This window comes from Scomber scombrus, chromosome 1 (genome assembly GCF_963691925.1).
Source record: "Scomber scombrus chromosome 1, fScoSco1.1, whole genome shotgun sequence".
In the NCBI taxonomy this organism is placed as follows: domain Eukaryota; kingdom Metazoa; phylum Chordata; class Actinopteri; order Scombriformes; family Scombridae; genus Scomber; species Scomber scombrus.
The window spans coordinates 17,736,662-17,808,750 of record NC_084970.1 but is presented as its reverse complement, the minus strand read 5'-3'; the positions used below and the strand labels follow the sequence as shown (position 1 = coordinate 17,808,750).

The following is a 72,089-nucleotide window of genomic DNA, read 5'->3' as shown; positions in this document are numbered from 1 at the left end:
TCCGTTCTCGAGGTATGTAGGCACCACGATCTTGAAAGAAAACCTGTCGGTGTCACCGCTGCTTGACTCAGGAACATAGCATGCCAAACTGTCCATGAATGTTATCCAGTTGTTTAGAGAATACCGTAAAGAGACGCTCTTTTCGAACGCCAGATTCAAAACGCGCACAAACCCTGAGAGGCTGAAATCGTCTGTCTCAACGCTCTCCAACATCACTTTCACCTCCCTCACTTTTTGCTCAAAGCCGGGTAGTGTGCCCGGGTTGGTGAACTGCAGCTCCACGAACACAGACTGTGTGGGAGCCCGGGGGAATTTCGTGGCCAGGTTGTCAAGGGGTCCTTTGGGTAGTTTGGCCAATATGCGCTCCGGCACCTCTGGCTCATCAGTATCATCAAAATGTTTCACCGAGATGAGCTCCAGACCCAGGGAGTCGGCAAACCGGACTTTTTTCTGACTAGATGGACTTCTGCTGCGGGAGATCTCTAACTTTGCTCTCTCTGTGGATGTGGGGAGCGACTTGCACCTCCGACGCAGGCTTGGACTCTGTGGAGGTTTCAGTAAGAGCTCTCTCCCCCGTGGTCTTTCGTCCACCACGGGGCTCTCGATGGGCTCACAAGTGCCGTTCATCAAGTCAAAATCTTCCCCATCGTCAAGTCGTGGGTTTGCTGCTGCCAGGCTTCCGAACAGTCCAGCTATGCAGCTGTAGTTCCTCGGCAGGCAATTTTTTGGGGGCAGCATGACCACGACAGGATGCTCAGACTCCACTTCCATATAACGCAGCAGTCCCTGCACTGCAGAACCGGAGTGGTCGTGATGGGGAAAACCGGTGAGTCAAGAGATGAAGCAGTCAGGTGTCAGTGTCCCACTTGCAGATAGGTGCTACTGCTGCGTCATGAGTTGACACTGTGCAGCTCTTGACCAATAAACCAAGCCGTTGTTGTGCGCAGTTAGTTCCTGAAGATCAGTCACTTAAAACGTTTCAATGAGAGAAACATCAAACAGTCTGCTCATTTAAAAAATTAGAATAAAAAAGGGCGCACCACCGAGCAGCATCCGTTGCTCTCCTCCACTTTCATGTGGATGCTGAACCTACGTGCGGCAGATTTTTGACGTCTTCCGGCTACGTGCAGAAGTGAACGTTGCGAAATGGTTTCCTCTATCACAAGTGATAACTTCCCGTTTGTTTGTTGTTGTTGTTTTACCGTGTGACATTATTATAATGACTCTAAGAGCCCCTAGAAAAGGAATGGTATATGAGCTGACCTCTTGAATCATCCCATGTGGGCAGTTTTTGCAAGACATGCTCATTTATACAGAGTTTCATTCGTTGTATTGTATTACTGGGGACACCGTGTAGCCTAAGTTACGTAATAGAGATGTAATAAATCAGCTGTGGCAGACTGGGCTGCAGCAGCGGTTCCTCCAGCCCGCCTCCGTCGCCTACGTCACGTCCCCATGCAGCCTCTAAGGGTTGCCATGACGACGGCGTTGCAGCTTGTCTATGAAGGCATTCACCGCTCCCAGCTACTCTTCTATTGGAGAAACTGTCGATCGATTGAAGAAGAAAAACACCCACTCTCCTCGACAGATAGCTGTTTGGTGTAAATTGGCTTTTCTGATATTGGAATTGTAACACAAACGTATACAACATGCAACAGGGATTCAGTTTGCTTCCTTTTGGTGAGTGAAGGGCGGTGAAGTATGTCAAACTCATTTTCAAGTGTTTAAATTGAATCAACTTGTCTGCAGCTAGACTTAAAGAACTAAACATTTCAACTTTTCTGTAGATCCGTGAAGTAACTCACTACGCATGAGCTCACTGTACAATGGCGACTTTGGAAGAAATGGATCACACAGCTGTGAATGGATCAGACAAAGGGTTTCCAGCACAGGAGGACACAGCTGGGGAGCAGCCTTACAAGACACCAGAGAGGACACATGTGGATGCCCTTCTGGATATTAGTGAGGAGGACTTCTTGAAAGAACTGGAGCCACATGAGTATCACTGTTACTCTGGCTGGGAAGAAGCTGTAAGTGAAGTAGTATCTGCTTACTGCCTGCCTTTATTTGATTTAGTTAGTGTTACCTGTGGGTTTTGTGCTAGTTCCGCATGTTGACCTAGGTGTTTTCTTTGTCACAGTTTTGGGGTTGGTTGCAAAATGATATAGTCATATTCAAATAGAGAAGAACACTTATGAGTAAAATGGGATAAAATGAGTACATGCTTTAATTTCTGATCAATTAAATAGCAACGTTAGCACTATTTTATTTTTTTTTGCTTTCATTTTGATTTAAATAGCTAATTCCCTCTATGTGTGTCAGTTCAAACATATCAAAATGACTCTCCTCATATTTAACATTAAATCTGGTTTTGCAACAGGTCCGCGGTTGGGACAGAGTTGCTCCACTGAGCTGTATACTTCTGCCTCAGAAGAAAGACTGGAAACCAAAGAATAAGGAGCCTGACAACCCGACCCCCTCTGCTGTTGACCCGACAATCCGTAGTGTAGACAGCTCAGGCAGCAATGCTGAGCCCCGATGTGACCTGCGTCTTGGCCCTCATAACAGCTTTAAGAAATCCATGCCATTAAGTCAGCAGATGGGAACCTGTACTCCCACTGCTGCAGCAGCTCTGCAGCCAGATGCTCCAGAACGGCCGGTCCTCAGTGCCATGCAGAAAAACATGTCGCATTTCTTACTTGATGAAAAGATAGAGGAGGAAGGGGCGCTCAGGGAGAATCCTTTACAGCCTCACCATCTGTCTTTAAAATACCCTGCGTCAGAGAACAGGCCCACTAAGCCTCAGAAACACAACCATCGGCCCAATAATACAGTGGTTCCCATTAAAAACTTCACATTTTTACCTCCAATCATATCAACACACCTGAATCCACAGAGGGTCAGTGGCCAGCTCTGCAGTGGCAAGAAGGCCCCTGAGGGAGAAACCTTAGAGGAGAACTGTTACATGTTTGATAAGAAGAGTGGCACAAGAGGATCAAGAGTGGACTCTAACCCAGAGCTTCCCAATTACACTGCAAGCCTGACCTCCAAGCACCGGACATGTCAGCATAACCACTACTTCTTGTCTGCTGGAAGTGTTTCTATCCCTAAGAGGTATCAAGTGCCTGTGTCTTCAAAACCTGACACAGTGCACCACAATAGCTACTCAGTGGGCAGGAGCCTCACACAGACCCTTCATTCTAGCACTGCAGCAGGCGCACAGGCCCATATGCAACCAAGCTGCTTGTTTTCTTAAGGAGGACTGATGTGACTCTTGCTGCTGTGCATGCTGTTAATCTGTGTTAGGGCTGTGAAATAAATGTTTAAAATGACTGATAATGATTTTCAATAATGCAATTAGTTTAAACTCTGTTTTAACTAGGTAAAAACAACCAATTTATCCTAATTTGTATCATGTATGCCTCAGCCCTACTGCATCATGCAATGTTTCCATCATAATAGTTGAAAGAATAAATGTAAAGTATGACACCACACTAAACATAACAGTCAAAGGGAGAGAACAATGAAATGTTAAGATCTACACTTCATTAGGGTCTGTTTTGCTCTGACTGATTCCCACAAGGGCTTTCTAAGCTGTTCTAGTTACTTAGCAACGGTGCAGCTACCTCATAAGAAGCATGGCGGTGTGCCTGCCTCGTACTTTCTTCTTCAACCACAAGCAACAGCTCTTAGAGAACTTCAGTATTAAACTGTAGCTTGTGACTACGTGATAATATAGACCGCTGCCAAACCACTGTATGTGCTGTCAAGTTTAAGGGTATAAAAAAAAAAGTCAGGTTTATCAGTAAGTGTTTCCTGGCTATTGTGGATAGGGTCTGTGAATTATGCAATGCACAAAAGGGTTATGTTTCAAAACTCTATTGTTTATCATGTTGGTCTCCAAAGGTCAGCCAATTAGTGGAATATTATTTAAAACTAGGATGACCTTGTTACTTTGCTATATTATACCTAACTCTCTGAGTTGTTTAGATGCTGTTGAGTTAAAAAATAGCTGCTTAGTGGCAGTTTTGTTGTGTCTTACCTGAATGTGCATGTAAAATAAACTGGTTGATGATTTGTCAAGAGCTGCTATATTTAGCACAGGCCAAGATTCAACATGTCAATTCTTAGTAAGATGTCACTGCATTGAAGTGAAAAGATGAAAGACACAATATTATACAGTTGTATGTTGTTCTATATTCAGTGTCCAACAAGTTGTTTCTATATTCAGCACAAGGCGAATGAAATGCAGATTTGTCACTTATACATTCATCAGTGTGCAATGCATTTTATTCCCCGAGTTAAAAGCGATCTGATATAATTAGGTGTGCAAACTCTTGTGTTGCAGTTTTTTCTGTGACAAAGTAACAAAGAACACCATGTATTGTTCCAACAGTTTATTAAGAACATCTGTTGTTGTAGCTTCAACAATTAAATCAAGGCATCCATTGACTACGCATATAGGCAACATAAACTCAAATTCTACTAAAACAAATATTTTGTGCTGGGAAAATGTTTGCATGCACTGTAACAGAAGGCTTCTACACCCGTAGAGCAGTATCCGGATTAAAGAAGCACAAACTAGAAGTTCTAGTCTCAATACAATAAACGCTGAAATTGAATATGAGTGTCACAAACCATATTAACACAGGAAAATGATTCTGGAAATGTTTGGATGTGGTGCAAAATAGAGCATGTTATACTTGCACAGTGTCAAACTAATTATCTTTCATAAAATGCTGCATGGCATTCTTTTCATATGACAGATCATACATTTCTTCATTGACACTATGAAGGGACATAATAGGGGCATTCCAATAATTCATGCAACCATGATGAAAATACCAATAAAGAATCATGCAAAGACCAAAGGATTCCGGCAATTTTTTAGTGTTTGTTCATTTTCCAAAACATATTCTAGTATAATTCTAATCATTTTAAAGCAGCAAATTGTCTGTAACAGAAATAAAGTTAATACTTGGGTTAAGGCACCAACGTAACAAAAATCAACAAATAATCAAGGCTTATAGCTCTATGTTCCCTAGTAGGACACAGTCTACATGGGGTACCTGTGCTTAATGAGGTAACTCAGTGCAACAGTAAAAAGAAAACCACAATCAAAACATTAAAAAAGTTTAGTCACTTGTAGAGGACATAATTAAAAAAAAATAAAACCACTGTGTCTGAATTGTTAAGCGTGGAAATTTTGAAGATTGTGACAGAAGATATTCAACAGGAATCCTTTCAGTCAAAATCACGTAATAAATAAATACAACAACTCTGTGCCAAGACAGTAACTAATCCTAGCACTAATCCACTGTGTTTCTGTACAGCAACATTACTGGATCACTTCAGCACAGAGTACTGCTACTGTATACACTTACACCCAGCTAATGAATAAGTCAGACAATGACAGTCTAGCCTGTGTACTGACTCCACCTAACTGCTTTGCCATACAGGCCCAGGAAAATGAATACACAACATCATACTTCACAATCACATTTCAAATAAAGGTGTGCAACGACAGACAAGACTTAGACATTTAATTTTTACTTGTACCACATGGATACTTTTTAACTGCTATGAGAAATTCATGTTCACTGTTAAAGGCTTAAATGGGGTTTCTTCTGGAAAACATAAAGCTGATAGATTCTCACTGGTCAGGTTTTGTGTAGGCTGTGTTGCTCAGAGTTTATAGTTTTGCCACTGACAAAGCAACATCAATGCAGAAGCTGTCAGATGCACAAGCTGAGAATTTATATTTTGTTTTTGTGCTGCTGACCTAGTAAAGGCTTTCATGCTCATTTCAAACACATATGTAAACTCAATGCACAATATTGTTTACTGCACAGCTGAGATGGTATTGTTTTCATGCTGTATACGCATATCTGAAACCTTTTTCAGCTACGCAAAGCTAAAGATGTCATCCTTTTTAACTTCAGAGCTAACATTGATGAAATGTTCAATCATTTTTAACCTGCTAGTATGTAGAAGTGTGTGTCTCAGTGGTTATTACACTGAAATATAGAGAAGTTAAACTGGCATTTCAGACAAGACACATACGTTACTTTATGTGCAAATAAATATGTAAACTGTCAAAGGAACTGATAAATCATGCCCAATGAGCTAATAAAGTGCGCAAAGCCATCAGGATATATACCTGGAAATGCTCTGGACATGATTCCCCCAGTGGAATGTTCAAAGACATTTTTCTTCTGACAAACCTCTGACTTCTAAGACTGTGGTGCCGCTGGAAGACAGCGTAGACTGCTTCCTCTTTGAGGAAGAGGCAGACGTGGGAAACCTGTACTTCAGGAGCTTGAGCAGCGTCATTAAGAGTGCTTCAACTGTTGGGTTTCTCAGGGTGCTGAAACAGAACACAAAGCTCCTCACACGTCTGAGTTTCCACGGAGCTGAAGTGGGACTCCATGTTCCACGCGAGGTCTGCTGACAAGAAATCATCCATGACTGTTTGTGTTTCATTGCTCGTCAAGAAGAGGTGTCCAAGGCCTTCCACCTGGCTGGTCACAGTCTGCGTCTCTGTGCTGTTCAACAGCCTCGCTTGTTCACCCTGACTGACAGGTGTCTGAGCAGAGAGGCTTGGGGCAAATGAAGGAAGATCTGTCTGTGTTTCTGTGTCTGAGGACTCAGTGCTCATAGAAAAGCTTGAATGACGCAAGATGCTGCTCAGGGGCATGTGGCTGCCAGCGTTCAGCAGGAAATTGAGGTCAGTCTGAGTTTGAGTATCAAATAGCTCCAAGTCACTGGCTTGGGTTCGACTTGGTCCCTCGCTTTGGTCCAGTTCATCCATCAGGAGGAAATCTGTCTGGGTCTGGATGTCTAGAGACTCCAGTGGGGTGTCACCACCCAGCCCTCCCAGCTCGCTCTCCTCTGTCTGTGTCTGGATGTGCACAGCATTTAGGAATTCTTCAAAGTCAAAGTCAATTCCACTGTGTTGCTCCTGAACAGAGCCCAGACCTGACCCACATCCTGCAGACGCCTCTGTGAGCACCTGGTGGCCTGACATGCTGTCAGACAGAATGTTTTCTAGGTCATTTAGCAAGGACATGGTTTGGGTCTGGTTGTCTGCCATGTTGTTTGAATTGAGCTCATCTGTCTGCACCCCAAAACACATGCCCCCTGCTGACTTGGAGTCTTCGTATATACTGCTTCCTGCAGCAGTGAGAGGGTCATCTATGTCCACAGCTGTTTGGGTGGAGACACTCAGAGAGTCACTGCCAAATATGTCAGAACACATGATATCCTGGTCCTGAGCCTTCTCCTCTGGTTGTGGCATGGTGAAGCAGGTCTGGGTCTGCCTGGTTCTGTATGGGGGCGCAGATGAGGAGGAGCAGAGAATTTGGTTCAGGCACTGGCTTTCTGTCTGAGCTCCAATAGTGGATGTGGCTTTGGCTCGGGATGAGAACGTCTGGGTTTCAACACTGACTGGCAGGAGGACTTGGGCACTCACACTGATGTCTGTTTGGGAGCAGGACGACACTGCTGACTCACCCACAGAACACAAGCCTATCCCCTCCCCGACCCCCACCCCTGTAGGCATTTTTGACAAGTATGATTTGTCTGTCTGTATGTTGGTGGAGGTGCTCCTTCCTCGCTGTGCTCCCAGGCTGCTAGCAGAGTCCTCTGTGCCTGCAGCATCGAGACTGACCTGCACCCCTGTGCTGATGGGTCCCAGGCTAGAGCGGGAAGTAGGCATGCTGTCTTTGAAACCCAAACTCTTAGCATCAAGTTGGGGAACCACAGCTCCCGTGGTTTGTGGCAGGAGATGAAGGGTGCTGACAGAGCCTTGGCTGTCTACTGCCAGCACTACAGACCTCAGAGCCCCACTTTCTGTGGATGGAAGGAGGACAGGCAGGTGGGCCACCTGCATAACAGGAACACTGACCAGAGCCATCCTGGGTTTGGGTAGAAGCAGCTTCTGGAGGCTTTTACGGGGGTTGTAGTTCTGATTGACAGACTCTGTGATATGAACAGTAGTGTCAGAAGAGAGATAACCCTCTGACAACTCTTTAGTAGCAGGCATGATCTGGCAGGTTGACTCACTGGTCTTCACCTTTTCAGAGCCACTCAAAAGTTTCTCCATCTTCCGCTTTTTTACTGGTGGAATTCTGAAATAAAGCAACGGATAGAGAATAAAAGCCAAAATAAGGCTGAAGCACCAACCAAATGCAAAGTTTAATAAAGACCTATTTAGGTAATGCTTATACATGCCTATGTTCTGTAGGAATCTCATGTCCTGTCCTGTAGATATGTGAGAGTAGTGCAGCCCTGCTGGCATAGGGGCAGCCACATGTACATTGGTAGGTCCTCCCACAGTCCTCTATGTGCCTCTTTAGGTCCCACTCTGTGCTGTAGCCGTTGTTGCACTTTGAGCACTTGTGTTTCTTTTCTGCATGCATCTTCATAAAGTGCTAAAAAGAGCAAAGAAAATGTTGCTTAAGTTATGACAGCTTTAAATGTGTTTGTTTTTAATATTGGGTCATTATCAACTTAACTAACTGACACCAATAAAAAAGAATAACTTCATAGAGTACACACAAAAGCAAACGAGTCAGCAATTCAAAACCAATTACATTCCACTGTATTATTACGATAAACCAATGTTAAATGTAAAGTAATGTTCATTCAGCCTTTGTTCAGCCTTCATTTGAAAAGGATTTGACCCATACGGAAAAAGTAACATTTTTAAAAAAAAAGGATAGGTTCATAGATTTGCATATCCGTCTTATTCTAAGGGAAAAAAATATTAGTTTAAAAAAAAAAAATCAAAAACAAATGTAGTCCTACACTATCCTTCCACTACAGAAACTGTCTGGAGAAACAAAAAGAAGGAATTTTATACTAAAAAGAAAAAAAAATTGGAAGATATCCACTTGATTTAACTACGTCTGGCCGCTGCAATAACCTATTAGCTTAAGAAAAACAAGGACATTTTTTGATAAAATGAAGACTGTGGATTTTGTCACCCATCACTTACATTTAAAAGTGCATTTGAAAGAGATCTTTTAATGGCCAGTATTAGTAGGAGGAACTGTCACAGCAAGCAAAACCTTTTTCAATCGTCATATGGACAATTTACTATTGTTTTAAGACTGACTTGAAAAATTGTGAATTTATCCTTTAAAACAACTGCATCATTCAGTATATTACACTTTTGATCAATGTGTTAGAGTTTACCATTACTTTCCATTCAAAGTCTCTGAAGTTGGTTTAATTGTTTCTAGTAACAATGGGTCTCAGCTCTAAGGGAAGGGTTATATATCTAATTTACAGTTCAAGTAGGTTAATAAGACAAAATCAGGCTTGATTTAAACATTGCTTCCCTTACTTTGCAAAACAAAATGTAACAAATAAGTACATAGATATATATTTACTGAATTGTTATGTATTAAAATACTGATATCCGATACCTGATCTACCCATTGTCACAGATATCTGATCCAGCTATATGTGTCAGTAACGGATCTCTATCTAATCTCTACATGCAAACAGTTAGTATTAACATGTGGCAGTATTATTCTATTTGGTATAGTATATAGTATTACACCATTCCTGAAAAATGGATTTTGTAACATATGTGGTGCTGAGTAATAAATTGGGGGCCCTTCCACAAAACTGAGACCTCATAATTTTACCCTACTGATCACATGGATAGAATTACAGTTCACTGAAGGAAAGACTTACTTGTTTAACCAGTGAGAACTGGGAAAAGGGTCTGTTCGGCCCCCTGGGACAACCCTCAATGGGACAACAGTAAAGCTTCTGGGAGCCCTTCATGTCCTTTCTGATTGTGGGATTCACAATACCATCCTGAGGGTGAGAGTGACAGAAAGACAGACAGAGGACAAAGCAGAGATATATTTGCCTTATAGATGTTTAACACATACCCCTTATTCAGAGTAGCTTGCAGGGTTAGAGAAAGCCCTGCAGCGATTTAAGATTGAGCAAAGTGTCAAGTTATCAGTGTTAATCAACCACTAAAGCCGGCTCTGCTTTACTGGTTGATATAGGAAATAGTGGGCTTGGCAGTAATTCCTATCACAGTCCCTTGGTAGTCTTGTTAAAGCAGCTGTCAGCACATTGTAGTATAAAAATTTCTTATGAATGATGATGAATCATGATACCTATAACAGAAGACAACATCTACACTGAATGTACGTTGCATAGTGAAAACAGACAAAGCCATCATGCTCCAGCAGCCTTTTAGTGGTCAAGGTCACCTCCATCTGCTGCACGGCACTGCAGGAAGCAGAATGGCTGGTTTATCATACGCAGTTAGCATAAACTAACATATTTTGCGAACAATTAAAGACCTTGCAGTCGGCTTCAGCTACATCATAACATACATCATGACAAATCGACAGTATTTGTCATCGGATATTGGCTGGCTATAGTCAAGATTTTCTGTCATAATCAGGGATTGTTCTGTCCACAAGTGCCCATAGAAGAGGTTAAATTCCCTTTTATTGGAGATTACAGAATACAATGATGAGCCAACAAAAGTTTAATCCCTTCTTTCTGCTAACTGAGGTGATCAAGCCAAAACAATAACAGTAGTATTATTAAAGTAGTCTAAACTACGCTGAATGTACCACTTCAAACAAAATCCATCAGTAAGAGACATGAAGAGTGACTGATCAGCAAATACATTACGGTTGTGCAATGATGCAGTGGAGCCAAGGCAGCATTCAAGTGGATGTTACATAAACAGATATAATGTCCAACATGCATCATGCCTCATTCTTGCAGTCGGACTTCATGAATAATGCAGAGAGGGCATACAGAGCGCTTTGTCATCATGTCAACCAGACATGATGACAAACTGCTGCTGGCAGAACTTTAACATAACACTGAACTAAAAATAAAAGGCTCAATCTCAGCTTTTTTGCTGTCACTGATGCCATGCTGCTTGCTTCTTTGTCTTTCTTTACACTCCTTACAGGCACAATCTGTGATTAATCCCAGGTTAAGGGAGCTCTTAGCCCCAGAACGCTTTCACACTGGCACAATCCAAAGTTGACTAATGGCAACTTTAGCCTAGGGCTTGCTGGCTCTGCTGCAGAGCAGGGTTATCCTCAAGTCTGCAGAGTTATCTCCTGAAAATCAACTAAACATGGGGCTAAAAGGTGCCACTGTGAAACAGAGCTAAAGTAAATATTAGTTGCATGTTCCAACAGACATTTAACCTAGGGCTAAGGGCTAGCAGAAATGCAGTGTGAATCCAATGGTCCTGAGTTTGTGTAACCCTGGGTTAACTATGTGTGTACAAAGGAGAAAAGTAATCCCAGAATATGCAGTGTGAAAAGCCCCCAAATGTGGCAGATATCTGCTTGATCTGATTAATTCAGACTAGTGAAGACATTTTTGCACAAATAACCAGTAAGAACAGTAATAATGATCACATCAAGGAAAACCTCTTTCGGTGTTCATGTGGGCATGTGACTGTTGTTTATTTTTGAATCTGTTCTTTAAGGGAACCACAAATGTAGGACGGTAGAACCCCTGATCAGCCCTTTAAGCAACCCTCTGGCTGAGCCACAGAGACTACTTCTAAGACCTCATTCAAATTCTCACATTCACCTATTTTAAACAAAGAGCTTTAGTCTATTGCAGCACAAAAGGCAGCCTTGCCAAGCAAAGAATTTCATTCATGGGGGAGAGACAGTGAGTTACTGCCTCCCACGACAGAAAAAGCAGAGTCCAGTGAGGACATAAAAACCACAGTCAGAGGTAAACCTTTGTCCAAATGCTTTGACTCCTTCCACTTTACTGACTATTAAGTAATGGTGTTGGGCTGTATAGCCAGAAAATCAATAGTGCAGAGGACCTTATACGACACAATGATGAGCAGATTTCTCCTCTCACAGATCTCACTTCAAGAGCAAAACTAAACTCCTGCCCTTTACTATTAACAGTCAGCTAATCGAAATCTATAACAGAGGGGCTGCAACTGTATCGACCAACGCAGCAGGCATCAGTCATCACCGCATGTGAACCAAATCATTAATTGATCATATGAGTGGCTAGTTACAATGTAGCTAGCTTGCTAGTGAGTAAGCTCTGAGATAATGTTACAGGTAAAGCTTCATTCACACAGTCAACTTTCACTTAACGTTAACTACGACGTCGTGTCATTTGCTAAGCATCACTACATGTTAGCTACAGTGCGAAGTTATTGTGGATGACTTGCGTTTTTTCGCCCAGTTTGATGACAATGTTTTCACTGAGTTAGCTAAGTTAGCATCACAGTTACGTGCAAACTCTGAACCACAGGAGTTTTGTCAGGTTTTCTCAGCGTTTACCTTCACTCTGTGCGACTTGACAAGATGCATGTTCAATGCAGGTGTGTTGGGGAGAATCTTGCCACATCCCTCCACGGTGCAGAGGATGTTCGTCCTCACTTCTTTGGTCAGCTCCGTTATGGTGGGCTTTATTATTTCCCGATTCTGCGACAGAGGCTCTTCGTGACATTTCAGGCTGTCAGTCGAGGTGTTATCTCTGTTATTCGCCTTGGCCGTCCCAGAGGCAGCCATGTTTCTGTGTTGACAGTCCGTTCAATGTTTGGCAGAGAACCCAGTAGCAGCATTGAATGAGATCTGTCATTACACCCTCAGCTTTGCCTGAAAGGCTGCGTAGCTGCTTCTCTCCGCTGAGAAGACGACTGGAACAAGCTGGACATTGCGTCACGTCCGGTGTAAGAGACTTCCGTTTTTCAAATTTAAGTTCATTATCAGCCTTTTTTCTTTTATCTAAGCATAGATGTCTGTGGTGATGGGGTTTAAAATGACTCATTACACACAGTCCATGTTTTAAGCTGGAAGAGAGTACTTATAAACAGAATATTTTCCCCAACGTCAAAAATCCCACAAAAAGCCTTTGAGGTATTCATTGTACAGACCGTTGTGGTAGAAAATGCCAAGATAAAGAAACGCTATCCAATTTAGCATTCCTATAGCCTAGCTACCTATGGAGGAACATAGGTGATCTTAATATAACCTGACCAAAACAGTGGCTGTGCCAGTATTATCTTATAACAGAACTATACAGATGGGTGACAAATTAAAGGAAAAACTGGTACAGGTCTGAATTCCTGACCCCTACAGTCAGGGGATCTATTATGCTGTGATGGGAATTTGCTGGCATGGTTTTGGTCCACTTATCCCCTTAGAGGGAAGGGTCATTGCAAATCAATATGAAGTTGTTCTGAGTGATCACCTTTATCCTATGATGAAACAACATGTCTGTCCTGATGGGAGTGGTCTCTTCCAGGATGACAGTGTCTCTTCATCCATGGTTTGATGAATATGAAAATGATGTGAATCATATGCTATGGCCTTTGCAGTAACCAGATCTCAACCCAAATGAACACCTATGGGAGATTTTGGACAGACATGTTAGCGCTCTCCACCACCACTGCCAAAACACCAAATGAAGGAAAATCTTTTAGAAGAATGGTATTCATCCATCCAGTAGAGGCCAGAGACTTGTAGAATCAATGCCAAGGTACATTGAAACTGCTCCGATGAAATGATGTGGACCAACACCTTTCTAAGACACTTTATGTACGTTTTTCACCTGTCTGTAGGTATGGTATGTCTGCCTCTACGTAATAGGACACATCACTACAGAAAAGCTGCAACTAATTAAGAAATGGTTTGTCCACCTTAAAATGTCCCACTTAATACATAGTTTTGTTTTCACTCTTGTCTAACAGCTCTATGGGATATCCTATAAAATGAGCTATAGTGGGTGGGTATGTGGGATTTTGAACCAAAGAGACTACATTTGTAAGCTGCTCATTTGGCTGACTCAGCCTGCAGCAGCCACATGGTAATATTGGTTGAACTTTGAAATTCTTTTTTTCACAGAACAAGGATTTTGTGCTCCATCTAGTGTTAGGAAGGGATCTTGTCATTGCCAGTATGGACAGGAGGAACAATAACAGTGACCAATAACTTTCAGTTTACATATGGGAATGTGAGTATTGTTTTAAGAGAGATTTGAAAAAAATGTGAACCCATCCTTTTAATGATTCATGCACACAGAAGAGTTTAAATGAACTTTAAAACAAGGACTGTAAAGGACCTTTCACCGGTGAAACGTGATACCTAATGAAAAATATTTCAAGAATATTAAAAATCCTTCTTTAATATTCAGTTTGGACATAAATAACATTTCATGAAAAGTAACATTGTACTACTTGACCACCAACAAAAATGACAATTAGGCTTTTACCCGGAAACACAAAGACAGAAGAGAGCATCATATTATAATCAAGTCCAGAGAGCCACAAAATCTTCACAAGCTGTGTTAACAAGATGATCAGTGACAGACTGGTAAAAGCAAACCATTAATGGATATGGTAGAAGTGAAAACAGGCCACATTGTCTTTTAAATTAATATTCTGTCACACATTAGCTTTGTGGTTGGCGCTTTTGTGAAGAGGGTCCAGGGCCGTTGTCTGTGATGACAAAATAATTCTTTCCTTTTAGGGGAATAGATGAGAGCAGGGGTGTAACAGGGGTGGAGACAATACCTGCAAAAATATAAAAATGCATTAAATGGGTTGAACTGAATGCTATAATAAAGAAAAAAGTGTTAACATAAATATTTATGAAATTGACAATTATTTGTGTCAATTTCTACACAATATATAGCTTTGCAAAAATCATACAGAACAAAATGTCAGTTTCAATCAAAAGCATCCTTCTCCATGATACTATTCTGCTCCCTTTTAATATTTGTTTGTTGGAGGGAGAAAAAGATGCCAGAAAATGTAGAGACAATTATGGGAACTGAGTTGTACCGCTTGTCTTAACTGGTAACCCAATTCATGCCTTGTTGCTTTCACTATTACCATCATTGTTCAAACCAACACTGGTGAATCTAACTAAATCTACATTTTCTGAGGATTTTTTAAAAGTATGAAGGCAGGTTCAGGAACAGAGGGTTGAATCAGAATGCAATAATATTGTGAGAGCTTTGCAATGTGGATTCTTCTTTCACAGTGTGTGTGTGCCCTCTTGTGGGCATTTATGGAGTTGCCAATAGTATGAAATATTCAAAATTGTTTTGATTTACATTAAACAATATTTTACATGTACATATATATACAATTTCCTTCCTAAGACAAATTATTTCTTGGTACCTGACGATGCACAGTGTCTGAGTGACTCCAGGATATTGGTGCTCGCAAATTTGACAACACATCTGAAGGGCTCCTCCCGCTCTGACATGGTCTTATTGGTGGGGTCTCTGAATTTTGTCTCCAGCTGAGGAAATATTGACAAAAACATAATTCAGATGATCAGAGAACATAGTGATACTAAACTTTTGTATCTTTGCACTGATATAATGAGAGAGAAAGGTATGCCCTTTGTTTATTTGACTATGATATTCAACTTCTACTAAACAAGCTCAGTATTTTTAAAGCATGCCTCAGGGTACCTTGTAAACTACAGACTGTAGTTGAGGTAGCGTCCCATCACCAAAAGCCTCACATGACATCCGATGCCTGTTAGCTGCAAACATTGCTTGTTCTCTTTCTATGTGTGTGTCTGTAAACACAAATAAAATCAAATAAATAAAATCACAATTAAGAATTAAGCTAATCAAACAATATTAAAGTGTGACATCATACAAACATATAGAAGTAAATGTATTAACATCAAATTATTAAAAAAGAAAGACATACTTGAGACCGTTTCATTTTTTTCTGCAAGAGGGCTGGGATACCTTGTGGGAAACACCTAAACACAATAAAAGTGTACAGGAGACTTTAAGCCAAAATGCATGCAAAGCAAAATTCACAATTTACATCAGGTCTGTCTTTTTGCAATCATGAACTACTATCTTCCACAGGCATTTCATAGCAAAATCTTTATCAAGGGTTGTAATTAGTTAACACTTTTCTACATGAACTGTGACTTTTTGTGATCAAAAATATTTTCGTTTTGTTGTGAAAAGCATGCACAAAAAATCTGTGTGCAAGGGTCAAACTTGAACCAGGAAGTAGTTGGCATTTACAATATCTATCTACAATATCTATGTAATATCTATAACAGAGTTCTCCTTTCATGACTTACATCCAAATAGGGAGGAAACTAACTTCTATCAAATCAGGTCAATAGCTTTCATTATGCTATTATACGAAAACCTAGAAAAGCAAGATTTTTTTCCCAGAATAAGAAACTCTCCAGCACTGTACATGATTGCCAAGTTAAATGGGAGACAACTTTATACCGTTTGTTCCAATGCTTAGCAGCAATGTCTAATGCAATTGGGAAAAAAGCACACAAAACTTTGTATGGCTTGTGTTAGACAGAGAAAACTTGAAAAAGTAAGAACACAGTCTTGTTCTTTTGTAATCACATCAGTCTCACCTGTTGATATTGCCTCATCAGCAGGTCCCTAATGGCAGTGAGATTCCGTCCACTGAGGTTAGCATCCTTAAGAGCTTGATATCTGGTGGCCAAAATCAAGGCCTGAAAAGAACAGCACACTGTTGAGGTGATAGAAAGGTAGGGGGAAAAAGAGGTACATGGCAACAGTACAAGCAATGTCAAGGATTAAATGAAAACTTGTTTGTCACCTGGGATAACAGGGGCTTTTGCTTCAAAGTCAGGCTGGTCACATAAACATACGGAGCTTGAAGCTGGTGAACAACATATGTAGGTTTCAGGTGGTTGGGCCGAGAGAAGCTGTCTCCCCACGCAATCCGAATCCATACAGCTTCATCTGTGTGCTTCTTCATTTTGACAGACACCTTGAATGCAATGTCAAAGCAGACTTTTAACCTTCAATTGTAAACACAGTGAAGCCCATAAGATGTATTTAAATATAAACACTAGGATTTCATATTTTATGTGAGGAGGAATATCTGGCTTACGTGTTTTACGAGTTCCCCAAGGTGATATTTAAATTGTTCCTTGAACTTCATCAACTCCACAGATTGAAAATCATCTGGAATACAGAGAAATTAATAAGAATGAATCAAAAGTGACAGAGATTAAATCTGTTTCATCCACACTGCAGAGGAAATGTTTAAAATATGAACAAGATACACAGAATTCAATGATATGGTGCAGCCATAAAATGACAACATGGGTTTGAATATTCAACTCAATTTAAGAATAATATTATTTTAAATTCCCTGGAACAAACAGATGAAGTATATGTGACACAGCCATACAATATGTAAAAAATGTCAAGATGTCATTAAGATGTGACTCATGGTATACCACTCTTGTTCTGGTGGAACATGTCTGAATAGTTGTGCCACTTTTATACTGTAATAATTTGACATGATGATCCAGACTCCACCAGGTTATTTGACTTATAAGTAAACTTTCAGCAGTGATCCCACCACAACTGTAGTTTGATTAGAAATAAATACTGCAGACTCATGAAAGCAGATACAAATCATTAGTTTAACATACCTTCTGGGTCTATGAGCTGGAAGGCATTCCACATCCCCTGGTTTGGATTGTCCATGACGTCTGAGAGACAATTAAACCAAAGCGACACAGGAGGCATTACTTTATTGATGGCATGATAAAATAATCATAATAAGGTTGCACTCACAGTTTCACTTGACTTACATATCATCTCAAGTTCTGTGATGTGCTTAACTGTCCACTCGTTTTCCTGTAAAGAAAAATAAATCCAAATTACGTTGATTTCAAATGAAAAGTAACAATTAGCGTAAACTAAACGGTTGTGTGATTTCACGGTGTTACGGTTAAAGGTGACTTCCAGCCGTATGTGTAGTGGTTGCTCTTAGTGAAGGTAAGTAGTAGTATTAGCAGAGCAGCTAGCCGTCTTATGAGGAATATGACAATATTTCATCATATAAGAGGGCCGCCAACGTTTACCCGCATTCACAAAGAACACTCAATATAACTACCAGGTTGCCAGCTGTTTTCATCCCGTGTATTTAATACAACAACTTAAATTTCTGACGCAGCGCCGCGTACCTCACAAATGCCCAGTAGCCTTTCCGTTAACACCCACTTTGGTTGGGTAAAATCCATGGACTGCTGCTGTGCCTTCGTCAAACGGCCCCACTTCTCCAGCGTTAGTTTTAGCATTTGAGTCGGTATCCGTCTTATGAGTCGCTGCAGTAAACGTTTCAAGGAGTCACCCATTGTTCCTTCGACAGTAACGATATCTATTTTTTGTACTGAAAGTATGTTTAAGTTAACGGTGATTATTGTGTTAGCTCCGCTGGGAGTGTACTAGCTGGAAAATTGAAACAAACCGCCTCAACTGAATCAACCAATCAGAAGTTGTTACAATCTTACGCGCTCCCTTTAGCGCCCTCTGCTGTGGTGGAGTGTCATTCAATCTACTACTGCTGCTGACGATAGTGAAATGATACTACCAGGATAGACTGTTTACTGGCTATGACCACCACTAGTAACTACTGCACAGTGGTGGAAGGAGTAGCATATAGCCACACTGTAATATGTAGGGTTGGGACTTTGGAAATGTGATAAGTTACAGATTATTATTTACCCTATTTAAAATGCAATAAGTAATGTTAGTATTTCAACTTAATCAAAAGTCAAAAATCTGGCTTGGCCTTAATTGATACTGTGATACCATTTAAGCCCATATGTGTTCCAAATAACCCAACATCATTATTTATTTACAAAATATAAAAAAATGTGTTTTCAATGAATTAGAAACAGCAATATATGCATTCAGTACTGTGTTAAATATTTTTTTTAAATGAGGAAAAAACCCTCCCCCTGAGCAAAATCATAAAGGTCGGACTTCAGATGTAACCCCCTTCGTAATAATCAACATTTTCATAAGTAACTATTATTTAATTACACATTTTTTTCTCAGTAACTGTAACAGATTACAGTTACATTTATTTTGTAATTAAATTACATAATGTTGTTACATGTAACTAGTTACAATGTTATGCACAGATTCCATATTTATTCAAGTTACATCATTTGTAATAAAACAGCCATATTCAAACATTTCTTTTTTACAATATGTACCAACTCTGTTTCTACTGTAAAATGTCTGTTTAAATGTTTTAAAATTTGGATCATTTCTCATTTAAACTTAATTATGTTTTATCAGATATCTATTTGAATGTGACATTCATTCAAGTATATATCAATTAATTAATTAATTAATTAATATATACTTGAATGAAATAAAATAAATACATAGATATTTTAATCAATAACAAAATAAGGGAAAATAGTCTACATAGTCTATATTAAAGCCTGCATGAATATATAAATAAAAAATAAATGCATAATCACATTAATAGATAAGTCTAAATGTTCATTGTTTGCAAAATAAATACCTTTCATTTATTACTACATTTTAATTAATTTTTGTATTTATGTATTTTTACATTTCTTCATTTATTTATTTCTGTATTATCTGTATGTGTGTATGATATGTTAATAATGTAGGTGGTTGTAACCTTATTGTATAAGCACATTGATCAAACCATTCAGAGGATAAATATCTTGCAGCTTCTTAACTGACCCATCTCCCCAAAACCTCACTCAGGACTACAGTAGGCTTTTACAACTACTGTCTCCATCTCATTTATTCGTCCTGTCCCTGTCTCCAACCACGTCTCACTTCCCCCAGTACTGCTATTACCTTTCCATTCCTTGCCATTTTCCATCTGTTCACCAGACACCCTGCACATTCTCCCCTGATTCCTACACCCACTTGCTCACCTGTTCCTCATTCCCTAATCATCTCCACCTTCTCACCTGCCTCTGATGTAATATATATCTGTCAAGATTATTAATCCTGGCCTCTGCATTGCCGCCATCTGTTCCTGTCCTTGCCCCTCTGGATTTGTTTGCCTGTTTGGGTTGCCTTCACTTTTGCAGTTTGCCGTTTATTTGAACTTGAACTTTGAATTATCATATTAAGATAGCCTTTAATAACAACATTAATAACTTAATAATAGTATAATCTATACGTTAACCTGCTTCTTATAGAAGGAAAGGTGATGATCAAAATATAAGGCTACAACTATACAACCAAGGATTGTTTTTATTGCTGATTATTCTGCCATCATATTTTTTTTTTTGGATCAATTGGTTAAGCCAATTAAATGTCAGAAAATAGTGCTGGAGAGTGACCGACTACAGTGCAGATGACCACATTCTGATGTCATTCCTTTGTCAATTCAATCAGTCAGTCAAAAGTCAACACAGTGCGCAAAAACTCCAGCACAGAGGAAGAGGAAGGACACAGAGGAAGAAGCGCTTGAGAATGTGATTTAATGATTTGTGAGCTCCAGGCTCTTTGGTGCTTTGATGACATTTGCACAGCTGCAGCTTTTGGTCTGCCCCTTTTATCATTTGCATATGGTCAAAAGGTCAATTTTGGATCAGCACGGCCTGAAGGGACGGCCTTACAAGTTATCCTGCATATGAATCACCACATTTGTGTCTGACAGGGTACAAAAATGATCATTTTTACCCCTGAGGGTGGATCTGTGCATCTGGCAGGACTTGAAATGCCTATGATAATGTCGGGCATCATAGCCAATGTATGTTTATGAATTTTTAACTGATAGTTTTTCCATGCAAAATTATTTGGAGACTCTGAATTGCCTATAGCCTAAGTGTGAATGTATTTGTCTGACCATTGTATAGTTATAGGCATCAGTCCACCCATAGCCTTGAACAGCAAAAGCACATTAGATCTTGGACCAGGAATACAAGCAACTTTATTTAACAGAGCTGATCACCAATTCAGATCAAGCTTAAAATCTCAGTTTACTGGACCAACCAGCCATGGAAAGAATGAAAACACACTTGGCTGTTCATGAAAGAGAGAAACCTGGAATGCCAAGATGTATCAACTTTTGAAGGAAGATAGGCCTTCACAAAAAAATCTACTAATTAAAAATATTTTGCTTATGGTGTAGTAGTTAATGTCACCACCAAGTGAAAACGTGGGAGTAGCTGTAATGAAGAAACCTGATGGATTAACAAAGAGACATTTTTTTATACTGTACTGTAGCCTATAACCTCTACATACACTGAGTTACCATTAGAGTTAATCCTATCTTTGTGGAGCTTTTAAAGTGCTTGAAAGTATTAACTGTTATTCTCCCTTATATACAGTTTGTCTATATACCACTTCAAGACAAAGGAGATGAGATGACAGGAGATAAGAGAAAAGGAAATTCCATGCACTATAAATTCTCTCATCCCCTCAAATGATAAATATACACATCTGAATTCGGGGTGATTAACAGCCATTGCTTCAGTTCTTCGGAAGATATTATCTCTTATTCCCTTTTTTATACACACACACGCATATATAAACTCTCTGGCCACTTCATTAGGTACACCTGTGCAATTTAATTCAACCCAATACAACAGCTCTGCTTTAAATTCGACTTTTTTCAAGTTTATACACTTTCAGTTTTTGTTTAACTTGTCAAAAACTAATAAAATGATAAAATGATAATTCTGCTTTATGTTTATTACTGAGGTCGTACTAAGTGGTTGTGGCGTACTTATAGGGTGGATTATATTGAATGGTGCTACCCTAACCCTATATTTTGCCCCACTCATGTATGTTAATGAGTGGACAAAATATTAGGAACACCATTCAATATAATGCACCATAGTACACTACCACCACCCATACAATCTCAATAATAAACATAAAGTAGAATGATCACCTTCTTAACAATGTTAATAAAAACTGAAAATGTATACGCTTCATAAATGTAGAATTTATAGCATAGCTGTTGTGTTGGATTGAATTACATTTTACAGGTGTACCTAATGAAGTGGCCAATGACTGTATTGTATAAGCCTTATCTGCTATGTCAGGAGAGGACATAAGGAAACACTACACACTATAATCTCTCTCATTTAAAAATATAATGATATAAGTTATTATGTTAACATCACAATTGTCAAAGAGATACAATGGCTGCCGTTTAGGCATGCTTTCGTGCTAACATATAATCACCTCCTAAAAATCACATCTGGCCAAATAGTAAATACGTCCACAAGCAAAACCAAACCGGACGTACTTTACCACGAAGCCTCTTGTTTCTTTTGTAAACTTCCGTCATCAAAAGTCCCGCCTTTTGTGAAAAGGACGCATGTCATTGGTGGATTTACGAAAAGAGAAGACGCCAATTCGCTGTTGACATTTGTCACTCACTCGCCGTCCCCACACAATTACGAAAGCTTCAGGTGTTATAGCTGGCAGCATGCATCACAAGTTGTCCTTGCTGTTAATGTCGTAGGTTACGTTACGTATGTCTTTATAAGACAGCTTTAGTAGAAATTATATAGGCATTATAGCAACCTGCATCGTTATTCTACAAGACGAAACCCTCTCGAGTTCTTCTGTATTGATTTATACAGGGTTGTAAAGGGTTAGCTGAGACCTAGCAGTTAGCTAATGTGACATTTCACCAAAGTGTGCTGGAAAATCCTCAGATGACACAGACTCTCCATTGGTAAGGGTCCTCACAATTAACCACAGTGCTAATAGATAAACGTAGCTCGGCTATTTTGAGTATCTGTAGCATGTAGTGTTACATTTCAATCCTATGTTCAAACTCAACGCAGTGCCAAATACCACAACTCACCCAGTCTATTCATGCACCCTGATCCAGACTCTTCCAGTCAAGGCTGTATTGTTATCATAGTTTGAGAGGATTCAGGGTGGTTTTACAAAGCTATATTGATGACTTAATATGTCACGGCGTTGTATACTCTCCCTCTCCCTGTCTGCAGGTAAGTTTCCATTGAAAAAACACACCTCATCATCACAATGACAGCTCAGGAAGGAGAGGGATGGGGAGGCAGTAGTATCCTTTAGAAGACACGTCCTTTTGCATTAGTTGAACAAAGTGTATGCAAAGTAGTGCTGAGGCAGTTAACAGAGTAATGAGTGGTTTGATTGATTGTTGAAGTCAAAATTGTTCAAGCAAAAAGGCTAAACGACCACCAGTCCCGAATTTTCAGATATGAGGATATTCTGTTTTTCTCTGCTTTTATATCACTTTCAATGTACAATCTTTGGCTTTTACATTGTTAGTCAGGCAATTATGTTGCTACCAAGTTGCATATCTTAAAGTTCACCCAGCTCAGTCAGTGCTCCTCTTGTTTGTGGTTTTTCAGTATTGTTGCAGTGTTACAGTAAGCCCTTAACTCAGCATGCACCCTGACCTGTCGCCTCACCTGCACACGGATGAGTGTAATGAGCTAATAACTCATTTGAGGCAGTGCCACACAGAGGTACGTCGCTCTCTAAAATGTCATATTGCTGTGTGCTTCATGTGCACAGACAGACAATACAGTATAAATCTTGTTTATTCTTCTCACACTCAGCATAATGTCATGAGGTTCTTTGGCACATGTAATGATATGGACCGTGCAATGCGCCAATGCCTGAAAAAAGAGGTGAGAACTTGACAGTTCATTTTGGCACTTTGTGAAGAAGGCACAACAAGTGTTCCTACCACTGGCCTTTGGTATTTCTTTAAAATCAATGTTGTCTTTGTTTCCTCACAATCCAACAGAGACTGGAAAAACGGGAGCGGAGCAAGCAACATGCGCTTGAGATGAAAAAGAGGCTGAAAGAAGGCCCCAAGGAGCAGATCTGAAAGACGTTTCACTGTAACCTTGCCAGTGGCAGTGCAAGTTTAAAGTATTCTGGTTTTGGGACACTGAAACAAGCACAGTGCTGTGTAACATGCCTCTCTTGCTGTTTTTGGGTCAAAAAACTGGAAGGGTTGTAACAGCTGTCATTTTGTGTGGCTTATATTAGCACTGACAGATCTTCATAGTATGTTATAATGTAAATTAACTAGTGTAAGACACTGTTAATATACTACTGTCAGTAGTATATTAACAGTGTCTGTCAATATGAAATATTGACATACACTTGACTTTCTGTCAGCAGAACTTTAACAGAAAAATTGCAGCATCTAGTACTTTGGCTTAAAAATTGCTGTCAGGGATCATCATTTATTTCCCCTCAATTCGCAGTACGCTGCTGCTCCATCAAAGAGATAAGCTGGTAACAGAACCCTTTCATCTGACCGTTGTTAGTTGGCAGGACACCTCAGGAATATGCTGGTACCTGGTTTATTCATTAAAACAATGAGTCCATTTCAGAGATGTGTGTGAAAAAGACCTAAAACAGGATGACCAGAGGCTGGATTACTCTCAGTGTGACATTCACCCATTGTTGTTTGAAAGTTTATTTGAATCAGGAATCATATTGATTCGTGACAAGTTTAATTTCTTTCAAATAAAGTGTGATTACAAATTAATAATTTTAACAGTCTGTTCATGCTTTGTTACGGTGTCTCATCATTGCGACTTGCATATAAATGGATGTGTTACATTTAAGCCCTTTCCATACAAGTTCACATGATGCTGATTAAACCTACCACTGCCAGGTAAATCTCTGTATTTCACTTTATTCAGAGTTTTTAAATTGGGTGGCGGTGGTGACATTCCCACACTGGATGGATGAACACATACTGCATCCTCTATGGGCATATATATATGTATAGTACATAAAGTGTAAAGATATTAAGGGAATCTAAGCTCAAATGCCCACATGCAAAGATTTCAAGTGCAACACATTTATCAAATGAGCTGGCTCAGGTGTCATTGCTGGACATTAGAGTGAACTGTAGTACATGTTAACATGTTAGCAAGTAGTGGGTCGGTGGGAGGGAGGCTTAAAGACTTACAAATCATTTTTGAGCCTGCTGTAGTTAGTAACGTTTAAAATGTTTTTTTCTCTATTGTTCTACATCTAAAACTCCACAAAAAAGGATTAAACAGCCCCCTGCATGCACAGTCCACTGTCGAAACAATCCCACTTTTAGTTAAGTTTAAGTAAGTAAGCACCATCAGACCTGTTACTATTTCCAGCGACAATAGTAAGGCAGCTTATATTCTCATAACAGACAAATGTCAAACCCATAACTTAACTGAGCAAATCATTTTTAAATGATTAATCCATCCATCCATTTTATGCTGCTTATCTGGGTCTAGGTAATTATATCGCTAGGAATTATATAAAGCATGGAAGTACTGAAAGAAATGTGATACTGATAATAAATCATGTCATCTTGCCTGGTGCTCCATCATACTCTCATACTTAAGCTGGCATAATCATGAAATGGGTATTGAATTATGTGTGGTTTTAAAAAGGTTGGCTGCCAGGCTCTCGGTTAAGGAGTTTGACCCCTCCTGTGTGCACTTTTGGTGTGTTGCTCACATGACCCAATGTTCTCATTTAGGTCAGGTGATGACACCTGAGCCAGCTCTATTTGCTGAGAGAAGACTGATGCAGTTGGAAGCTCTGAATCATAAGTAAAATGACCATTGAGCTTGAATTAACAATATATTGTTCCCAAAGGAACAAGAATGGATCATAGCCAAGTGTTAATATGCTATACAACTATAAGCATGCAATTCTTTCCACTGGGATTGGGATAAGTGTTTTCATCAAAATAGTCAAAGAAGGCTACAACAAAACAAAATGTTTCTTTTTCAAATGTATTTGTTTCCCTTTACGACAGAAAGTTGTGTTGAGGGTCTGAGTTTTGGGTAAGGTTAAGGTAGCTGACAGGAAAATTACCAGAAGACTAGTTAGTGTTTTGAGAGATGTAAAACATAAACCGCCTTGTGAAAGTACTGTGTCTTTATTTGAAGCAACTCACTCTATCCATCACAATATATGGATCAATCTTTGACAGATAGTAAAATTGTAAGGCACCCCAAGGTGTGCTTTGAGACAATATGGGAAAGAGAAACATGAATAGTGAAATACACATTCTGTACATGGGGAAAAAACATACTGTGGATACACAAGACAAAAAACTCACACAAACCTGTCAAAATTGTTGTAATTTGTAATAAATAATGGAGGAAATATGACTAGGCGTTACAAGCCTGATTTAGTTCAAAATGTACAGACTTCAAACACGTTGAGGTGGGAATTTGGACACAGTGCCTAAAACGGAAACCAAACGTTTGAAACAATTTTTCTATTCAGTAATAAAAAGCTTTTTTTTTTTTTTTTAATCTCAGGTGTCACACTGAAAAGAATCTAATACAAATTCAAATAAATAAATCAATAAATAAAGACCCCTGTCTTAAAGGATCAATGTGATTAATGCTCAGCAGATCTAAGTGATTTGCATTCAGTGATTCTCTACAGTAGCCACATTACACAGGTCCTTCTCAAACGTCATACCAAACAGACGACATAGTAAGAAGTGAATGTAGGGAAAAGTCCCAACAGCTTCTATTTATACCTAATGAACACGCCAAAATACCTGTGAGAACATGGCACTTTTTAATTTTGTGACTGAATCACTGTTGTGTAGCTAATTATATATCTGGCAAGTTTGGAAAAGATCAGATGCACTAGGATTTAATTTCAAAGGTGTTATTTTTCATGGGCATAAGTGGAAATGTGCCATTTTTGTGGAAAATTTGGAAAATGCTTCATCAAACCATGAATTACTTCATGCTAACTGCAATGGCCTCAAATAAATCTGACAGATTGAGAAGTGTTAATCAATCATCTGCTCACACCTATTAACCTTAGTAAAACAGAATATATTCAATTATCTGACATGCCTTGGATAATTTACAACAAAAAAAACTACTTAATCTGAGAATGTCAATTGGAAAGGTAAACATTCAAGTGACAATAGTGTTTACACATTTTGGTTTTGAAATTATATATACATATGTTGTATAACTAAAGAGTGTCGGGGTGCCTCTGGAGCAAAGAAAACCACATGGCACTGCACATCCAAACAGTTATCTCAAATAAATAGAAAAATAAACTGCAACATTTCTAGCAATACTTACAATGATGGTACAAAACCTACCCTGAAATACCAAGGTATCGTGACAGGCAGCACATTCATATTTACAGTATCTTACATGCAATTAGTTACACAAAACAGCATTGTCTATATTATCTCTATCTTCTGTACTGCATGTGTACAACTGCAAAAATTGACAAATATCTTCTGAGTATTACAAAAACAGTTTTCACAGACCTACATTTTTTTGTTGTTGTTTTGGTAAAACAAAATAGATCCCTAAATATAATACACGCCAAAATATAAAACTCCTTGAAACCTTGAATCATCACATGCAGATAAGGACAACATCGACTCCAGATACACGACAGCTGCATTTCCACAATATTGATAACTGACAATTAGTGCAGTCGCATTTTACTTGAGGACAAAGCAAGAATCATCTCTTCTGTGTGTTTTAAAAACAATACACAAATGACTGTCAAGAAATACCAACATGATCATATGATTTTTTCGCCCCTTCTTTTCTAAAAACAAATCACATTTTGAAAAAATAATGATCTGCGGTGATAAATGTGTTATGTCCAACATTTTGAAAATGACATACCGCAATACTGCATGTACGGCTACAACGTAGTCAAAACTAAATGATGAAATCCATTGCTAATCCTTCCATGTGATATGAGCCGCTACTTTATTTAATCATCTGAAGTCATTTTGTACTTAGTCCAAAATGCTACTTGATTAAAAATGGACAGCATTCACATGAGACCTCAATTTACTCTTATTTTTCTGATTTGCAAAAACTACTAGGTTTATTCCAAAGTGAAAGAAGTCTCCACTGAAAGAAAAATCCTGACTTCTGAGATTTTATGTGTATAAATAAAACTCTAAAAATTAACCTCTTGCCATATCTGTTTTGTTGCAGGTTGAAATAACTAAAGACATATGGATGTTTACAGAATGAAGATATTTCATGAATATCATCAGACCATTTTAATCCTGTTATTGGTGATTATGTACTTAAGTGAGATGATGAAGATGATGAAGATGTTGCTGAACAACAAGATGTTTATTCTATGTAATATTGACTTTTGCATTATGAACAATGACGTGTGTGATGCAGTTACAATGACAAGTGTCAGTTTTTGACATGACATTTTATGTTAACTGATGAGATAACATGCTTTGAGCAGACAACCGCTTTGATTTGCTAACATTTATGAGCAGTTTTCTAACAGTTTTCTTCAGTCAAAACAGAGAGAATGGAATGTGCATCTTAAAAGGAGGAAGAAACCATGTCCTCATGCAAACTTTGGTTTACACTTCAGCTCAAAACAATAAGCAACTAAAAGGAAATCCTGAAAAATGCATCTTATATACAGAAAGCAACTCTTTGACACACTTTAAATAAATATATATTAATATATATTATCATAACTTTATCATGTGCTATCAGACATACATTGATTTCATACATCCTGATGATTAAGTCTCACATTTGTACAGAAACACTCTGTACCTCCCTCGAGAACCTCCTTCAGTGTTTATTTCAGCAATGCACATTTGGCCCTTTTCTCTTAAACTTCTTAAACAGAGAATAAACATCTGGACGGTTATGGGTCCAATAAAAAAGTTGCTTTACAAAAGATGATCATGAAGGAATTGTTGGTAGAGAAGAAAGCAAACTCAACTCCAGGTTGCCCTCTGCTGATGGATTCAAACAAATGCCCTCAATGCAACTTCCTTCAGTTTGAGATAACGGTGGATGATCACTTCTCATACGCTTTGTTATGCAGATAACTGAAGAGTGCCTCTAACCCTTTGGTTGAACACCACAGCTGCTTCAGCATCTGACACTCCTTCTCATTCACATCCTCTAGAACAGACAGGATGATGCTCCTCACCAGGCATTTGGACTCTTCTAAAACCTTTTAAACACAGACAGAAAGGGGAGAGGGTCACTTGGTTATATTCAAGAAAATGTTTAACTTCTGGCTCTCGTAGCTCAGGGCTTACCACTGCATTGCAGGATGCCATTTCCCTTACACGTAGCATCACTTCTTGGTTAAATGTGGTTGGCCAAAAGACCTGTGACACCAGACCTCGACTGCATGCTTCTTGAGCTGTGAGTTTTCTCCCACAGAACAGCATCTCGTTGGCCTGCCATTTGGTACAGAAAAAAGGAACAATTAAGAACGTTTTTTTCACACTGTGTCACCAATCTGAAGATCTGAAAGCAAAAGATTATAAGAGAAATCCGATTAGATTAAGTAAGCTTTTGCCAAAAGCCTTGTTATTCCTGGGACCCACCAGAGCTACACCCAGGATCTGGGGGAAGGTGTAAGAGGAGCAGCCAGATGGGGTGAGATGGAGGGCTGCACATGGAGTTTGGAACCAGGCCCTCTCACTGGCCCACACCACATCACACAGGGGCAGGATGGAGGCCCCTAAGCCCAGAGCAGGCCCATTTATTGCCACCACGATAGGTTTCTTGAAGTGGATAAATGCCAACACAAAGTCCCTAGAAGAGTTACAAAGCTATTAGTACTTACTCTGTCAAGTCAAATGGCAAGTGGAAAGAGAGTTATGTTTATATTGGAGAGTTTCCTTCTTACCGTACAGCATCTGCTATGCGGCTGCTCTCTTTTCTGCGGTCAGTGGATAGACGCCCTATCAGGTAGGACGGCTCCAGGCCGCTGCAGAAAACAGTCCCCACAGAGCTGAGCAATAATAATTTACTATCATCAGCAGCTGCATTACCCAGAGCTCGACACACTTCCTTCATGATCTAAAAAGAAAGACAATATGTGTATTATAAACCTACCTGACACATGAAGAAGCACTGAATAACAAAGAGATAAAATAAAGATATTCAATTATGTCTGATTTTTTTCATTGTTTACATACAGAAATAATGACTGAACTTCCCATTCCTGAAATGGTGATAGTTTATGGAGACTGAAAAGTGCAAATACAATACAAATGGTTCAACTAATGCACCTCAAAGCCAGAGCCAGTTAAGAGACATTAATTGAGGGGCCACGGATATTCAGTGTATTTTAGTCCCACGTATTTCTTCAGTCTTTTTGCAAATGCTTCTTGTTTGACAATATATCCTATTTTATCATGGCAACAATAACACATTTAACAAAATGTAGTCAAACCACATTCCATTACAAATAGTGGCATTTATTAAATGGTATTATAAATAGTAAAAAGTAATGATGAATGCGTTGTTAATAGTATTCACTGGCTGACATTCTAGTAACTGTTTCAAGTGACTTTAAAGCAAGCATGCTCCCTAGGAATGACAACTTCCTTCAAAAAAGTCATTTCTTCTGCTGAATTTAAAAAATGAAAGGCAATGCTGTTTTTCAGTGAAAACAGTAAGATTTTGTTGAGAGGATTTTGTTAAGTAGTTAAAGTTACACTCTGAGCAGTGGCAGAGTCCAAGTTAAATGTTTACATGACAAATTTCTGCCTAGCTTGTTTTCTTGATAACCTTCCTGCCAGCGGCAACTAACATGACTGTAAGTTGACAGCTGGTACTCTTATTGGCTGTAGTCTGGGATAAATAACAACATCAAAGAAAAGTTGTGGGTGAATACTTTGACAAACTGTGAGAGTGACAAGGAAGGAGTCCACGCAAGAGCATACTTAAATATTATTTATTAAACTAAAGTAAGCAAAAGTATTATTTATTAAAACTAAAGCTAACAAAACAAGGTGTTTAGAGCACAAAAGTACAAAACTGTACAAAGATGATGCAGGGTGGATGTCAGCAGAAGGAAGGGAAAGAGTGATTCCATGGGCAAGCTTTAATGGCTTGGCAGGGTCGATGAACCATAGTACACTAACAACCCTCTGCTCTCAGCCAACAGAAGGCAGTCTCTGAGACAGTGGGAAGGCATCACACCAATACTCTTAAGATAAAAGGTTCCACCTTGACATCTGAAACAATGCAAAGTTGTTAAAGTCAGTTGGTTTTGGTTACATTTCCTCAATTCAGAATGAACAATTCTTCCCCATAATCTCAGAATGGCAATCACATACATCCTTATCAATGAATGACCAAATACCGTAACCTTGGATCCTGAGGAGCACTTCTAAGGGTGAATACACAAACCCATCAAAACAGAGAGTGTGTAAATTGGCAAGTAAATAGCCATGACAACACTCTTTCATAGCTGTATGGCTTTTCCTGCACCTTTGAGATGAATTTCCAAATGGTATAAGACAGTGAGGTAAACAAAGTAGTTAGGAATGCCGTCAGGATGGAATGAGGTTCAACCCCTGACCCAAAGTACACAAAAATGTTGAGGTCAGAATGAGTACCAAAGCTTATCAGAAGTGTCCAACAAAGTGGTCTGCGGCTAGACAAAGTAAACAAACCTCCAATCCTCCATTTAAGACAACAGCTTCCTCACTGCCAGACTGCCGTCCTCACCTACCATACTAAAACTGTATCACCTGCCTAGCTTTATAGGCTAGGCAGAAACTATCTCTGGTATGTGACAAGGTGGGAGTCAACACAAGAGTATACTTAAAACAAATATTTATTAAAATTAAAGTGCAAAAGCAAAAGAAGATTATTATCATCACTTCATAATTCAGCTTCTTCCTTGACATATTATTACTGTCACCACAACTACTTTGCCTCCAGCTAAATTCGTGACATCACAGTGACGTAGGCCATGAAAGGGTCTATAAGTCATAAGTGAATTATAAGTTGATTTTATTGGGAATCTATCTAACTGGAAGGTCTCACATATTTTCCATCCATCAAGTTTCTTTATCATTAATCTCCTTCCTCGCTAGGGGAAGCTGTAGCCTATCTCAGCTGACATTGGACGAGAGGCGGGTATACCCTGGGCAGATCGCCAGTCAATCACAGGGTTAACATATAGTATAGAGACAGACAACCATTCACACTCATTCAATTCATACCAATTAACTTAACTGGATATTTTTAGTAGTCTGAGGGAGGAAGCCAGAGCCCCTGTTGAGAACATGAAACTCCACACAGAAAGTCCCCTGGTGGGTTCAAACCCACAGCCCTCCTACGGTGTTTTTAAAACCAAGAAGGTCTAAAGGGCCTTTTTCAGTTAGCATTCTTCACAGATTTCAAATGCATTTTGATTTCATAAGACTTTTATTATTGGGTTGGGGGTTTTTTTGCACGTAAGTGTAAGTGTAATTTTTGCATCCATAAACTGAAATGCAACATAGAAAGTACATGTGGACACTGCTTTTTTAGCTCCGAAGACCAGAGCCATCACTAGTGTTATACTACTATCACAAATCAGAATGCCTTCAATGAAAAAGATTTGGACTTTTTTTTAATGAATTAGTTCTTTATTGAGACAAATAGACAATATGATATACCACAGATCAGGATCTACGTAATTTCCAAATAGATTCCCTAAAAAGTCATAAATGTGTCTTTTTCACTCATATGTTATCACCGATAATTTCAGGAGTCTTATAGTTAGGGTATTGCTTGATAAAATGATAAGAAAAACAAATGGTGTTCAAAAACACTTGTTTGGCAGTATACTCAGAAGCAGAAAGTTAATAATTTGTGAGGCCTGAAATGTGTCAGAAAATGTACCAGTTCATGATTTGGGGGACTTCCTCACTTAAAGCAAGCATTGAGTGTTTTGGATGACAAATGTACAGGGATGTTTTTAAAGGTGTTTCAGCTAAAGCCATTCAGTGAGCACATCCATAGACTCTCTTGTTCCTTCAGCTTCAAAGACCTAGAGACAGGGAAGGAGATATCAGAGCCGTTTGATAAGCCCACAGCTTACGGGCTTACTGTCACACATGAAAGTACACACACATGTGTACACACAGTTTAGGCCACTTCAGTGTCTGTGAAGTACAGAGTGCTGTGCACATGACACCGTATCAAAGCCAGAACCGCCCCCTGTGGAAGATCTGAGATGAAGTCTGCAGCCTGAGTGAAGGAAAATCTAGTTTTCTTTTTGAACCAGAGGTGGATGATTGTGATACATGTCGTTATCTGTCACTAACCTCACTAATACATTCATGATCGATGATGACATTACAGACTGAAAATGTTTTATAAGTTAAGAATGAACTAATTCCTATACATTTACAATCTGGTGATGTCTGATCTGATGACGTGCTTAGATTAATTATTCAATATCTTGCTTTCTTTCCAAGACTTTGGTGAGAAAATAGATGCCATTCTCACATCTGTATGCTAAATATGAAGCTATCAACAGCAGCAAGTAAGCTAAGCTTAGCATAAAGACTAAAAACAAGTGGTCTGGCTCTGTCCAAAGGATTGAAATAGTACAGTAAAGGGGGAGTGGTATCAATCTTCTCATGTACTTCTTGGCAAGGCATATTTCCCAAAATGTCAAACTATTCCTTTAAATGCTTCAGTACTAATGAATTACAAATATAACCCTGAATGAAATATGGTCTTTTCAGTTTATTTGTGCCGAGTCAATATCGGTAATATATATAGTAATGAGTCAATGTAAATCAAAAGCAAGAGTTGTATTAACTGTGATTTTTATCATTTGCTAAATTTAAAGAGTGTTGATGGATAATCCCAAAAGACATTTGTCATTTTGACAGTTTAACATATAATGGCTGGCCCTGTAATGTGGTACAGTAAATCTCAAATAACAACTTTACAAAATTAAACTGAAAGTTATAAAATGGCACAGCAGTCCATAAAAGGGACTAAAAAGGAGCAGGCTGGCAAACATTTATAATTGCAGTTCCGGAAAGCTTTTGCTGGACTGTGCAAGCTACTGAATACATCTGTAGAAATTATCAATGGACCAGCTTGATGCTGATTGAAGTGTGGCAATGAGCAACAAATCACCAGATTGAAGGTGATTGAAATATGGAAATGAGCAACCAATCACAGGCTCATACATCCCTGCAGGCAGCCAAGACTAAAGTGGATCATCACAGTGCAAGAAGCTACAGCATCAGGGCAGAGAGCCATGTAACTAAATTCAGTACAGCAGATGCACATGTTCCACACTTATTAAACATCATTTTTAATCTTTCTAGCATATTGTGACAGGGGCAACAGTTTACTCATGAACACATTCCTCTGAAAAACAGAGCTGTATCGTTAGGTCCAATATTGTCAAATATCAAAGAAAATATGACAAATTATAAACTCCCACACATTCCCACATCCCTGTCAGCATAGTGATGTATGATAGATTCCAACACAACTCTTGCATTAGGATGCAGCCGCCAGGTGCTGATTTTGTGGGAGGGGGATTTGATTGACATGAGTTCACAGGTGATCGACAAATTGCTGAGGAGACTGTGAGCAAACATTTGAAAACCCTGTGAACCCTGCTTGGCTCAGGTTATGTGCACTAAATATCTGTAGGGTAGACTCAGCTAGTATATCATCATACCTAATCAAAAGTACTTTTCAAAATATAACAAAACATACTATTTATGAAGAAATGGCAAGACAGCAATTTATTAAAAATCTACAAAACTGAATACTGTTTTCCAGTTATGTAATAGTTTAAAGGTAAACAAACATGTCTTTGAATAGATCTGGCCTTGTAATTCAGTATTTAGATGATGGTCCTGTATTAAATGTAAATACATGTAAAGACAGATGAACACAGTTGCGTAATATTGCTCTACTTGCATTTAGGGTATTTAAAAATCTGATTACATACTGTATTTCTTTCACATCAAAAACAAACAGATGTTAGCCATCACTAAGTCTTCTTGCCAACAGTTTTCAGTCTGTCTGAGCCAAATTAGCTGACACTAATTGGACAAAACTGAAAAGTTAGCTCCAACATAGCCATCTCTATCCCTGTCTATCTGTGTTACTGTATGTCTACATAGTAAGAAGCAGAGAACATATGAAATTTGTTTCCAGTTCTTGTCAAGAATAATTACATACTGCTCTCCTCTATGAATCATTATATGCATAATTTCCTCACTAGTTCAACATTTTTCTGCAATAACATCAGATGGCATAATGCTGGATTACATAGTACCCCTAATTACTGCACTTGTAGAAATCTTGTTAAGCAGGAGACAGAGAACGGAGCCCAAAACCTATCTTCTTGCCTTTTTAGCTGAACGAACACGAACGAACACACACACACACACACAGACACACACACAAGCAATGCCCTGTGTTGGATTCATGCATCTGAACATCTTCACACCTGGCAGCTGTCAAATAAAACCACAGTTTTCTAGTTGTCTACTGAAAAGCTCCCCTGGAACAGTTGGGGAGTTAGTGCATAGCTCCCAGGCATCTCTACAGCAGTTACTGAGGAAACCTTATTCATTTATTTTTTCCTAACAGAACTCCATGGCAACTGAGATACAATCAAATTAATGAAGGTCGTGATACATACCAGAGATCAGGTATAAGCATTAGGACAGTGAATGTAGCTGTGTATACTTTCTCATTCTAACCTCTGGTGTCAGAGCGTTGTTGTCTGTTGTTTGGCTGGATAGCAGGACATGCGTGAAGCCCTCCTCCTTTCTGACCACAATGTCTCTGAATCGACAGTTGCTTTCGCTCTGTCGCACGTTGTACCTGAGCCGCTTGTCGAACACATAGCCTTTCTCCTCAGCCAGCTTCCGCTTTACTGAGCTGGGCAGATGCATCTTGCCATTGGCCACAGGGGAGCCTGACACAGAGGAGGGATGACAAAACAGGTCAATCAGTCTTCTGAGACTTGTCAGGATATTAGACACCAAAAACATGAGCTGAAATATTCATTTAAAAGCTGCATGTTTACATTAAGTTATAATCACACCCTTGGTCTTGGCATGACTTCAACTGTAATAACACTTAATTGTTTCATTGCAAAGATTTAGGGATGCCAGACATACTGTAGCTTCCTAACAGTCTGTAGGAGAACTAACACAAGAACTCAGGTGAGAAGACAGGTTTTTTACAAATCTCGAGGTTAACCATATTTTTAACCACTTTTTTTTTACAAGGTAAATGTATCCGTCACAGACTTCGCATAAACATCAAATGGAGAAAAAAAAGTAGCACTGCAAAATCTGATGGTTGTTTACAATGAACACAATACAGGGGGATAAAGTTTAAACCTTGACTTTCATTTTTACTTCAAGAAAGTATTATCTGAACCAGTGGTTTATATAATACGGTTAAATGAAGAGACTTCTTAAAACCCTATAGAGCTTGATTTGACTTGGTATACAGCATGTTTGTGTATCTGACGCGGAACAGTGGAGACAACTTGTCTGGAGTGTAATGACTCATTGAGTGACAGCTGGAGGAAAATTGCTGGCCCTCATCACAGCACTGGCTCCGCAGCACTATGACCTGTCATACTGTCATAATGTGTTTTTTTTGTTGTTTTTTTTACATTTCAACCCAAGTGTGTATGTAACCAAAATAAGTTATTTCAGCAAATGGACAAGTTTACTTTGACCTATAGAGGTGTATGTGTTCCTTTCTTTGTGTAACCCTACTATGACCTTCCTCATATTTTCCTACTGTATGTCTTCAAGAAGAGACAGACGTTTTTCTGTATATTCCTCAAGCAGCTCAAATGTTTGCTGTTGTTTGTTATTTGTAGGAATTTTCCTTTGTACCTTTTTTCGGCAGTGCTTTAACTTATCATTGAACAGCTTTTTTCCATAGTAAATTTAATTCTGTCTCAACATCTACATCTGGCAAGCATGTTACTAATGTGCCAAGATAGCTTTCACCTATTTCTGTGTCATTTGATGGTATTCTCTCAGCTGGATGTCTGAGCTGTAGTGGGATTCTCTGAATTTCAAGTTTTCTTGACACACAACACACAGCTGAATTTTCTTGCTATCCCAAGTTTCACATTTGAAAAGTGTCAACATCATTTTTAGACCACACAGAAACCTTCATTTATTTAAATACAAAAAGCTGTTTTGATTCACCTAAAATTATTAGATAAAACCTGAGCTACAGAATCCCACTTGTACACTTTCATACGCTGAATTAATCAGAAGAAAGAATCACAAGTTATGCAATGCATCCTTATCTGAGATAATCTAGTGATGCTGTGGAATAAAATAATAACCTGCAAATAATTCATACATCACTCCAAAACACAGGCATGGGTTCTCTCAGAAACATTTAAGCCAATGATCTGAAATATGAAAATATTAATTCAACAAACACTAAAAACTGGGTCTGTAATACAGCAGGTGAGTCTGACATTTAAAAAAATCATTTTCACATTTTGCTGTCAGTAGAGACTTTGAGACAAAATAAGAGCCTCGGTCTGTGTTTTAGCAGTGTGTGTTTTCCAAGATGAATTATGCAGTAAAGAGGCAGAAGCAGGCAGTCCTCCAGAATCAGTAAAACTTGACCTTTGAGTTGGTCACTAGTGGAAATAGACTAAATGGGGGGGAAAAGGCAGGTGTAACTTTTTCTAGTGTTATGAAAACCCATGGAGGTGTAAAAGAATCATTTATTTTAGAGTTATTAGAAATTATCCATCAAGCCAATCATTTAAGATGTTAAATGCTAGATGACATTGTGACAAGGCATCATCCAACAAACAACAATTCAAATTACACTTGCATTTTCGAAATTGGAAACTACAGTAGTTCCTCTAACAGAATCATCTAGACTTTGACTCCGCAAAACAAAATTTGATTAACAGTGATTCCCAAATTGAAGAGCCTGTTTTAACTCAATTATACAGCGGAAGACCATAAACAGAGGTCAGCTTGGATAGATGAGATTTCCTACGGTAGCAGACAGTGCTTCAAAACTGTTTAAGGATGAGCAGCTCCCTGAGCCAAAGAACATTCACTGACACATCTTTATACATGTGACAAAACTGCTTGACAATTCTGGAAAATTAATGGATGCTCTGTGCTACTGGTGGTACCGGTAGCTAGCTAATTGTCACACTGTTCAACATGACAATTACTGTGGCAAAATTAACATTTGCAACATCCTGTCTTCACTCATTATCCAATCTCACAATTTCAGACTTTCTTTTGTGTTCCTGCAGACTATCATTGATCCTTATGCTAAAAAAAGATGGGATTGACATCACTTATATGTCAACTCTTCTTCTGTGGTGAGACAGCAAAACTGGATGAGGACATTTAATGACATTCATAATCAATCAAACAGGCATCTCGAATTTCAAAATCTTGCTTATATTGTAAATTCACTAAAGCTGACATGAGATTTGATACCTTCTTGTTCCTACTATTTTAGCGAATATTCACAATGCTCTTCTACATCTGATTTTGTGACCTTGTGTGCACATTTTGCTACCAGTTGACAGTCACAGAGACATCCTCTGCCAGTGTAGCGGGATAATGGATGGAGCTGAGAGAGCTGAATGAGGTGAGCAGGGTAGTCTTTCGAGGATTAGGAGATTAGTATCCATAATAGCTGACAGAGTGATAGCCATTAGGTTTGGTTGGTGGCCCCAATGTTATCAGATAGAGAAGCTCTCTGATGAGGTCTTACAATCACTAATTAAGTTGTGGTGCTTTTAACTGAGTGAACAGCTGGTAGATTATGGGACTTTCAGTTTTCATGTTCATATTCTGGTGTGCCTAAACCACAACCACAAGTTAAATACATTGACTTACATGAGTGAAGTTGCTAGAAGTAACAAAAAACCCAAACCAAGACCATGTGCACACATTCTGTACATTTAGGGTAACAGAACAGAGCACTAAAGGTTTCTGACACCCACAGCAGCAGCAACAGCAAAAATCCCACAGCAGGTATTATGGAGGAGTGAGAATGAGAAGATTCCATGTTAATTCTACCGCTGATATGTAATTCAATTCCATTACGATCTAGATTTTCTGTTAAACAAGCTGAGATGACTTTTTGAAAATGTATGTAATGATTAACTATAGAGGTGCAGTCTCTGGACTGTGACCCAGGAGTGAAATTCAAAGGTGTTATCAGCTGCTTCCGTATAAAGAACCACTGTAGGAGCTTTAAGAGCTGTGTGTCAGCGCAGGCTTCAACAGAAAGTGTGGATGCTAAAATAGACTTGTCTTCATGAATGATAAAGTCTACAGTATCACGCAGCAGGAAACACTCATCATGGAAATCAAATAAAGTATCCATCAAATAGATAATGGTGCATAATATAAACCAAATCAGTTATATGCAGGTAATTTCCTGTCATGTTAGCAAATTTTCAGTACCTGCATTATTCCTACACATGCAGATAAATCAACACTGCAACAATTATTAGTCAGTATTTGTTTATCATAGTTCTATCTTACAATCTGTGACGGCTGAAAAGCAACAACAAACTGCAGTACAAAAATGCCAGACATGTCTCCATTACTTAGACTGTCCATCAGAGAGCACTGACAAGCTCATTTTTAACAGAAAACAGTTGCCTATTTAAACATCCAGCAGATACGGAGCAACATTATCATTCATTTGGAGTTGTGTGTGTGGCAACTTAATGAATGTACCAATGAATCTAAGTCCAATATCCACTTTGCTATTACTCTTATCATGGCACAGGATGTACTAGTAAAATCTAATTCAGTAAGATAAAAGTCTAAGAGATTCAATCACCCCAGAGCCTTGTGGCCACTGGCTGTAGCTTGGCAACAAAAGCAAAACTACAAATGTCAACCGGTGACTGTGACACTGTTTCCCTCTCCACCAAGTTCATAAGAGAAATATATGACACTTTATGGTGGCTAAATGCTGCACTATGTTAACCAGTTGCCGTTTTTATGCTTTTATGTTGAGAAAAAGCTGCCAAACAACAAGAAACATGATACATGAAAGCGAATCAAAGTAGCAAAATTGCGGGTCAGAACAACAAGAACTGAAAGATACTAAAAAGCTCTCTGTGGTTTCATCATTGTCACATACAAGTGTATGTCATCTATTGGTAGTACAAGACAGACTAGACAAGTTTAATGATAGTAAACCCATTGTGTGCTGTTAGTATGATGGTAAATCCATGGACGGTTCAAAAGGTTTAAAAGATCGCACAGTCATGAGTAATAAACCAACAGAGTTTGTTTAAAACTAGAGTATTGTGTTTAAAAACAATAAAACTACATTTAAAATGGTTAAAAAGATCAAATGTAGTGTATTTCACATTGTTCTATCAATTATTTATTGCTTCGTTTAAAGTGATAGTGTATTAGTGACCTGCAAAGTGGTCTAAGGGCGCTTTCACACCAACAGCAGTTGGTGCGCACTAAACAGTCCATTCGGACCAAAAGCTCTTAGTTCGGTTTGTTTTCGTTGGTGTGATTACTTAAAATCTTACCTAGTTCACTGGTGACCTGCTGTCCAGTGGTATCCATGTCTCCTAGTTCCCCCTCCACTCTGTCTGAGGGCAGTCTATGTGACCTTGCCGCCGGCCTGTACATAAGCTGCTCCATCTCTCCATTCTGGACTCCATTATGAGGGTTCCTCACTGGGGCAGCAAAGTGAGGAGGAGCCTTGTACGTCATGGCTTTGCTCATTCTGTCCCCTAAAGCATGCTTCCCATGTCCCACACCCACTTTCCTCTGTTTCTGAGTGGGTCCTGACCCTCCACTTCCAATCCCTAAAACAGTTCCGCCTCTAACCCCTACAGCTGGGCCACAAGTACTTTTCTTCTTTCGGGCTTCAGACCGAGCTTTGGAGATTTCTGTGGCAGATGGGTGGCTGGTTATAAGGCTCCCTCCGCGATTTTTTGGAATTTTAGGTCGTTTGTGTGAGTGCAATCGCAAGCTGTTGAACTGGTCGATGAACTCCTCACAGTGCAGTAGATGGTGCTCTGGCTCCCAGGTGTCCTCTTTACTTCCATAGCCCTTCCACCTAATCAGGTACTCCCATTTACCCTTCTTGTTCCGCCTCTTGTCCACAATCCGCTCCACCTGAGGCAGCAGAGAAATACGCTATTAGACTGTATTTCAATGGCAAAAATACATTTTTAATATACTATAATAAAAAAAAGTAAAGAAATAACACAAACTGTGTATACAATCTAAATCATGTTAAAAAAAACCCACATAAATAAAAAAGATTTAATAGTCTTTCCCACCCCAAAACAATGCTACAAATGACTGCATATACCAATAAACTGATAAAAAGACAAAAAATATTTTTGAATTAAGCATCAACACATTAAATGACATCTTAAAAACATTAACTTTACTATTGTGAAAATGATTGCATTCAATGTCAATACATGTTCCCTATTTGATTCTGATAAATATTAATACAGAATCTGAGGCCCTTCATATGATTTTGTATTGCTGAAACTCAAATGGAGACTCTTGTTTTTGATGTAATGGTACCATCAGACAAACATCCCCACTTTGTGACCATGAAATAAACCTTGTGGGCAGGGAGTACATTCATGAAACATTCATGTTCCCCAGAAAATGAACCCTTCCACCTTATATATATTTTATATTTTTTATGTTGAATTATATTTTGAGCGAGGGAGTGTCAAATCTTGAAAAAAGTACAGTTTGTGACATATGTCAAGTTTAAGATATGAGCTAATTCCCTGTAAGAGGAAGATAAGAGACCAGAGTGGAGCTCAGATGAGCTGCAGGCTGCTAATAATGAAGAAAACAGTGGCTTTTTGAGGCCAAACCAACACTAGCAAAGCCTCTGTACTTTCAATTGTATTAGGGTCAGATGAGGCCACAAGGCACTCGAAAATTGACACGAGCATTCACTCAAAAAGGTTTAAAAAGGGATATTTGTCAGTAATTACACAAATTCTTTAAAACCTTCAATGGGAGAAAATAGTGATGCTAGTTTGTGTGTTGTCATACAAAACATTCTTTCTGTCTCTTTCTCTGTCCGCTAAGTTTGTGAAATGACTTTAATCAAATATTGAACTGCATAAAAATGAATGTTTCACTTTAATTACTTTAATTTAAGTACTGTTGTATCAACTGCAGATCTGTGACATACTCCATTTGATAAAAGGCTAATTACTACTACTATCAACAGACTTCACAAAATGTGTGTTTGACTAATCAATACATTATTGGGGTGTGAATCATTACTTTGCATCATCTACTTTGATTGCATTCAGTGTGATTCACAATTCAAAAGGTGCTGATTAGACTCAAGGTGCCATTTCAGGGTATTCAGTCAACTTAATTTGATAAAGAATGGACATCCCCCTTTAAAAGAGACAAATATTTTGGCAGACCAAGCTCAGGCTAAATGCCAGTGAATACTGTACAAACATTCAACAGGTCGACTGAGAGTCAACTCCAACGAGATTTTGACAAATATTTGGCTTTAGTTGAGTTGCAATTATTAAACTCTATTGTGACTGATCAGAGTTCCCAGATCAGAGTTATGCGAATAATGATTTAAAAAAAACTTTGATGTATTAATTTAACCCATCGCATTATAATTCATCAGCATTATTAATCCTCAAAATTTACAAATGAATTGAAAAGACACATCTCAGTGTAACATGCTGATTTTTGGTTTTTGTTTGGTCTGTTTTGATTTATAATGTTCCTTATCACTTTCTGACATATGGGAGAAACATACAACAAGTGCCATAAAAAGAAAAACATCACACACAGTAACAGCCTTAGGGCTTTACTTCATTCTTTCAAAATAACAGAAAAAGACAAGAAAAACCTACAGCAAGAGTATGTTAAACACTCTGCATACAGCTTTAAGCAGCATGGGTTTGAGGCCATGAGACTGTTGGTTAGAAGGATTCAACAAAGGGTTTAATGCAGCTGTGGTAATAACTGTTCGTCTTGTTCTCAGATGTGCCAAGCACATTAACAAGAATAAACAGCCTTTGATGGGTGAGTCGCAGGGGTGTCTCTGAAATGAACAGACGATGAGGATGCTTATCGTCCCAGACAATGTCACACTTAACAGCATTGCAGAGAGACACACGCAGAGAACAGAACAGAATGAAAGAGAGAGTGAGGGGTAAACTTCCTTACACAGACTAGAGAGGTTTACAAACACTTGATGCTGACATACATATGAGCTGGCAGAGATTGAGTGAATATGTGGATATCCTGCCTCAGCATCTCACTTCAACCACAGAATATACACTGATCTGTTACATGATGCTTTATAACAGAACTGTATTCATCACATTGGTAGGACTGCAAAATGTATCTAAAAAAAGACTGCTACCTCAATTCAGACTATAGCAGCAATGACTATTACCTAGATAAGCCAAATATATGGCTCTGATCACTATTCCTAAAGGAATTAATGCTTTGCTAGAGAAAAAAACAGTTAATGTCAGACATTCATCATATTCTGTTACCTGGTCTAACTTTACATTAAGGTTAAGTGTTGAACACCAGTCAAGGTAAAAATATAAAAAAATCCTTCATTTTGAGGCCATGGCTGATTTGTGATCATTCTGAGCTATGGAATCTTACAAGAGTGTTTTTAATCAGTAATTATCATGTGGTTACAAACTATGAGTATCAGACAGGACTGGAGCATGCACTTAACAGCATTTCATATATAATAAAAAGCAGTGTTTTGTGCAGTATATTGTTTCAATAGTCTGCATGAAGACTATAAATTACAATAAATATTTTTTTCATTCAAGTCATGGGAGAAAATCTTGATCTCAAATCTGAGCGGAGATAAACTTGATTATCATCTTAACCACAATTGTGCAGCCAAATTCTGATAATCCATTAGCAGCAATGTTGACATGATGATAAAACATTTGTGCAGATTTACAATAAGGCTGGAAATACTCGCACTAATTTGATCTGTGGGACTGAATATAGACTATTCAATAGATTTCAGTGAATTATTTTGTACAGACAGACATTCATGGTTCCCAGCTGGTGTTTTCAAATGACTAGTGATCACCTAAAATTGTCTCTAGTGCCACCATGAGGTTGACATCTGTGGTTTTGGGTGAATGTTTTAACAACTACTGGGTGGATAACTATGGATTAACATGCATGTGTCCCTTTGGATTAACTGTAAAAATTGTAATAACTCAATTTTTCATTGATCAACAAATATCCAAGTATTTGTCCAATATTTTGGTTAACAACCAAGTATCTGCAAAACTAATGACATTCCTATCAGCCTCAGCTGTACTTTGGTTTTATGCTAATTAGCACATGTTAGCACTCAGAAAAACATCATTAGGAGGCACCTGCCAACATTCCCGCTGATCAAGACTATTTAATTTCTGAAGTCTGACATATTTCATTTACATAATCATGTGCTCATGTGTTCATGTGTTCATGTGCGAAAGAAGTCTCCTGTTTAAACATTTGTACAGTAAATGACTTTTAGAAGTGGAAAGCAAATATGATCCAAACTCCCCATTGTTAATTTTTATTACATCTTGCCTTGCTACTTCCTTGTTAAACTTTGTCCAACTGTACTAAATAAATGTTTGGTTGTATAGTCATTCACATTGGTTGCCCATCGTAAAGCTGGGGACTATGTCATGGTCACTGACAGGAATGATGACTATAGATGCACTACTTTCTAAAACTACTTGTAAAATGTTCCACATCGTGACTGCCCTATCTTAAAAATATGTATTCTGGATGTAAGATATAGTTAATGAGCTATACAAAGGAAATCATGCTTCTAGTCTAGTTCACTATGTGTGTCAGTTTTCCTGACAGTTGACAGAAATTTAGTGAAAACTTGCAGATAAAATATTTTATTAGTCTGAAAATAGTATTCATTTTTTGTGTTTTGATATGTCTTACAGTCTCCTATGACTGAATGGCAAATTCTACATAAAATGCACAAAAGGAGTTGGAGTTGGAATTTCCGACACAACTGAATGGAAAAAAAAGGTAGTCTTAAAGGGTCAAAACCACAGCAACAACATTTTGTGAGACCAATGGTATGAGTTTTAAGGGCTAAGGGCTCATCATACTACAGTTTAGAAAGAATATTTAAATATTTTTAAAGCACTGTGGAATTTGTATTAGAGCCAGTTAAATTTGATAAGGAATCTGAGAAAGAGCACAGAAATTTGAAGGCAGACACTTCATAAGCGCGCAGAGGTAGCCTGAATACAAGGAGAGGGATTTAAGCAGGAGTACAGGAAGGCTGTGCAAGCAACAGCTGGGTGCAGACAAACAGTTATGAGAAAGAGCAGAGCAAAACTGCGCACAAGCGGGGACAAGTGTTAGGGCAGGGTTTTTTGGGAAAGCATACTCTCAAATTGAGAGACTATGCCCTTGAATAGTTCTGTTGAAGGTAAAGGATTATAGTGTCTTTAAAGGGGAACTCCGACGATTTTACACATACCAGTATGTTTACAGGTCTTTAGATTTATTTTTGGGCTTTTTTGCCTTTATTCAGACAGTTTGGCAGCCGACAGGAAACAGGGAGAGAGGGGAATGACCTGCAGCATAGGTCCCTGGCCAGATTCGAACCAGGGACGCTGTAATTAAATGGCATGCGCTCTAACCACTCGACCACCAGGGCACTCCTTATCACATTGTTTTTAACCCATTATGAGTCTTATAATGATTTGGAAGTGAAACCTTCCGTTCACGTTGACCACTGTTATCACAGTGGATAAAAGAACATTGCAATTGCATGGTTAGCTTATTCAGTAATGAAAATAGGCAAATAAAGAATATCTGGACGTAGTATAATGTAGAGTAGAGAGAGTAAACTTTATAGTCTCTGAGGGGAAATTTGTCTTGGGAATGGTGATACAGTCTGTTGTTTCACATAAAAATATCTTAAAAACCAGAGGGAAATAAAAGAGAGGTAAAATAGTTGTGTAAGAAGATGCAAAGCCCACCATCACTCTATGTTACAGAGCAAATGAAAGTATGTTAACACCATAACTGCAAGAAATATAATTAAAGCACAAGTGTTTTCACTCAGATCTACTGTGCTAGATCATATCAGAAGTATACAAGCCTGAACATTCACAAGATCAAGCATTGTGTGTCCCTTTTGCAGGCAGTGGATTTGTGAATAGTGAAAATCAGGAGATGCCTTCTGTTTGTTGATTCTACAAAGAAAGATGGTTGGAAAGTTTCGACAGGGGGGTTTAATGCAGCTGCAGTAATAACTGCTCATGTTTTCAGATGCTCATAGTCCCAGACAATGTAGGACTTAACCACATAACAAAATAGCAGAGAGATATATGCAAAGAAAAGAAAAAACGGAAGGGGATAGACGGAGAGAGAGGCAGCATAATACACAAACCAGAGAGGTTTAGTAACACTTGGTGCTTAAGTATGAGCTGGAAGAATGGAGGTGGGCATATCCTCCCTCAGCTGCCAAATTTGTCTTCAGTATTCTCCATGAAAGATGTTGTAAAAGACTTTCATGTGAATGCATCATGGTCCATCAGGGATGTCAAGATGTATATTTTACACCCCAATATCAACTGTCAACCACTGGGTGTGCTTATCATTGCAACAGGGCACACCTCTGACCACACTCAGCAATGATACTGTTTCTGCACCCAGCATCTGCACCAAAGAACAAACTGCTGGGCTTGTGTCTCACAAGAATCAACAATATCTAAGCTACACTGACAACCGTCCAAAACCAAAATCCCTGGAAAAATCCAGCCAATGCCGTGACTGAGATCCAGTGTGGTATTATGGTATAATGGATCTTATGGCGAGACAGATTTCTCATGTTTATACATCATGCTTTGTGCAAAACAATTACAAAACAATTTCAGAAAAGCTTAAGATTTTCCTCAAAAAATGCATGTTAAAGCAATTCATTTACATTCCTTTTAATTTTGTTTACAGCAGGCCCACAACTATCAAACCAAAACCCATGTGTGGGCCTAAAACCTAGCTCAAAGAGAGGTTCCCTTGTGCCATCTCAGGGAAACTCAATACTGTCAAGTAAAAAGTAGCAGCTAACGACACCACGTGTCATCACTGTTACGCATGTCTGTCAGGAACCTCTCCAGGCCAACAGTGCAGTAAGCACTGACAAGCAACGCAGTGCGTAGAGAATTGATTTAGGGGAAAACAAGACTAAGAGTCTACAGTCATGCTACCAGCTCTGTCAGACTAGTCATTGGCCATTAACCAAAGTACTAAACAAATTAAGATTGACTCTGTGATGGTGCCAGAGGAAAGGTTAAAAGATCACCAAAGTTATTAAAATTCCTTTTGAGGGAGACATGAGTTGACATTTTGCTCTGAACCACAAATGTCAACTTCATGGTCGTGCTACAGAAAAAGTCAAGGGATCACCAGAGTCATTCAAATATATCATCTGGGAACAATGAATGTTTTTCTTTTATAAATTCTCTACCAATCCATCTTATGGATCTTAAGATATTTTAGTGAATATGTGGACACTTTGACCTGCTTGTGGCACTAGATGAAAAGTTAGAGGATCATCAAACTCCTTAGGGTTCAACCTCTGGGAACCATGAATATCTGTTTTAAATGTACGCATAGTTAAAACAAGATGCAAACTCAAAGACTTTTAGAGTATAAGAATAATACAAAATCATTATCTTTAGTTTTAAATTAACAAGGATAGTGAAGTGGATTAAAACCTCCCACCTTTACAATCCATTGCAAGCAAAATCATCCAAACTAACCACAGCCATTATTCTTCAGGAATGAAAATACAAACTTTTGCCAGACACCTTTCAAGCGTAGAGGAGGTGAATATTTCATGTTCAAAAGCCTGCTCTTCCAAGTCCAATGTTGGCTTAAAACACATAAACAAATCAAGTGCTAAAGTGAATGAGAAAAACCCAACTTCTCTCTTGCAATACAGCTGTACTTTATTTTCATCAGATATTAGACTCTCCATAGATCATTTCCTTCTTTTAATGTGTGCAGTGCTGTTTCAGTGTTGGATGTATTGAGTAAATTAAGTGAGCAGTGAGTAGTTCTGAATAGCTACTGACTCCAAGTTTTCGTTTACGGTCAGGGATATCCTACAACCACCCCATGTTTAGATATTACAGTAACATTACAAGGGTCTCCTTTTCATTCATTACATCACTTACCTATAGCAGCACTATTGAGTTATACAACTATGTCAGACAAACAACATTTGCTAATTAATTTAGCTAACTTGTTATGGCAAGGTTACCTAAAAAATTACACTTTACACTTGACTGCTTCCAGGAGGTAGAAAAAGAACATAAAACAGGGTACGTTGCACAGTACATGTTACATTTAAATGAGGAACTGCATAGTAGGACACGCACAAAACAGCTCTGGCTCAACTTTTTCACTTTCTTTCCCTGCATTCACATGCTGACACACATACGTGTTACCATGGTTACCACATTATGTCGTAAACATATACTATACTGTAAATTGCCTATACATTGCTCCCCTCCTTTGACAGAAAGAATTAACAGCAGTTTCGTTTTCAAATTCAAGCCAAAATCACACATATACTGTCACAAAATCCTGATCCGGAGATTGCTTGGAAGCAGACTGGGAGACTCATCTATTCAGGAGATCTTGTCCCAGGTGTTTAGCCCACACCAGAGTTTGATTGACAGCTTTCACACCACCCTAACTAACCGAACTAAATGAACAAAAGCACGAGGGCTCATTTGAACCAAACCAAACCTATGAAGCTCTAGTTGGCTTGGTTGTTTTTTAAACAATCATCAGCACAACACCAGACACACTTTCTGAATAATAACAGATATATGGAGGTCTGGAACCAGGCTGTCTTGCTCTTTCTTTTTAAAGTATAGATTTTTTCATAGTGCTTTCAGTGTAGGCATAGTGAGTGAGCATGAGCAGTAGACCCATGGATGTCTTAGAAAAGCTACATAAAGTGAGTCATCGGATTAACCAAACTCCCAGCTTCACAGAGTCCTTTTAGAAAACTATGAGTGATGTCAAGATGTTCTTCCTCATTGAAAACATCCAAGCTTATTCTCAGCTAGTGATGGCCAAGTGTGTGTGAGTGAAAGTCTCCTGTATAAATGTGAGCTGCAGTGACATTTGGAGTCATCTTGTTTTTATTTTTCTAATAATATATTCAACACATCCACGAGAAAATTAATGGATGGATTGGTAAGAAAAGGGAGGAGGGATTGTATTGCATGTGAGTGAAAAGTGGTGCATTTCCCGACATGTTAATGTGAATTAACGTTTCTGTGACCCAGAGATTGAACTGCTAGCCGTATGGAAGTATGCATATTACTCCTACCTACCTCACTCCACAGTTGCAAGACTGCTTTTGTAGCCTGGAGACTGCAATCATATCATATGGGATAAAACATTGCTAACTTTTTATCTGTATATTAACTTTCCCACTACAGACAATGAAACACTGGACCTAGTGTATGCAAATGCAAAGGATGCATACAGTGCCACAGCTCCTCCTCCCCTTGGCAGATCTGATCCCAACCTCGTCATACTGATACCAAAGTATGTCCCTCTTGTCCAACAGCAGCCTGTATTCACAAAGACTATGGTGGGGTGGACGTAGGACACTAATGAGGCACTGCAGGACTGATTTGAGTCTACAGACTGGGATGTGCTGCCACACGAGGAGGACTTCAACAGCACGACAAACTGCATCATAGAATACATCAAACTCTGTGTGCTGGAGTGGACTGTATGATGCTTCCCTAACAGCAAGCACTGGATCACCTGAGATCTGAAAGTATGTCTTAATAAGAGGAAGTCTTCAGGTCTGGGGTCAGGGAAGAACTGAGGAGTGTACAGCACACCCTGAGGTTGAAGCAGAGGGGATGAAAGGACTCCTACATGGGGAAGCTGGAAGTCAAATTCAAGCAGAACAATGAATGAAGGAAATCACTGGGTTCAAGATGAAAGATAGACAGTGGGCAGCCTGGAGAGGGAAAATGAGCTAAACTGTTTCTTCAACAGGTTTAGTTGACAGCCCTCAGCTCCACCCCACAGATCACCACCACACACCCAGAACTCCACACAACCCCACTGCCCACAATGCTTTCGCCCTTCCCCCTTCAATCATCCTGGTGAGCTTCTTGTAGGGTTTTTCCATCTGCACTTTTGGCCATGCCGAATCAAACCATGGTGCGTTGATTTGTATTTCCATTTCCAGTTTAAACATGCGCATGAGTTGCACCCAGAAATTGACCTTCTCCAGAGACAGGCCCAAAGCATGCCCAACCCGCCTCCAAGTGGCAGTGATGTCTCACTGAGCATGGCCAATCCATGACAATATCCTTCTCCTTCTTCTCCTCCTCAACTCATGTCTGTGCTTTAGACAGAGAGAAAGCTGTAAAGCGTTAAAAGTCTCTGTACGTTCAGCTCTCGGTACTTTTGCAACTTATACTTGAATCTTTGTGGTTTGAAGTTTAGTTTCTCTACTATGTTTCTGCTTGTACTTTCAGATATCTGCTTTATTTTACCATTTCCTGATTGCTTTCAGCCGTATCAGAGTCATGTTAAGTTACTGCTGATGAAAACATTTCCTGCTGCTGCTGCTTCATATTAAAAACTTTCCACAAACAAACCAATGGAAGGCCTTTATTGTGAAGAACTTATAGGATGTGAAATGTGTTTATCCACTGTTTTACCATGCTGACTTTGACCACTAGTCATAGCTGTGATGTATGCAGCTTCATGCTTTCGACAAGCATGTCATCAGTGACTTCCTTCTAGGTGCTGGAGAGGCTGATCTTTGCCAAACATATTTGACGGTGAAATCATCGCTGGACCCTCTGCAGTTTTTCTTCCAACCTCATCTGGGAGTAGACAATGCCATCATCTACCTGCTGCAGTTAGATATGGATAGAGGCACTTGTATTGTGAGAATCATATTCTTTAATTTATCCAGTGCATTCAACACCATCCAGCAACTGCTACTGAGGGAGAAGCTGCCAGCAATGAGGGCAGACATGACCACCATCTCCTACAAGCAGACTGCAGTTCACCTTGCACACCCCAGATTTTCAATACAACTGCAGGCCATGCCACATGAAGTTCTCTGATGACTCTGCAGTGGTTGGGTGTATAAGTGATGGGCAGGAGGAAGAGTACAAAACACTGGTCAACAATTTTGTGGAGTGGTCTGGAATAAATCATTTGCTTCTGAATGTGGCCAAGTCCCCATTGATGGTGATTGACTTCAGATGGAGGAGGATGGCTACACAGCCCATGTGTATTCTGGGAAAGAATTTTGGCGTGGTGAAGGACTACAAGTACCTGGGCATCCACATGGAATATAGACAGAACTGGAAGACCAACACTGAAACTGTATGTAACAAGGGGATGAGCAGACCCTGTTTCCTGAGGAAACTGATATCCTTCATTGTGTGCAGCAAGATGCAAATGGATGGATATCTTTTATAAGTCTGTTGTGGCCAGTGCATTGCACTTCACTGTAGTCTGCTGGAGGGAGCAGCACTGGAGCCGGTGACACCAACAGACTTAATAGACTGATTAAGAAGGCTGACTCCATAATTTGCCTGCAAACCAGACACCTTTGAAGTTTGGTGGATAGGATCCATTATGGATAATCCTGACCACCCTCTCCACAACCTACTAGACAGACAGCAGAGCACTTTCTCTAACAGACTGGTTCAGCTTCGCTGTCACAAGGACCAATACAGGAAATCTTTCCTGCCCAAAGCAATAACTCACAACACCTCACTTCTGTGTAACAGAGAACTCTCATAACTCTCAGCTTTATAGTTTCTGTCTCAACCAAACTCCGCTCTGTTTTGCTCCTTCAGTAATTTTGCTCATGGTGAATTTGCGCATATTTTTACTTCCTCTCCATGCCACTGCAATTTTAAAACTTCAACAACTCTGCACACCTGTCTAATGTATACAGCATGTTATCCTTTGTTTTTATTATATATATATATATATATATATATATATATATATATATATATATATATATATATATATATATATATATATATATATATATATATATATATATATATGCTATGCTCTTATATTGAGCCATTTCATTTTATTTTTTGTTGTGTTTTCTACAGATGTATATTACTCTCTTCTAATATTGATGTGTACATTTACAATGTATTTACAGTTCCCTTGCAATGCCTGGATAACCTGCTGCTGTAAGACAAGAATTTCCCAGTTTGGGATTGATAAAGTAAGTCTATCTATCTATCTATCTATCTATCTATCTATCTATCTATCTATCTATCTATCTATCTATCTTATGGTGCAGTGTGGAGAATTTAGTGGCATCTAGTGGAACGGACTAGGCAGAAATGGAATATAATATTCAGAAGTATGTTGTAATTAGTGTGCAATCACCTGAAAATCCCCGACATGTTGAACTGCCATGTTTCTACTGTAGCCCAGAACAGACAAATGAATCACTGGCTCTAGAGAGAGCCTTTGTGTTTTTCCTGAGTTTCACGGCAACCGTAGGTTCTCCTGCACACTTGGAAAGGGTGGGGAATGGGGAGGGGGATGGAGAGGGGTATTCAGCTAGTTGCAATCTGCAACATCACTGATAGATGCCACTAAATCATACACACTGCTGCTTAAACTGCCGAGCTGTCATAATTGTCCTATATATCAAATCCCAAGAAACAACCAATAACGACCGACATGGAACTGAAGTCTACTCCAGTACCATCAAACAAATACTTCTATGTAACATTATTAGCTAGTTTATTGGTGCTGGCACTCCCAAATAACTATTTTAAATCCTTACTTGCCATCAACCCCAACAATGGTAGAACACTGTTCTCCCTACATCCATTTGTTTTGGTAGTTTTCAAATCAAAATTGTACCACGCCACAAAATCCTGGTCAATTTCTCAATCTAAGTCTCCAAAGAGGTCTGTCAGTAGCTATTGTCATGCTGATAGGGAAACAGCCCCAATAAAACATAGTTCGTAACCAAAAATAATCAGTTGGGAAATAAATAATAACAAATCAGTAACCTGTTCAGCACTGATCAGTCAATCAGCTCCACAGAAAACTAATCAATTTCCAGAGCCCACAGGGTAATAATACAGGCTGCTGCTTTCACATCAAATCAACAGTCTATGTGGAACAAACAACATGCTCAATCTAGAAGTAAAACGAAAAAACAAAAGGACAACATTGCTCACTACTGCAACATTGATGTAAGAAATACATACAAAAAGATCTTGCTGCTCAGTGTCAAATCTTAAGTAAATAATAGACACAGGGCCTTTAGCCATAAGACTTTATTAATTATGCTGAAATGTGGACTTAATATTATAACTCCATATTTGTACTCATATTGTAGTATATTGTTTTGAACAACACTGTTAGCCAAAACACATGAAAATGTGAAAATTTGGGAGAGCAAAAAGGGGAGAAAGGGTAATTGTGGGGGGTGTTTTAAGGATATTTTATGGACCTGTGTCAAGTTCAGTTCGTTTCATTATATTCCAAATTAGATGTATTTCCAAGTTATATAACATCAATGGTAATTAAATTAAACAGGTCATAACTAACTGCTTCTGACTTACTTGCAGTATTGTCTTCTAACTGATGTCCTACTTCACTCTGTGAAGACATTGTCTGTGCTGTGAGTTGATAATGTTATCTATATGAACACTCATACTGACCCCCCCTCCCCATTTTTATTTTTTTTTGTTTTACATGTGAATTCTGTGACATGTTTAAAACGTGTTATTTAGTTTTTTGCCTAACTATATCCATTTCAAGTCCCCCATTTTCCTTTGTCACCACCATGAGCTGAAACATAAGACACCGTGTCAACATAACAACCCCCTAATGACACCCAAGTGGCGGATTCAGTAAAGCTGATGTTGAAACTTGTCAACATGCAAATTCTGGCACCGGTTCCAGAGTGATGTTGCGCACGAGGGCAGCGTGACCTTCCTGACACCCATTTGGGCAACTTTTACGCCCAATACGGTCAGAGTTACAATTTAACAAATTCACACATCAACCATGACCAAAAACAAAGCTGACACATACTTATTTACGCCGCTCGATTAAAAAAACAACTCATGTGTCATGTTAAATGCCGAACAGAACACCGCTGTAAATGCTGTGATGACTAAATATCTTTTGGCATGTATGCGCACCTTCAGAACCATCACTCCGTCTGTAGCTATTCACCATGTCCGTCCGCTCAGCGCTGCTGTCACTTTACCACGACTTTCAACTCGGCGACAGGCTGAGGAGTTCAGCCCGTAAAATTCATCTTGTCTATTTACCACAACCGCGAAGAATCGTGTGAAAGTCTACCAGAAGCGACAGAAAGTAGAAGCATACATTAACCAACATTGTATTTGCAAAGCTTGAGAAGGGTTAGTTTCGTCTGTTAAAGGGTTTAGGACACCGCTTTTTACATACACTACGCGACGCCCTCCCCTTTACTTCCTAATTCCATTATTCGTCAATATTACAGAGCATTTTCCTTGGACATGATTTTATCCTACCTCGTAAAGGTCTCCTGAAGCCATACTGGGGTGCGGACTCCGGCGGCGCGGCGTTCTTGCCTGCCTTGTTGGCTTTTTATGGACCCCTACTCTCGCTGTTTCGCCGAAAGCCCCGATAGAAGGGAATTAGCGAGCAGCCTTGTTATTCTGAGCAATCCGCAGTAGCCGATCAGCAGACAGTGTCAATCGAGCCCGGCGCTCTGCGATGGATCGTTCCACACTTAAAACAAACAACCATCGGGGCGGTGCTGTTTACCCAGACCCAAGTGGAGGATTGAAAATTAGTCCCCGGCAAGAATGCACAGCCTGACGGTCTGCATGCGCCCTGCTCCTCTCAGCTCTGTTGCAATCCATCTACTCAACAGGAGATGATAGTCTTGTACTCAAAGACACCAGCTGAAACAGATCCCTCTCTATGACCTACTCTACCTGTCCACTTTGCTGTCAGGGTTTGAACACCTGAAACATCCAGAGGAAATTCATAGTTATAAATAATAACGAAGTATGAGTTGCTGCCAAATAAGATGCCCAAAATGCTTATTGGTGTTCATGCTTACACCCTTTTAACTGACCTGTGCAATATCACATTATTGCCTTCCCTTTGACGATAACCATAGTATTATAATTACAATGTATGAATGATCAAAATAACCAATAACTATGTAACCAAAGTACATACGTAAAAAAAAAAAAAAAAAAATCCTTGATTTCCATTTTACACTTCGAGTCGCCCTGTTGCACCTGCTAAAATGATCTAATCCAATAAGGAGACAAATGGGGGGCTTATCGACATCATATGTGTTGTACTTAATGGCATTGTGGTATGTAGCCTATAGATTAATCTGGTAAGTGCATCACACTTATTGATTTTTTTATGGCTTATGAAATGATGAAATGCTGTCCTTGAAGTTCTTGAAAACTAATGGAATTACTGAATAGATATATGAAACTAGAAAATACATGTATGACTATTAAATTTTAATTTTGTCATTTATTCATAATTTCCACTTACCACACACGGTCAACCAAATTAAGGAACCTCTAGGTTCTACCACTCACATAAAATATGGTCTGAAATTCATATTTGTAAAAGACAAAAAGAAAGAAAGTTATAGACTGATTTTGACGTTCGATCCTGTGTCTTAGAGCATGTACATCAAAACAAGTTTAGCCTATTTAAAATGATTGATGCTGAGGCTGGGTAGAGGCCCCACAAGATTTGGAGCATAACTGTTCCTGTGTGTGTGTGTGTTTGTGTGTGTGTGTGTGTGTGTGTGTGTGTGTGTGTGTGTGTGTGTGTGTGTGTGTGTGTGTGTGTGTGTGCTTAAAGTATAATTATCTGAACGTGGTCTTTTAATAGAATGCATTTGTTTTGATGTAAAAACAAATGCCAAAGGAGATTTCAGCCATAATTCTGGTTGAATACTCAGAACAGTCTGTGCTGTTATCAAAGCAAAGGTGCAAACTGTCCCCTCATTTTGTCATTAAAATGAGGGGACATACAAACTGTGCTTAGATAGATGTGAAGTTTACTTCCTAGATTCACTTCTTGCATAGTAACAGATGTGAGCTCAATTTTAATTTGCAAACATGTTGGAAGTTCAAGGGCCCAATTGTTGGAGTTGCTGACCCTGAATATATGCTTTAGGATATATTAACATTACCAACAAGAACTGAGGGATTTTGTGTGTGATGCTGGATATTTCTGTCCACTTTCTAAATATTTCATGACGGATCTAAAACAATATAAGAAATTATCAAAAGCCTGCAGTCATTACTGAATGTATTTGAAATAAGTGGTCATCATTTCCTAGTATTCCATCACATCATGGAGAGTATTTAAGTCCAAAAACTCAATAGTTCAATAGAGTTTGTGTGTTTGTGTGTGTGGGGGCAGTTTTTAGGGAATGTTTTGGGGAATTTTTAAATTTAAGACTACACTAACATTTTTTCATTACAGAATATACAGAATCTTTGCCATGTTTTGTAAATGGAAAGCAGCACAAACTGTAGTTATGCGGGAAGGAGGATGAGGATATGGCAAAACAGGAAGTGCTGTCCCAATAGATTTCAGTTAGCTGTTGATCAGGAGACAGTCAGCTACAAACTTTCTCCATTAGGAAAAATAAGATATTTATTACAAAAAGAAAACACAACAATAATGCCATACATTCACAGTTGACACCTGTATCACATGTTGGCAGCAGTGTGCTATGTTTCAAATAATGCAAGTACATCTGTGAAAGAGGGAAATGATTGTCTTCTCTGCTATTTCCCCTGTCATGAGTGTTAAGCCGGTTACTATTATCTATCATGACATGAGGGGATTGTGACTTGCTTGTCATTTTTAATAATTTTATACACAAGGTACAGTTTTAAAGCATATATTCAAAGAATATTTTTAGATTATATTGAGTTTCCACCACTGAGACAAGTGACATTTAACAAGTTATTATAACTTAAATTGACATAGATATTTTTCATAATAACAATGTATCAAATGACAATGAGTAATGCCAAAGGCGACGTTCGCATATTATGTACTGTCATGAACATACAGTTAACTACTAGCAACTTTGCACCCCCCTTTGCTTTATAGAGCTTTATAGCGAGTTTCAGCTTGTTGGTTAGCTAACTCTGCTTCAACTTTACTGTTTTGGTTTACTCTCACTGCTAGTGTAGTTTTGCCACAGCAGGCAGTTTTTTTTTGTTTTTTTTTTAAAGCTCTTAAAGCCGCTGTACACTACCTGCTCAGCACCAAACAGCAAACAAACACAGTTAGCAACTAGCCAATGAACACAGTGGAGCATTTGGCAGCTAAAGAGCCAGATATTTCCCTCAGGAGCTGACGACTCCAAATGAATTATGATGTATGCTCAGATGTTTTCCATGGATGTATTATAAGAACTGGATAGGGCGCCATTGCTCAGCCTTGCAGCCAATTCTTCCCAGTGGTCACTCATGATATTGCAACAAAAAATCCTCCTGCTGCCCAAAAAGCATTTTCCCCATTGACCACATTGTAAAAGAAACATCTGTAAAACTGTTGACAGGATACCTTGAACTGCAAAAGAGGTTAACTGTGACTAAATTATGAATTTTTGATCCATACAGGTTTTATATTTGTGAAACTTTACTCAAGCCAAGAAAAGCTATTTAAAGATCTGTGATGTCATCACAATGTAAATTCTATGGGCTGGAGAGGAAATCGCTGGCAGAAACACTATTGTGCATAGTCAGAGGGCTGCACAACACAGAAGCAAACCAAGGAGCTAGGAACTTTTTTCAGTGTATGTGCCAGCCAAGCAATTAATATTGGACTGAATGGGCATCAGTTTTGGTTCAGTATCCAGCTGTTTGAATACATCCATGATGTTTGCTAACAAGTGCAACATATGAGTTTAAAAGATGATGATATATCATATTGTGTTCCCAGTTTGTTTTTGATGCCCCCAAATGGCCAAAAAAAAACAACAAAAAAAACCCAGTTAATGCAGTTTTTTAATACTTAAACTTTGAACATTATCCTTTATTCTTTATTTGAATCCCCTTGTTATCTTCCACAAAGATGTCACTAGTTTTCCTGGAGTCCATACAAAAACAACAACAATGAAAATAAACAGTAATTAAAATCGTACTGTGTCCTGACATTAAATTGTATGACAGATGCTAAATGAGGCATATTTGCTGTTTTTAGCTTTCAGGGTTACTTTTAACCACCATCAGCAGTTAGTTATCAAATAAACATTATACTTTTAAGTGTTGTGTAGTGCCCATTCATCATCATATTACAAAGTTTAGATGTTAAACCATAGTGGTGTGAAGCTGAATTACTCCTAAGCTGTGGATGCAAAATGTAATGGACTATAGCACTAAGCCATCAAACAATGTGTGGGGGTGTGAAGTTCATGTGTAAACTGCAGATTGAAATGCAATTCAATATTTACAATATATTTATATTTTATTGTTTGTGGAGTTTTCTGAAGATTTTTACAAATAAAATTGAACATTATGAGAAACTAATCTCAAGTGAATACATCTAATGACATTTGAGTTATGGTCATGTAAAGGTACCCTCCAAAGTTTGTATCCACTAGAGCCATAGAGCAATGTTTTTATCAGTCATTTAAAAAAATAATCCTTTAAGAGGATGAATCAAGTTGACATTCTTCCTTTAAATAACTCCAGTTGTAATACCACCACTCAGGCCTCAAACCATCCACTCTATAAGCTCTGTTCTCCTTGCTGTCACTGTAGTGATTCATTCTTATGCAGCTGCTTTCCTCCCACATGTTCTGTCCAGGAGGACATCTGGATCTCTGTGGTTTACCTCCCATGTAGCTAACTATTCTCTCCAGGTAGAGCAGGATATTGTCTTCTGTGCATACTAACCACCTCCCACAAACTCATACTTGGGTGTGTCAACTTTGCTGTTTGCATAATGTGTTGATTTTATCATTACAGACTTACTATCATGAAAGGGCAATCAGAGTGAGAATCTTGTCCTGCATAGTTCCACTCTGCAACATGTCAGCAAAACTGGACAAAGATATATGGTTTGACAAACAATGGTTGAAGGAATAGAATGTGTAGACAGCAATATTAGAATAGTTACATGATATCAGGACAATACAGAGTGTTAACAGGCAGATGAGGGAGGGAGTGGTTGAAGGTCAGGTTAGGCAAAGTGCTCTCTGCATTGTATAGTAGATGGCAGTATAAGTATATATGCCACTGAGTGTGTATGCAGTATGTGTGTATGGACAACAGCAACATGGTTTATATCAGTCCTCTCCTCACCATGTGTCATCTGCCCAGCTTTTCCTCATTGAGACTTCTACACCTCATCCAAATGCTGCTCCTGGCTGCTCTATATTTTCCCCTGTATGCCCAACACTGAAAGCGTAAACATACTTTAGACCCCATGAACATTAAAGGGGACATATTGTGCACATTTCCAGGTCTATATTTATATCACTCTACTGGAATATCCTTGCCTGATTTACAGTTTAAAAAAAAAAACCTTTATGTAATTTATACCGGCCCTTTATTCAGCCCCTTAGTTCAGCCTCTGTCTGAAACAGCTCTTGTCACAGACGACTTTCCAGCCACTCGGGAGGATATGTCAACAAACCATGAAACAAAATATAGTAGTAGGATTTTACTACTTTTTCTTATTCTTCACTTGAAATGTCAATTTCTCAAATACATCTGAACATATTGGAACTGAAATCCAACCCAGAATATGAGAGTGGGAAATCTTAGCAACAACCTTAACAACCAAGGTTATGGAACAGACAGACGTTCATGGGCATGTGCAACGAGCAAACATCAGCTTGTCTGCAAGGTATAGAAAACCATTGCAAACAAAGAATTCAAAGCAATTTGAAGCCTGGTCTTTTGAGTTGCAGCAAGCATTTTTACATACATTAACCTAAAGTTTTGGAATTTAACATGTTTGGCGTAGATATCTGGCATCATAACAGTATATAAAAACAGAACATCACAGAAAGCATGATATCCCTCCTTTAAGGTTCCACTTTGTGGTTAAGAAATATGTCTTATAGGAGAAAAAAGTTCTTGCAACATGCATGGCTTTTCAGACTGCTGTCAATCAAAACCATATTGGAAGTTGATTCTGTCAATGTCATTGATCAAAAGTCAACAGCTAAACTATTTTTTTTTCTGTCAATGTGACAACAATTATGTCAATTACCATTTGAATTCCAATGACAGAGATTGAAGAGGTTACCCTTTAAATTCACGCCCACCATAAACATGATTAGCATTCCACTATGCTTCAAGTCAACAAACATCACAAGGTCTGAGTCATGAAACTAAATTTAAGATGTCCACAAAGATCCTGGAATAATTTTAGCTGTGAATGACAAATACATGTTGTTTGTATGGACATATAACATTAGAAGTTAACCTTGACATAATCATAGACATAATAAGTTCCCATCAGACTTTACAGCCCAACTGCTGTTCCCCTAAATGCTTTACATTAGATCATACTTGATAAACAGCTTTTAAAGCATTAATGTTCTTACATGTATATGGTCTGTACAGATTTGCATAGGCCTGTGAATGTCTGTTGCCCCTCCAAGCACCAGTTCTTATTCTAAGTCTCATTTTTTAAATGCTGCACCATGACAGTATAGTGAATTAACATTCATGACTTATGAAAGTCTTGTTCCTTTCAACCATGTTCAATATTTTCAAATCATGTCATGTCAGTCATGCTAGCTACTTGAGTGTTGCTGAGTTGTTATTTTTCTATTTTAATATAGTGAATAATCCCTCCACTAAACAGCAGCGGCCCAGTCTTAGGTTTGCAACTTTGGTTTCTATCTAATAATAAGGGCAGGGGTGTCAGAACATGCATCAGTGGCATGTTTGAGGTGCTATTAAGGGCAATACTCAGTATTCAAAGACATTGAGGGGTGGTGTCATTTTCCTCACTGCAGCCAGGGATGTCAGTCCTACACAAAGCATGAAACATAAATCAGGAGTTGGGTCAGTACCACAAGCAGCCATGCCAGCTGACTATTTGATGGTATGCAAAGCACTGCTAACACATTTGTTACCACAATTGTTTTACCTGTTTCCTGTAGCGAAAGGGTGTGGCTCTTCTTCTTGTTGTCTGGATTAGGCAGACTAGATTTCCTCTACTGTCTATGTTCCTTTTGACAGTTATTTATATGTTGTTATTGTTCACTACTGCACAGATATTCCAGAAGTTTCTTCATTAAAATCCAATTATCCGGGTTGAGTAAAGTGTGTAGAGAAAAAACTGTTTCTCCAGCTGCTCCCAGGTCTTTGAACAGCTTCCTTCTTTGAAGTGAGTAATTCTTGCACTGGATCAGGATGTGTCTTATTGTCTCTTGAGTCTCCGCACTCATATTTGCCATCTGGGTGTTTCGCACTCAGAGTGAGCCCACTCTTAAACCTCAACCTGGTTATGACAACTGAGTCTTTTGTTTTACAGGCAAAATTGCTTTTGCTTTTTCACTCTTGTCTGTATTGTAAAGTAAGACCTCCCCTTCTTTTCTTTTCCCCCCCATGTATTCTGCCCAGTTTCAATTAGGAGAGAAAAGTGAATAAAGTAAAAAATAATTGTTTACTATACAGATGATATTGCTGATTAAGTTTTTGCTAGTCTTTGGAGTTCAGATGCTACAGGGAGCTTTTGTAATTGAGGAGCACCAAGATAAATCCCCCCATGCAGCCATGTAGTCACGACACTGGTGGTGGTGGCTGATGTTTTCTGCTTAGACTGATAAGGTTGATGGTTGGATTAGCCATGATGGTACAAGTGATCAACAGACTGGAGGCCAAACATTAATATTATTAACACAGATTTCTTCAGCCTTAAATTTTAGATTAATTCCAAAGTTTGTTTTGGCTTTTCTTGCGCTTCCCTGAAATTCAGAATGTTGATCTCACAGGCATTTTGTTGGAAATGTTTCAGTGTGTGAAGTATTTCAATCCAAGTTTATATCATCTAATTTCCAAGGGCATCAATCCGGTTTTTTTTATCAACAGAGCGGGCACTGGTGTAGTGTGAAATGCTCCACTATATATTCTCAGGACTTTAGCTTGTACTATATTCATTTCTTAAATCACTAAGCTGCTGATCCAAAAGCCATTCATCCATGATCAATAACTGCTCTAATCGTTGCTTTATCTCATCATCATCATCATCATGATCATCATCATCATCACCATCATCACTACTCTGTCAGCCACACCTTTCCACACTTCAATTACATCTTCTTTGTCCCTTCCATGTAATCCTTTAATCTAACCACATTCTGAGAAACGTTTTCCATATATTTGCAGATTCTGATTTGTCAGTTTCTTTTTATATCCAAATATCATATATTTTGTTTTGTCTGAATCCTCATTGCCCCACTGAATTACTTTATTCAAACCTCTTTGAATTTGAGTGAAAGCATAGGAGAGGTTCCTCCACTGATTCCAGATGACCCCATCTTCTACAAATAATGAAGACCATATTCTTTTCACAAGATTCGATTGACTAAAATGTTAAAAAGGACAGGTCTAATAACACTCACCTGGGGGGATGGGGTCCATTCTCCACCTCAAGTTCCCCAAATAACTCCCATCCAACTCTCACAAAATTCTTAATCCTGTTAAATATCAGCATCATAAAGTGCCATTAATACCCTTCCTTCCATAGCATGTTATGCGCTTTTTCAATGTCAAGAAAGACTGATACTAATGCTTCTTTATTTGCTATAGCTGTCTTGATGTCAACGTCTAGATTCAGGACAGAGTTCATTGTTTAGCACCCCTGCATAAATGCACTCTGATATGGCACAGAATAATCCCTTTTTCTTGTATCTGCTTTTTTATAATTTTTTCTATAAATTTACATATTTCAGATGTCAGGGATATTGCTCTATATGAACTAGGGTTATTCAGTTCCTTCCCAGGTTTCAAAATTGGAATTATTACAGCATATTTCAAGATAACCAGTCTCCCACACATTATTGATTAGGGGTACATTTCCTCTAGCACAAGCCCTCCAGTGTTTTTAAATAGTTGATAATCCAGTCCGTCTCTACCTGGAGAGGTATCTTTGCGGCTTTGTGTCTCTTTTCAATTCTTTTAATGTGAAAAAAACACATTGTTAGCACAAGAATTATCTCAATTATTTGTGGTGTACTCTGTTGTCTGTCTAATATCTCGCCTCTATTTCTCCTATTTTCCTCACTTACATAATTTGAACAATGAATTTTTTGGAATTATTTTGTCAACATATTTGCTTTATTTTTGAGGTCATTGAGGTTGAGGACAGGAATTGTAGACTGCTAAAATACTCCTGTTATTCTATGAACTAAATTCCAGATATTTTTTATGAGTATCTCAGGTCCAAATTTACCACAGAAGTCTCTTCAAGTATTTTTCATTGCTTCTTTTATTACATATCTAGCTTTGACTATAAGGCTCTTGTCTTCAGTGGCATAACTCTATAGTCGATGTTTGGGCTTTTCATATGGTCTATTTCTGGCTCAGACTACGAAGTTACATTCCTCATTCCACCTTGGAACCATTGTTGGAACCAACTCTTTTCTTCTTTTGGAACTTTTTTCTCGGTTATAGTCTTAGATGCAGCTGACCATATTACCTTAGTTAGTGAGCTATTCCCCTTGTCTTCCCCAATCTCATTTTCTACCACTGATATTTCTGTATTCACATTTTTCAAATTCAAATACAATTTCTATCAAATCTGCCCTTTTAAAATGAAGCCTCAAGGAGAAGTTGATTGTATCATCAATTAAGCATCTACTAAATGCTTTTTATAGGCACATGATCACTTCCCATTGTATTCTGATCAATTGTTTCTCACCTGCTCATTAATGCCAGTTCTGCTGACGTAGTTGTATATTTATAGAGGATGAAATTGCCGGGCTTGTTAATATGACTAGATGGTTCTTAGCTATACAATTCCAAAACTCTTCTTACTTCCCCATAATGCATCAAAGTACCCTACCCAAACTACTGGTATCTTAATTTTATGCACAGTTTCCTGAAAATATCTTTCTTCTAGATTAATGCAGGGATTAAACAAATTATCTGAGTTTCTTCTTATTTCTCATAAAGTGATTTTCCCTGGATCAGTCCACACCTCTATTGCTACACATTTCAATTCAGTTTTGATTTTTATTCTCCTACCCCAGTACCCCGGTATTACAAAATCTAATGTTGGTTTCAACCATGTCTCCTAAATGCATAATATTTCTGGCTTGTATCTAAATTAATCTAAAATCTTTTGTCTTTTTTTCCTTCTTTTTTTAATTCGTGCCTATTTGTCACTCAACTTCTACCATTCCATTTCATAATATAAAACATAATGCAGATGGCTATAGCCATGACTGACTCCCATTTACCCTCTGTCCTTCACTGTCCTGGGAATAAATAAATTCCCATATCTCCTGTGGTTTTATTCCCTTAAAGCCACTTCTCTGCAGCAGAAGCAATTTTCTCATGTCACATCTGATTTTTTTGTTCGCTACCAGTTTTACTCTTCACATTGCTTCAACCATAAACACTAATAGTGCCTTTCTGCTAACCACCACTGAGTCATAATTTGTAGGTGTAGCAATTCCCCTTATTGGATCTCTGCTAACAGAATCAGCTCGCACTTGTCTGACCCCACTTGTACTTTCCCCCCCTTTCACTGCTTCTGCATAGAGTATATTGTTTTTGTTCCTTGTTCTCTCTACATTTCCGGCTTTGACTTAATTAGGGGATCCTCTGTAGGAAGCTGGATGATCACCTTTGCAATCACATTTCATTACTTCATTACATTCTATCCCATCATGATCTTTGCCACATCGTCTGCAACATTGTTTTTCCTTGCACACAGCTATCACATGCCCATACGTCTGACAGTTAAAACATTATAAAGGGGACTTATTGTATGATTTCACCAAGTAGCTCATGTATCCCAGCATTACCTTCCCCGATAACTCATCTTTAAAAGGTGAGGAACACTGGCGCCGTTCTTCTGCCATTATCACCTGTACCCATGCACTTCATGCTTACGATATTGCCACCTTTCAGAGATGTTAGTAGCTCTTGTTCAGATACATCCATTGATACATTATGACTCCTTTGGTTTCTGCGTTTAAAAGCAGCATTTAAACTTCAACTCCTATACACAGTTAATCTTTAATTTTGAGTGCTCTAGTTTTTTGCACAGCTGATTTACATATAATAGAGATCAATCCATTTGTCAAAATAGTAGCATACCATTTCACCCATCTCCTTTTTAAGTTCTTTGATTGTTTCAGAGGCCTGACAGAAGAAAAACGAGGGCCTACCTTAGCGTTAATCAGGATTTTATATGTCTCTTCATTGTTTTGCTCTAACTTCATTGCTTTTAACTTAATATTATACATATCAGTATCTTGGGAGTTCTCTCCCCTTTGTCTCAATCTGTTCCTGCTTACAATATTCCATTCCTCTGCACTGGCTGGCTCTGATTCATCAACAATGCTGAATTTCAACCAGTTCTACAAAATTCAAAATCACTGCTTATTTTCTTCCTTTTGCAGAGGACTCACTACTCCACCTCTTCCTTCTGTACACCGGACAAACACTTCCCTGCTGCAGCTCTGTTCTAGATGCAGCCTTTACTGAACTGGTAAAACTTTGTATTAAGGCATAGCAGCAACAAGAAGTAGCATTTGTAGCAAGAGTACCACTACTGCACCCAGTGGCGGATTTAGCAATTTGGGGGCCCAAGGCGAATTTAGCTAGGGGGCCCTTCAAATCCTTACTTTTAACAAGGACCTTTTAATATGTGAGAAATAAGACTCAGATTCCACCCCGTTGTATGCCAAAATGCAAAATATATATATTTTTTAAATAGTTAAGCAGTGCGACAGAGTATTTGTGTGAGTGAGTCAATAAGTCCCATTTTGTCTATAACTGTGACTGTACTGAACAATAAAGAATAATTATCGATCACAGTAATGTGTAGAGTAAATGAGAGAGAGAGAGAGAGAGAGACAGAGAGAGAGAGTGTGTGAATGAATGTATGTGTATGAGAGAGAGAAAATGTGTTGGAGTGAAAGAGAGAAAACAAGGGTGTGTGAATGAAGGAGTGGGGGGAAAGTGTCTCTATCCTTACTGTCACTGTCTTCTTGCTGCTTTGTTCCTGTTTTCGTGCTGTTTTCTTCTTCTGCTTCTCTCTCCCTGAATGTCCATGTGTCTCTATCATTACTGCCACTGTCTTCCTGCTGCTTTGTCCCTGTTTTAGTGATGTTTTCGTGGTGGTCAACAGAATCAGGACTGCTACTCACCACCTCCTCATTGTTGACATCTCTTCTGTCAGAGATCGAGCATGACGCGGTTACTATGGTTACCTCCTCCCCTTCTGAATTAGCCGGCGCCTCCTGCTGCTCCTCGACAACCGGCGGTGTTGTTGAAACATTAAAAAATGTTGTCAACTTCGGGAGTGCGTCATTTTTTGATTTCGCCTCCTCCCGCTTCCTTCTTTTGGTGGCACCACTTGGGTAGTTTTGCTTCATTTTCCAACTGTTGATATCAATTTCACCGCTCACGTAACGTCTTCCAAACTTCCCTCCATTCCGTCACATAAGTTTGGAACTCTCGCGATCATGGCCTGGATGGAATAGTCCATTATAACACGAAATGGGAGGGGGTATAGACGGATACTTTATTTCTTTGAATTTTAGTTTGTTGTCTTTGTTTCCGATTTAAACATACACATTTACATTTACATTTAAAAACGCAATGGCTGGGGATCACTGAGGGCCCCGATTCCCAGCTGAATGGAGAGTGGGCAGCTGGTCTGGGGGCCCCTGCAGTTCGGGGAAGTTGGTGGGGCCCCAGGCAGTTGCCTACCTTGCCTCTATTGTAAAACCGCGTCTGACTGCACCTATATAGACTGTCAGTCGATACCCAACCCAATCCACCAGTTAACAAATCCAACAGTCTGTAATCCAAAATCAACAAATCCATTCCCAAATCTATTCAAACCAGCCTAACTATAAGCAGAAAACAAATTCAAAGGGTGGGGCCTTGGTGGGATCTTGTTTATAAAATATACTTCTGGAAACCACATAGAATGCAGATCTTGAGAAGCCTAAGTGTTTATGGATTTATGAGCGAAATTGTATCATACGTAAATACAAGTTTGGCCAAATACTGAATATGTGTATTTGCATACTTATCACCCCTTGCTGATGGTTAAGTCCACCCTAGTTACTCAGTGTGAGGGTATATATGAAGGTTGGGCTGAGAAGTCGTTGTTCTTTTGTTTGTCTGAGCCTCCTCACACATCCACATTTAAAGGTCAATGTGACAATCACCTTTCCAAAACCAAAGACAAGGTCAAAGGTGACAAGGTTAGAAGTGTAAGGAATGGATTACGTGCTGTGTTTGTCTATTGTAAGATAATGTAACCATGCTAGCTTCTGAAATGTATGCTTACAACCCAACCGTGCCAATATTTTCTGTGGTCCCTTCTTTCTACTACATTGCACAAGTAATGTTTGTCTTCTGTTACATCACCATTTGAGTGATAAAAGTGTAATTTGTCCAGACCTGAAATGCAAAAGTTAACAGGAAAGTTAAGGATATGTCATCACAATCAAAAATAGTCTGTACATGCCCACATAGAAGTGAAATCATCTTTGTGGGTGTGCCTTGAATGTGTAAGGCCTTTAAATACATTTGAACCAAATGGTTGAAATCACAATGACTCAAAATAATGTTTGGCCCAAAGTTAGAGTCAGTCAGTCCTTGCAAAAACTAGGGGTGTAACATACATCAATCTACACAGATACATTGATCAATGAGCCATCTTTAAGACATGCGTTTATTTTGAAATTCCCTGGCACGTCGGTCTCCGCCGAACACCTCCAAACAAAATGCAAGTGACACCATGGCAAATGGCCAGAAAAGAGGTCAGTGAAAATCCTGACCAGCTTTTTCCTAAAACTAAACCACAACTCTAAAAGAGCGATGAGTATCAGTACTGTGATTTCACATGGCAACAGCCAGCAACATGTCCAGCTGAAGTCCAGACAAGTCTATCATCAAATGCTTCAGACATACTATAAACTTGGCTACACAAAAAGGCCGGAAATGTATTGGTGCTGCATATCTTTTGCAGCTTCCAAAGGGAAGCAAAAATCCTGCTTTAAAGTATAAAAATAGCAACTTAATGTTCTTTCTTTTATAGGGTGTGAAAATTTTACAGCTCAATATATCAAAATGTGGTACGTTATAGTGAACAGGTCTATTTTTATTAAAAAGAATAGATTTTTTTTCAGTGAAATGCCTTGTTGAGCTCAGAAATAAAAATGTCAAACTATATTTTATTTTTTGTGATTTGATATGAATGTAAGTGATTGTGTTATTTCAAAACATAGGGCAAGCTGGTATTAAGTCCTGTACCTTTTGAAAGTCATTCGCACAAGATTGATGGTCTTGGTTATGCCAAACTGGAAGATGTGTCCCTAACATCAGCCGATGTTAGGAACACATCTTCAGTTGTGTCAGTGTCATCGGGTGTTATGGCATACACTCACAAAACACCCTCTACTGAGGCAGACCCACCACAGGCTGATCAGACTTGGGTGAGAAGATAAAGAAGATTATTTATTGTCATTGTACAGAACATACAATGCAGATAGCTTTAGTCTTATGATGTTCTGTGCAGTTTTTCTGATTCTCTGCAGGGAATTTTTTGTCTGCTGCAGAACTGCTACCATACCACACCAGGATGCCGTGAGTGAGGACACTCTCAATGTAGCAGCAGTAGAATGACCTCAGGAGCTGCTGTGACAGGTTTATCTTCCTGAGCGTTCTCAGGAAGTACAGTCACCTCTGTGCCTTTTTTTTTTTTTTTTTAACAATTTATTTATTAACATTTTTTCCATACAGTTTACAGCATCAGTAACAGCAGTATAACGTCAAATGCCACCCAAACCCACCCCCCTCCCAAATCAGGCCCATGGGCCAACACCTCTGTGCCTTTTTTACCAGTGCTGTGGTGTTTACTGTCCATGAGAGGTCCTCTGAGATGTGTGTGCCCAGGAATGTAAAGCTGGACACCCTCTCCCCATTGATGTGCAGTGGTAAATGGACATCCTGCTTTTTCCTGAAGCCAATTATGAGTTATTTTGTTTTTTTTGATGGTCAGAGTAAGATTATTTTCTGTGCGCCACACTGTCAGCCCCGTACCTCCTCTCTGTAGACCGACTCATCGCCTTTTGTGATCAGCCCCAACAGGGTCGTGTCGTCTGCAAATTTAACTATGGTGGTGTTGTTATGGGATAGTGCACAATCATGAGTGTAGAGAGAGTAGAGGAAGGGGCTCAACACGCAGCCTTGTGGGGCTCCTGTGCCGAGTGTCAGAGTGGAGGAGGAGTGGGGGCCCATCATGACTGACTGTGGCCGGTCAGACATCTTGGTGAACAGTCTGCTGGGTAGGACTGTATTAAATGCAGAGCTGTAGTCCACAAACAACAGCTGTGCATATGCCCCTTGTTGCTCCAGGTGGCGCAGTACAGTGTGGAGGACATATAAGATGGTGCCGTCTGTTGATCTGTTAGTTTTGTTTGCGTATTGGTGGGGGTCCAGGTTGGGTGACAGAGCAGCCTTAATGTATTGCAGGACCAGTCTCTCCAGGCACTTCATGATTATAGGTGTCAGTGCGATGGGACTGTAATTATTGAGGGTTTTTATAACAGTCTGCTTTGGGACTGGCACGATTGTGGACATCTTCAGGCAAGTGGAGACAGTGCATTGTATCAGAGAAAGGTTGAAGATATTAGTGAATACATCACTTAACTCCATAGCACAATCTCTGAGGACCAGCCCTGGGAAACCATCTGGGCCAGTTGCCTTCTGTGCGTTGATTTTACGGAGTGTGCATCCCACATGAGCGGACTGGATGACGAGTGCCTGGCTGTTGGTGGCTGGGGCTGGGTCCATGGTAGTCACTGTTCTTCCCTCCTCGAAGCAGCCAAAGAACTGGTTGAGCTGCTCTGCCGCTGAACATTGATAACTGGTCTGTATGCTGGAGTCAAAAACAAGGAGATGTGGTTAGATTGACCCAGATGGGGGAGAGGTGATGCCTTAAACCCATGCTTGCTGTTGCTATAGACATGGTCAAATGTGTTTTTTCCTCTTGTGGGACACTGGACATGTTGGTAAAATTTGGGGAGGACAGTCTTTAAATTGGCTTTGTTGAAATCACCAGCTATTACAAAAACTCAAGGTCAATGTGGGCCCCCTGTTTGCTAATGGCAGTTAGCAAGTAGCCCAAGGCTGTTATGGCAGATAGAAGGGGTGACATCTTACTGATAAAAACTTGTGCACCAGTTACTGTTCGTGTAAACACAAAGCCCCTGCTCTTAACGGAGTCTGATGTCCTGTCGGCTCGGTGTGCTAAGTGACCTACTAGCGCAATAGCCTCTGCCGGGATAGTTGAGTTGAGCCAAGTCTCTGTGATAACCATAACACAGCAGTCCTGAATGTTTTTCTGCCTGGATATGGTAACCTCAAGCTCCTCAATCTTTTTGGAAAGTGATCTTGAGTTTGTGACGAAGAGGCTTGGGAGCGGGGGCTTGTGCTTGTGTCTCTGCCTAGCCTGGTTCGTATCCCGGCACGGCAGCCTCGCTTCTGCTTACCCTCTCTGCGCCACCTCCGTCGCTTTCCAGCTGGGAGATTGATCAATGGAGGTCTGACGGGATGTCGTGTCTGGGTTGTTCCTGGTTGAAAATACAGTTTCTGGGCAGCAAACCAATGACAAGCAGTTCATGCCGACTGTATTTTACATATGCCGGTGCAAACATGGCACTCAATAAAAAGTAAACTGTTAGTAAACTAATTAAAGAGTACCGATATCTAGAGTGCTGAGCCGCTGAATGTACGTGCGCCGCCATCTTGAAAAACAAACAAAATTCCTTGTGCACAGTTATGGTTTTTCCTCCTCATCCAAAGCCATTGACTACAGCGCGCAGCAGTCCCTGATGTTTCCTTGATGGTGTGGCGCAGGGCTTGACTGTGTATCCCCAGCTCTTTAAGGAGCCTACTAGTGGATGTTGCAATGAAACCGCTGCAGCCAACCTCCACTGGGCAGACTCCAGCCTTGCTGCTCTGCATCCACCTTCAGCTCAGTATATCGCAGCTACTTCCTCTCATTAGCAACCTCCCATGGTACTGGCAGTTCTATGAAGTAGACAGTGCACAGAGTGTTGGACCGTAGTACCAGCATATGATATTGTCTCATATTGATCACTGGCTCCTGAATCCAAACAAAACAAAATTGTATTGTGGCAGACTTTGTAGTATTGGCAAACACTGAATCCATTGAATTGATATTATATCATATCGTGAAGAAACATGTGATTACCACCCCCAGTAATTACTACAAGACATGCTGGCCTAGAGGATGTTCGTGTGGCTAAAAGTGACCAGATCAGATAATTAATTGAAAAAAAGGGAAAAAAAGAACCACAAATCAGCAAGACCCCTACTATTGTTTTCAGTTCACGCTATTATATAACACATAACAGTTGATACTGACAATGTCGTATTTCTTAGCTTCTGAATTATGATTCAGAGTAATGATGCAGAGTGTGAAGGAAATTATATCGTTGCTTTAGCCAGACCAGGAAACTTCAGTCACCTCTGACCCACCACTGAGAATCTCCTTTTATCCTAATGAAAGTGGTGCTCATTAGAGCATGAATGGCAAAAGGCTGAAATTATTTGAATTATAATGTTTCAGTTAATAAAAATGATTGCTTAATTGCTCATAAAAAATTCTCAAATAATAAAGCACAAACTGTGTCTTATTTTGTGTTCTTATATAAAGGCATGGACAGACATTTGACTTGTCATAGCAGGTAAAGCACAGGTGTAAGTAATAACGTTAACGATGACTAAATAAGCTGCATTTAAAGAACTATGGTAATATTAAGTGGCAGAACATATTTGGCAGAAATGGAATACAACATTTATTAGTTTGCTTTAATAAGTATATAATCACCTGAAAAGAAGAATCAATGTGTTTTCGTTAGCTTAGAATGAACCCATAGACAGTGAGGGTAGCTGGGGAAGGGGCAGGGGAGGGGGTGAAATATGCTGTGAAAAATGCATTTTACACTCATACTGGGGCTACAAAATTTAAACTAAAAATAAGAAAAAAAACACAAGGACGAGTCTGAGGATTAATGGTGCGATCCAGTCAGTGGCGTGCACAGATAGACACTAGGTGGTGCTATAGCACCTGCCCTTTGCCCTCTGGACCAAGCAAGTGCCCTTTTGAAAGTTCGGGTTTTTTTTTTTTAACAGTG

The 72,089-nt window shown here is 39.1% G+C and overlaps 5 protein-coding genes across 5 annotated transcripts in view; 1 reads left to right on the top strand and 4 right to left on the bottom strand.

The window, feature by feature from the left end:
* The window catches only part of LOC133977526 (protein phosphatase 1 regulatory subunit 3E), a 1,443-nt gene extending 383 nt beyond the window's left edge, over nucleotides 1-1,060 (bottom strand). The window contains exon 1 of the mRNA XM_062415713.1: nucleotides 1-1,060. This exon is cut by the window's left edge and continues 383 nt beyond it. Within this exon, the coding sequence (XP_062271697.1) occupies nucleotides 1-771 (771 nt within the window). The 5' untranslated portion in view covers nucleotides 772-1,060.
* Nucleotides 1,061-4,431: 3,371 nt separating this feature from the next.
* Nucleotides 4,432-12,557, bottom strand: atmin (ATM interactor). The gene is made up of 4 exons (XM_062415564.1): nucleotides 12,324-12,557; nucleotides 9,706-9,831; nucleotides 8,233-8,432; nucleotides 4,432-8,129 (listed from the first exon to the last, which is right to left on the bottom strand). Exons 1-4 carry the CDS (start codon nucleotides 12,552-12,554, stop codon nucleotides 6,344-6,346), a joined length of 2,343 nt encoding a protein of 780 aa, XP_062271548.1. The 5' UTR covers nucleotides 12,555-12,557; the 3' UTR covers nucleotides 4,432-6,343.
* Nucleotides 12,558-14,415: 1,858 nt separating this feature from the next.
* cenpn (centromere protein N) lies at nucleotides 14,416-18,237 on the bottom strand. Its single transcript, XM_062418594.1, has 10 exons — nucleotides 17,997-18,237; nucleotides 17,622-17,667; nucleotides 17,460-17,519; nucleotides 16,910-16,983; nucleotides 16,613-16,786; nucleotides 16,404-16,505; nucleotides 15,716-15,770; nucleotides 15,469-15,578; nucleotides 15,170-15,293; nucleotides 14,416-14,557 (listed from the first exon to the last, which is right to left on the bottom strand). Exons 1-10 carry the CDS (start codon nucleotides 18,165-18,167, stop codon nucleotides 14,436-14,438), a joined length of 1,038 nt encoding a protein of 345 aa, XP_062274578.1. The 5' UTR covers nucleotides 18,168-18,237; the 3' UTR covers nucleotides 14,416-14,435.
* A 4,003-nt stretch (nucleotides 18,238-22,240) lies between these two features.
* On the top strand, nucleotides 22,241-24,352 carry cmc2 (C-x(9)-C motif containing 2). Its single transcript, XM_062416652.1, has 4 exons — nucleotides 22,241-22,507; nucleotides 23,175-23,291; nucleotides 23,385-23,456; nucleotides 23,576-24,352. The coding sequence occupies exons 2-4, from the start codon at nucleotides 23,211-23,213 to the stop codon at nucleotides 23,657-23,659; spliced, it is 237 nt and encodes a 78-aa protein (XP_062272636.1). The 5' UTR covers nucleotides 22,241-22,507; nucleotides 23,175-23,210; the 3' UTR covers nucleotides 23,660-24,352.
* A 1,382-nt stretch (nucleotides 24,353-25,734) lies between these two features.
* LOC133983018 (chromodomain Y-like protein 2) lies at nucleotides 25,735-54,347 on the bottom strand. Its single transcript, XM_062421933.1, has 7 exons — nucleotides 54,217-54,347; nucleotides 40,150-40,744; nucleotides 35,318-35,535; nucleotides 29,476-29,648; nucleotides 29,171-29,381; nucleotides 28,877-29,020; nucleotides 25,735-28,788 (listed from the first exon to the last, which is right to left on the bottom strand). The coding sequence occupies exons 1-7, from the start codon at nucleotides 54,238-54,240 to the stop codon at nucleotides 28,630-28,632; spliced, it is 1,524 nt and encodes a 507-aa protein (XP_062277917.1). The 5' UTR covers nucleotides 54,241-54,347; the 3' UTR covers nucleotides 25,735-28,629.
* Nucleotides 54,348-72,089: the final 17,742 nt, after the last annotated feature.

Excerpts from the sequence above, each read along its gene's own strand:
- atmin (XM_062415564.1), bottom strand. The coding sequence starts at position 12,554 with ATGGCTGCCTCTGGGACGGCCAAGGCGAATAACAGAGATAACACCTCG. Across the intron at positions 8,433-9,705 it reads AGTTCTCACTGGTTAAACAA|CACTTTATGAAGATGCATGC; the intron begins GTAAGTCTTTCC and ends TGCTCTTTTTAG. Across the intron at positions 8,130-8,232 it reads GAGATTCCTACAGAACATAG|AATTCCACCAGTAAAAAAGC; the intron begins GCATGTATAAGC and ends GCTTTATTTCAG.
- cenpn (XM_062418594.1), bottom strand. The coding sequence starts at position 18,167 with ATGGGTGACTCCTTGAAACGTTTACTGCAGCGACTCATAAGACGGATA. Across the intron at positions 15,579-15,715 it reads AAAAAATGAAACGGTCTCAA|ACACACACATAGAAAGAGAA; the intron begins GTATGTCTTTCT and ends TTGTGTTTACAG. Across the intron at positions 15,294-15,468 it reads TACAGTCTGTAGTTTACAAG|CTGGAGACAAAATTCAGAGA; the intron begins GTACCCTGAGGC and ends ATATTTCCTCAG.
- cmc2 (XM_062416652.1), top strand. The coding sequence starts at position 23,211 with ATGCACCCTGACCTGTCGCCTCACCTGCACACGGATGAGTGTAATGAG. Across the intron at positions 23,292-23,384 it reads TGAGGCAGTGCCACACAGAG|CATAATGTCATGAGGTTCTT; the intron begins GTACGTCGCTCT and ends TCTCACACTCAG. Across the intron at positions 23,457-23,575 it reads GCCAATGCCTGAAAAAAGAG|AGACTGGAAAAACGGGAGCG; the intron begins GTGAGAACTTGA and ends ACAATCCAACAG.
- LOC133983018 (XM_062421933.1), bottom strand. The coding sequence starts at position 54,240 with ATGGCTTCAGGAGACCTTTACGAG. Across the intron at positions 35,536-40,149 it reads GCAGGTCACCAGTGAACTAG|GCTCCCCTGTGGCCAATGGC; the intron begins GTAAGATTTTAA and ends CCTCTGTGTCAG. Across the intron at positions 29,382-29,475 it reads CGCATAGCAGATGCTGTACG|GGACTTTGTGTTGGCATTTA; the intron begins GTAAGAAGGAAA and ends TAACTCTTCTAG.